Raw genomic sequence first — 60948 nt, forward strand, 5'->3', positions numbered from 1 at the left:
ACCCAAAGAAAGGGGAGGATGTCCTCTATAACATACCAGTCTGTCCCACCTCATCCAGAGATTCTGCTGGGCACAGGGATGAATAATGGCATCTATGCAAAACCAAAATGTACCAAAAGAGGCAGAAAAAAATAAGTAACTGGGGGTGCCCACCCAACAATCTGCTCTGGGCCAGGACAAATCATACACCCTAGGAAAGGGGAGAGTGTCCTCTACGAGATGCCACTGCTTCCCGCCTGGCCCAGTACTTCTGCTTTGTCCTGGCCGAGCAGATTGTGGGGTGGGCATCGCCAGTTACTTTTTTTCCTGCATGCTTTTTTCTGTTTTGGTTTTCTGTACATGCCTTTATCCATGCCCTGCACCCAGCAGAAGCTCTGGGCCAGACAGGAAGCACTGGTATCTCATAGAGGACAGCCTCCCCTTTCCTGGGGTATATGATTTGTCCTGGCCCAGAGCAGATTTTGGGGTGGGCATCCTCAGTTACTTATTTTTTATGATTTTATGACATCATTATGCATTTATGATCATTTCAGAAGCCTGATGGTTTTGATTGTACTAATTTATTATTATTCTTGACGGGGAGAGTCTCCCGATCACAGCAATATATCATATAGAGTATCCTAGCATATATTTTGGGGTTCAGATACATGTTAATTTAGGCTTGAAGTAGCTGTAGCTGTGAACTTTTCTTTTTTAGTGTTTTGAACTTTCCAAGCAAATAAGGAACTAGGAACTAGGAACCAACTTATACTCTGGACTTGTTTCTGTCCATATTCTGTTCTGGCCAATCATCTCTGGATAGCACAGCCAATCACCATCATTGCTATGGTCCCACTCCTGTGTCCAGGGGTAAAATTCTAGTAAGAGTGGCTTAGGGAGGGCAAGGGTCCTCTCACCACCTCCAGGACCTCCATTTTTATTTTATTTCCCATGGAATAAGCTCTAACCCAGCCTTACCCAACCAGTGTGCCTCCAGATGTTGTTGGACCACAACTCCCATCTTCCTGACCATTGGCAATGCTGGCTGAGGCTGATGGGAGTTGTGGTCCAACAACATCTGGAGGCACACTGGTTGGGAAAGGCTGCTCGAACCAATCAGGAGGAGTCCCTCAGAAATACATTGGAAGTTCCATAGCATTAGGGCAGGACTATGAAGAATCTCCCTAATTCATTTCAATCTGAGCCAATCAGATGCATGCATTGCTATCTGCTCCCCTCTGAATTTGCATTGCTATTCCCTCGCTTTTGCAAGCAGCAGGCTAAAACAGGAGATAGCATGATTCTTTCTCTGCAGCCAGCCTTTGACAGCAGCAAAATTTCTTTGTGAGTTCAGTTCAGTATTTGATTGCACAGAGCAGGGCCGGCTCCAGGCATGCTGGGGTCCTTTAGCATCAGTTTGCCCTGGGCTGTGGCGTGCGCAAGCGTGCATGTGCACACAGCCCCACCACCACCACCCCTACCTGTCTCCTGTCTTTTACCATTGCTCTTAATGAAGATAGCGGCTGAGGTTTCCCTAAGGGGATGAAGCCTCCGCCACCATCTTTGTTGATGGCACACGTGTGTGCTATGTGCACGCATCTCTGCCATCAACTAAGATGGCGGCAGCAGCTTCAGTACCTTAGGGAAGCTGCGGCCGCCATCTTCATTAAGGGCAATGCTAAAAGGCAGGAGGCAGGTAGGTGGGGCAAGGGAATGGCAGGCAGGCGGAAGCTCCTGCCCTGCGATCCGCGGATGGTGCCGTGGATCACGGAAGGGAAGTGGAGGGCCCTTCAGGGGCCCCTCAGGGGCTCCTGTAGCTCTGGGGCCCTCGGGCCAGTGCCCCACCTGGCCACCCTTTAGAACTGGTCGTGGTGCAGAGTAGGTGGGTGAGTGTATGCATAGGGAGGAATGGAAAAACCACAGAGTGGTGTGTGTGGGGATATGCTTTGGTCCTGATGGGCCTTTTGCTGACTGTTGGAGAGAGAGGAGGAGGAGGGAAAAGTAGGACCTGTGTTTGTGTGTGTGTGTGTGTGTGAGTGAGTGAGTGAGTGATGTTTTGCATATAACCAGATGTATCTTGAGAGAAAAGAGTGGTCACAGTTGGGTGTGTGCAGGCAGGCAGAAGGATAAAGTTGTCTAAAAGAGTTTATAATGTTGTTCATGGCTGAGTGGGGATATTCCAGATCCTAGTCCGATGCTCTCACCACTGTGTTTATACATTTATAAATGTTCATTTTGCTTTATCGATAATTTTATTGTCTTCTAAATGAAAGGAAGACACTTTTCAGTTTCTTTAGCTTCTATTTGTAAAACTACAATGTTTAAGCATCCACAGAATCTTTCAATGCAGGAGAATGGGGAAAAAAGCCAGACCTTGGCCATGCCCCTGTGATCTCATTGGCCACGCCCCTGTGACCTCATAGCAGCAGCAGCACTTTTAGAAGGCACTAGCTGCCACTGGTATCTACACCCCACCGCGTATTCAGATCACTTGCTTGGCTTTGATCCATGCCTGACTTTGTAGACTTCCTGTGTGCTATCATCAAGATTAAGGTAAAGGACTTGGAAATAGTTGTAAAGTATAGAGATAAACCTGTGTAGTAAAATAAGGATGCCACCATAAAAACAGATGCTTATGGCCAAGAATATAATAACTGTACAAAATATTTATATACCATGTAAATACCTCTTCCCCCAGAGATGTAGCTGGCATCATTGCTGTTGTCTTTTAGGGATATGTTGAATATATCTTTTTGCTGACAGGCATGTGCAGTTTATAAGGTTCTTGATTAGCCAGTAATTTTAATGATTATTTTGTACAGTTTTTTAATGGTGTTTTATGTTTTATTGTATACATATTGTTGTACAGAACCCTGATATTTTATGAGATCTTATCCTAAAGGATGACACTGGGGGCTGGCATGAACCCTGCACAGGAACATTTATGCTAGGAGGTGTAGATACAGTGCAACATTTTATTGCAGGTTCTATAAAGCTTTAAAATACAGAAGAAGCCGCCTTATAGTAAATTATGCCATGGACCCATCTAGCTCAGTATTGTCTACACCAGCCTTTCCCAACTAGTGGGCCACCAGATGTTGTTGGATCACAACTCCCATCAGCCTCAGGCAGCATAGCCAATGGTCAGGAAAAATGGGAATTGTGGTCCAACAACATCTGGTGGCCCACTAGTTGGGAAAGGCTGGTCTACACTGACTGGAAGTGGCTCTAGGATTTCATTCCCTGCCCTTCCTGGAGATGCCAGGGATTGCATTCAACGCAGATGCCCTTTCCTCATCACACAATATACTGTGGAAGTAGTGACAATTCATAGATACGTATCTCAAGGAGAATTCTTGAGATAAACTTTGTGTAAGTGCTTCCTTATCATAGTTTGAATGTATTACAGTAAATGAAGGAAGTAGTTTGCTATCAGGAAAAGTTCAATTCACTTCTCTGTGAATCAGAAAATTGACAGTGGAAATCCTAATGTTCCTTCCCAACACTGGGCAGAATTACAGACAAAGAAGAGCAGTGTGTATTGGAACAAATCCTCAAATTAGATTAATTTAGAAAGGCTGTGTGAATTAAATGGAATTGCCACACTAGAATCAAACATGGTGCCCTGGGAATTATGCAGTTGCTTCATTAGGACCAGAAAGCTTGAGTACAAACGCTTTGCAGTGTCCTCACAGAAAAGACCTATTAATCAATTTCTGACAACTCACCCTTTTTCCCCAAGAAAGTTTTGGCGGTTTCTACTCTTAAAAAGTTAGGCACCATAGCAACAGCAGAAATCAGGCCAAGTGTATGTTGGTGTAAATGTAGGTAGTGAGAAAGAGAACAGCAGGCAGAGAGAGGCAGCACAAAAGCACAGGAGTCTCTTCCACAATATTGTGCGGGGTCATCCACCACCACCAAATCCTGCTTGATACTTTGGATGCGAATAGGCATGCTTGAGCAGTGCACCATGCGGAGGGCCTATTGAAGTTAATTTTATAAAGTTAGTTAGCAATATTTTCTTCCCCACTTTTCCTGGTGAGGATTCTGAATTTCAGACATCCAAAATAGATGCCAACTGTTGCCAAGAGTGGCACGGGCCGCCCTTTCACATCTGAGGCAAAGCACTTCCACCTGGTAACCTCTGAGAGATACTACCAATGGTGGCTGGTCCATTTGGGCAGATGGGGCATTGCCCCACTAACCTCAGCCAGTCTCAGCCAGCCCCCAGATGCCTTCCTTCCTACTTACATCCAGTTCAGGAGCTGGCTGTCAGCTTCCTCCTCCTTAGTGCTGCTGTGGTAGAACTCAGTAGGGAGGAGGTTGGGGGCAAAACTAGCATTAGTTGGCTTGGGCTGTCTTTGGCTCTGCCTCTGCTCTTGGGCTCTTTGCTTTCTGCCCCATCAGCCCCAGTGAGCACAAGCTGCCACTGGATACTACATCAGCTTTCCCCTACCTGGTGCTCTCCAGATGTTGCTGTAATACAGCTCTCATCATCCCTAACCATTAGCCATGCTTGCTGGGGCTCATAAGAGTTGTAGTTCAGCAGCATCTGGAGGGCACCAGGTAGGGGGAAAGCTGCATACTGCAGAGGACTATTGTTTCAAGCCACAACTGGGATGTTCTTTTTTTTTAATTTTTCACGTGGCAAAAGTGATGCCCTAGATACTTCCTAGAGCTATGCATAGGTTTAAATGGTGTTCATTGTACATTTTTAATCTTAACAATGTTTGTATTGCTTTTATTGAGCATTTCTTTGGATTGTAGTTTTCAGGATTTCAAATGGCCCAGTCCAGAGATCTAAGCACATTCATATGTGCATGTGGTTGTCTTGTATGCAAATGTTTCCTCATTTCTTTTAGGGTCAGGACCATAAATTATGGATGTGTTCCCATGCAGATATGGATTGGATCCCTCTGTTGAAAAAAAGGAAGAATTTGCAGATGGACGGACTGTGTACATGCACCTGAACTTGATCACTCCCACTGATGTCCCCCTTCCCACACACACACAGGTGAAGAAATATGCCCTTGCTACCAGTGACGAAGCTGTGTGCCTATTTTCCACAGTCCTTAATCTACCCTTATAACAGATCCACCAAATAGAAAAAAAGCAGTGTGGGGATGCATTAGTAGGAGGGTGAGTTTTGTGCAACTGTCAAACATACATTGTCCCTGGGCAGTTGCCTGACTTTTTTAGGTGCTGGTGCCAGCCATACACACCATGCATGCATATTGCTTCTTTGTTCTGTGTCCATATTGCTTTACAATACAGCACTTTTATTTACTATTTTGGGAAATGTTCTAAATATCTACAGTAGGCTTAGAAGAGGTGTCAGCTGGTGATGGTCATTTTGGCCCTAAACAATAATGTTATTTTAGCACTCATAACAATTGCTGTGAAGAGTGTAAACACACACACACACACACACACACGAAACTAGTGTGAATACTCATTAGCTTTGTCACTAACTGAAATGGAACAAAGTCTTCTAAATGTAAATTTTGCTGCAGTTCTGACCTGGAGCTAATGAAATTTCTAAGCAATTTTGTCTAGCCTATGAGCCAATTGTAGCTCACTGCTGATTAGGAGATATTGTTGAAAATACACATACCATCAGCTTTCACAGTGAGTTGAAACCTGTAATTTTCAAAAGCGTCAGTCCCTAATACTCAGCCATAGTTAATAAAGGAATCTTTGTGGCAGCCTTTATGTTTAAAATTCTTTCTGGATTGTTGGAGAAGAAGAGGGGAAATTAAGACTCTCAAAAAGCAGAAAATTAAATCAAGTCATGACAGTGTTTCTATATGTGACAGACATTGCAACCCTGTGTGGAGGGAGGGGGCAGAAGGGGAGATTGCAAAGTCTAAAGTGTTTTAAGTAGTGAATATAAAATTAAGCTTAATTGTTTCCTTTCTGAGCAGCACTGTGTCTGCATGGAAACCATGGTAACTGCGATGGGGTATGCTGGTACCTATTTCCTGAGTGATAACACTGAATGTAGAGTAGGCATTGCTCTTGACAACAAAGCCTCGCCAGTCGGAGTTCAAAGTCGGCGCCCTACACTCCCTGCCCAAAGACAGCTGTCTTTCTTGTCCCATGCCTGAAAAGTACACTTTTTATTTTTAGAAAAAATCATCTTTCATAAGGAACTTTCCAGACAGACAGCAAATTCAAAATGATAAATAGGTACAGAACAATTGATGTGCTGCAATATAAAGCTTGGGTCCATTTTCTCCTGCAGAGGTTTGGAACTTCATGACTCATACCCACCCAATAGGTTGAATGTTCACTTTAATTAGGATTGAAACAGGGTGTGCATATATACCTCTTGATTCTATGGAGTGCTGACAAGAAACCAAATGTGATACTAGGCACAAGACCCAACTTTTCAAACACCTCTGCTTTCATTTTTTTTAGAAAATGTTTCTACCTCTTATATTTGTGAAGCTATACTTAAAAGCGTGTGGACCTTCTGAAACCTTTGGTCCTCCAGATTTTGTTGCTGAACTACAGCTTCAGACATCTTTTACCATTAGCCATGCTTGCTGGGGCTGATGGGAGATGTAGTTCAGAAACATCTGGAGGGCTAAGGCTCCCAAACCTGTCTTAAAAGCACAGAGGCAATTTCATATTCGCCAGTCTTTGAATTCTTTAAGAACTCTTGGTTGGATGCCGTCTGGACCCAGTGATTTGTTCATTTTTAATTTGTAAATAATGTGTAGACCTTGGTTTCTTGTCACACTGTTTGCTTCAGTTCCTCACATTCCCTTCCTGAGAAAGTCAGTTTAGCCACAAAGATCTATCCTATGTCTTCTACAGTGAAAACAAAGTGTTTATACAGCTTCTCTGCAATCTCTTTTTCCTCCTTTTGCACATCTGATGTCTGGGAAGTGGCCAATGTGACACTTTTTTTTAAAAAGGGAGTCAGGGAAGATCCTAGAAGCTACAGGCCAGTTAACGTAACATCTGTTTCAGGCAAACTGGTGGAAAGCATTGTTAAAGACAGAATTATCAAGTAAATAGAAGAACAAGTCTTGCTGAAGTAGAACTAGCATGGCTTCTGAAAGGGTAAGTCCTGTCTCACTAACCTATTAGAGTTCTTTGAGCGTTTGTATCCAGAGATAACCATGTTGCACTGCTTCTCTCCATTCCACCAGATTTCCGTTATGTCTACTATATCTAAGCAACCAGTGTAACACTACTTTCTAAAAAGGAATTCAAGGGGGATTTAGGAGATTACAGATTGATTCTCGGCAAATTAGTGGAAAATATTATTAAAGAATTACCAAGCTGGTCTTACTGAAGAAAAAACAGCATGGTTTCTGCAAGAGTAAGTTCTGTCTAATGAACCTTTTAGACTTCTTTGAGAGTAAATATATAAACATACAGGCATGACTGAATCCAGTGCACAATGTGTACTTGGATGTTCAAAAAACTTATGATAAAGTCCTTCACTTAGCAGTCATGTGATAAGAAGTGTCTTTATTGATCAGTATCTGGTTAAAAAGCAGAGAGTAGGAATAAATGGATAGTCCTCACAAAGAAGGAATGTGTATAGGGATCAATATAGGAACCTGTGCTTTTCAAATTGTTCATAAATTTATGGTGTGATTGCACTTAGAATACTACATTCTGTCCCTGTTGCCACATCTCAAAAGGATATTGCAGAGCTGGAAAAAGTTCTGAAGATGATAAAAAGATTGGAGCAGCTCTTCTATGAGGAAAGATTACAACATTTGGAACTTTCTAGGTTAGAAAAAAGGCCAGTAAGGGAGGATATAGTATAGAATTTGCTACCACAAATGTAGTAATGGCCACTAACCTGGATGACCTTAAAAGGGATTGAGACAAATTCCAGGAAGGTAAGACTTTCACATAACATTACATACCTGCAATGAATATCAATGGCTCACCTGTACACAGCATTTGGGAAATTAAAAAAAAGTTTTATTTAAAAGAGGCTACTAGCCATGACTGCTGTGTACTACCTCCAGTATTGGTGGTAGTATATCTCTGAATATCATATACTGAGGATCATAAGTGTGGCACTCATGTCCTCCTTTCAGGCTTCCCACAGGCATCTGGTTGGCCACTGTGAGGATGCTGGACTAGATGGGCCTTTAGCCTGATCCAGCAGTGCTCTTTTGTGTGTGTGTGTGTGTGTACGCACTTCTTTTATAAACAACAAAAATGGTTCTGTTGTGTATTTGAAATCAAAGGGTGCAATCCTGCCAAATTTAAGCATTTTGTGGTCTTGATTTCTACAAGAGAGAAGTTCAGTGCACTTCTGTGCATGTTTACTTAGAAGTAAGCCCCACTGATTTCAATAGGACTTACTGCCAGGTAAGTGTATAAAGGATTGACTGTATTCCAGACTTTATGCATTAAATTTACTTCCACTGTTTTTCTGCATCTTTGAATGTGCAGCCAGCAAGATTGAAATGAATGCTATCCTCCTTCAATTTTTTTTAGCTTTGTCAAGATGATGACTAACAGTGAAAGTGAATCATTTATTCAGTTTTGATTAAATGAGAGATTCTGCAAAAAATTGCTTTTCTTTTCTATAAATAGCAGCATTCTTATAATAATGTGCTAAAATAGTTTGCTTTAAAACTATAGCATGGAGAAGATATGACAAAGCTAGATACATCTGAACACATTCTAATGGTCAATGCAGTTAGCTTGATTCAACCGTGGGAATATAGAAAGGGTTGGATTACCCAGCAGCAGTAACTGAATCCATTAAATGATCATATGCAGCCCAGCATCCATAGTTGCATTGTGAATGATCACAATAGTGCCTCAAAAGCAGACATTTCGGTTTAAACTATTAAGATGGAAACGTATGCAAGTCTGTGGCATCCATTTAAATGCAGAAACATTTACGAAAAAGCATAAACTCCAAACGTTTGTAGCCCTACCAGCAGCATTTTGATGGCCATTTATTACTGAGCACTTTAAAGGAATGTGTCAACTAAAGGCACAAAAGAAATGAATGAGGGTAAAATTGTAGTCATAGCTAGGGTGCTTTTACATGTCAGTGGAAACTTGTGTCAAAGCTGATGTAAAGCATCCTGTTGTAGCTGCTCATTTATATAAATAAACAGCCATTCAGGTTCTTTACACTGCCTTTTTTTCACCTTGCTGAACAAAGCATCTCTGAGACATCTATGTGATCTGAAAGCACTCCCTGTCAAAACACCATCTTGGTTTTGAGCCTAGAAAATGATTGAATAACCATCACTAACTCTCTGAGGAAGAGCCTAGAACTGCCTTTTCCAACCAAGTACCCTCCAGATGTTGTTGGACTACGACTCCCATCATTGGCCATGCTGGTTGAGCCGGATGGGAGTTGGGATCCAAAACATCTGGAGAGTTACCAGGCTGGAAGAGGCTAAGGCAGAGTTTTGTATGTCAGGAAACTGACCAAGAAAAGTGTTCCTTCAGGGCCAGCCTGCTATGCTTCAGGGTAAAGCAATCTGCTTCAGGTAGCAGCATGGAGTGGGGAAATAGATGGTGTCTGAATGGAAAAGCAAGAGTTGGCCATAGCACGGAGCAGCAAATTGTCTGGGACTGGCACTGCTTTGCTTGTAATGACAGAGAAGGGTTTATGTGTGAGTTTTCCTCTCAGACAGTAGCTTGATTTATTCATTTTATTCATTTATTTGGGGATTTTAATCTTACCCTTCATAAAAAACAACAGTTCAGACCTTCATGAAATCAAGTTATGTGTGTAAACAGACTCCACTGAAACACGTTATGTCCAAGGTAATGTGAGAGAAAATGAAAACACCATTGGGTATTTGTTCTAAAAGGGCTTACTTATGCATGCAAGTCACTGATTGATACCAAGTGATGAACACACATTTGTGAACCAGCCCTTAAGAACACAGAATTCTCAGGAATCAACACAAACATTTTGTCTGTCTTTCTTCATTTAGTGACTTTTCAAAACAATGGTAAGAAAGCTCTAATGTATCAGTTATAATCATACCTTTCAGAGTATTGTTACGACACGTGTCCTTGGGAACCTGAGTGAACCTGCCACCCACATGTCCCTGAAACACACCTCCTTGAGAGGAGGGGGATCTTTTGCTAGGGATAAAACAAGCGCTTTGCCCTGAAATGTGCCTAAATGGAGTATGTATAACCCAAGAAATTCAGATCCAAACCAGGCTAAAGCAAAGCTTTCTTTTACTGAGGGAAAAGAGAATAATAGCATTACAAAATTACTGGGTGCGTGGCAGCATTAATCATTAATATCCTAACCCATTCATGACTTTAAACTAAAGAGATCAAAGGACCCTATTGCTATAAAGAGTGACAGGTAGGAGAGATTACCTATTCTAGGCCCAGGAGTGGGCAGTGGAATGCAGCTGAAGTGGTGTGGAAGAGCTCTGACCCAAAATCAGGAAGGAATCTGCCTCAAGGCATTTGCCGACACAGAATCCCTTCCTGGCTCTGTCCCTGCCATCCATCATTGGGTTCTTTGAGAGCATAGTTACACGTGTTGGAGCTCAGATTGCCATTATCCCCCTTCTAGAACTCAAGCCTCTCTTTTTAAAAAGACACCTTTTCTCTTCCACCCCCCTGCAAAGGAGGGGTCTGGGTATGAGGTGATTTTGTGTGTGTGTGAGAGAGAGTGTGTGTTTCTAGCTGACACTGAGAAACTGAGGCTACTTTTCTAAAGCTTTCTGTGAACAATGGGATGATTCTGCTAGGCTTGAAGGAAATCTCCCAAGGAGAAGATAGCATTTATTCCTGTTGCTCTTGGTTATTTTTGTTGCTCACAGGATGGCCATGTGTTGTCCCTTTCACAGTACCTCAGGAACGCATAACCAGCAAAACAAGGGGGTATGGGATGGGAATTGTAGTCCAGCAGACTCCAGAGCCTTGCACCTCGTAACAGTCCCCCCTCCCCGTTGAAAAACATCTGAATATACTTATACAGATGTCTTTTCACACCTCAGACTTCACTGTCTTGCCCTTGGGCTCTCATGCTTACTTCTGTTTGGCGTAACTGTGCCATTTGGGACAGGATCCATCTTACCAGGGCCATTAAGACAATGACCAGAATCACTTGAAACATTAGGATCACCACAATGGGGTGTATTAGAAGGTATAAACTCCCTTTGGCTCCTTCACTCCAGCCCAGCAGTCCGCCCCACCATCTGTGTGTCCCTATCTGTTTAATCTTGGCTGCTATGTTGGTGATGGCATGGCATTCATGTGTTATCTGGAGTGTGGCTTGCTCTCCCAATTGTTTCACTGCTTCTAATTGTTTCTATAACATAGGGTGGGGAAGTATCTGTTGGAGTTCAGCGCGGCCATAACCTAATGCAATGGGTTGGAGATTTTGAAACAAATTTGGATTAACTAATGTTCTCTGAATGGTCCATACTGGGACCTTAAATGAAAAATCATATCCTACTATTTCCTCAATACCACAAAAGCATCTATTAATATATCTTAGCATAGGTTGTATATAATACTTATCAATAACAATATAATCAGAAAACGTTCTCCGGCACACACACCCATGTCCAGAATACACAATAGTTGAACTTGATTCATTTCTTAGTATGAAAGAGCAATAAGAAACATTAATCATTCTGACAGAAAAGCGATCTTGATGGGATTCCAAACTATCATCTTCACAAACAAATCCTAAATTCTTATGATGTTGACAACCTTTAACATTAATTGTTACCCATTCTGTATGCTTAACTATAGACCACTGGTGAAATTCCTGGGCATAAAGAACTAAGTCTTGATCTACAGTGATTCCCAAGGAAATTACAGGATAAACAGTAATGATTTCAGCCGCTTCTACCATTACAATAAACAATCTTAGTGCATGATTTTGCCTATCACATGTGGCATTGACTGGGCTCCACTAGTCTACCTATTTTCTTTCTCCCTTGGAAACCTGATTTTGAATTAGGGACCTAATTTCCCGGGGTATGAGCCCACTATCTGTCATGTGGATAAGTTCCAAAGCCACTGTATGTGCCCAATTCTGCATTTGGGTGCATGTAATGGCCAAGGAAATATTCTGTTGTAAGGACTGTGCGTTGTTTACAATGGCATAATTATCTTTTTCAATTCCCTGTTCCCACATTGAAAGTAAACTTGCTATGATTTTGGGACTTTCGGTAGCCTTTTCCAGAGCCTTAATGATAGGTTCTGTCATTTTACTTATTTCTTCAGTGGTATAATGTAATTTGTTGGCTAATATTTCAATATTGGTGGCATCCAAAAAGGCAGCTCCGGTACCCAACAACCCTGATAAATCCCTCTTTTCTTCTCCCATTCTCCTCCTCCCGTAATCTAACCCAATTCTCCCATCCCCTATTACTAAATAGGAGGCACAGACCGGGAATTCCTTTGCAATATTTAATTTCTCAAATGAGACTACAACTTCCTTAAGTACTGTCCCTGGCTTTATCAATAATTGCTGCGGATGGTTCAATTTTATCACATGAGATCCTAGAAGGGTTTTTTCCAGATGGCTCATTTACTTTTTCAATAAGGGGATTAAGTGTTGTTATTTTTTAAAATGATAAACCTATTTCCAACCTATAAAACCATGGGGTGCTATATTTTTCAATAAGAGAAACATACCCTATTGACCTAAAAGGAATATGATATTGTCCATAATGGCAGTACTTTTCCTGAATAGAAATTATCCAGTCTGGTGGACCGACAGTGTGTATCCACGTTAAAGGACACTAACACATTCAAAACACCACACCACTGCCTGTAAAGACAACAACAGAGGTATACATTTGTTCTTCACATCTCATCATAATTATGTTCAAAATTTTGGGGGTTATGTTAGCTTTTGAAGGCAAAACAAGTATTAATGTGAAGGAGTCTACACTTTTGATTATCTTGGAAAACAAAATAAATCCTGTCACCACTGCAACATCTTAAATTGTATTTTGTCCCCATGGACTTTCAATAAGCAAACCTACTTTAAAAATGGAAATGGATTGCCTTCAAGTCGATCCTGACTTATGGCTACCCTATGAAAAGGGTTTTTATGGTAAGTGGTATTCAGAGGGGTTTTTCCATTGCCTCCCTCTGAGGCTAGTCCTCCCCAGCTGGCTAGGGCTTGCTCAGCTTGCAACAGCTGCACAAGCCAGCCCCTTGTCAGCAACTGCCAGCTGGGGGGCAACTGGGCTGCTTGGGACTATGCAGGTTGCCCACGGCTGCACAGGTGGTAGGGCCCATAACCCCTGAGCCACTCACTGTGGGGGTGATCTTTAGCTGGCCCCTTACAACCAGGAGACACAAGCGGGGATTTGAACTCACAGACTCTGGACTCCCAGCCAGGCTCTCCTCCTTTAGCAGATACATAAATTGCATATGAAGTATACGTGGGCTATATTTACCAAAGAGAATGCCCACATTTCATGAACACAGCAAATAACAGGTGATATTCAGGATTGGTCATACCCAGAATAACCCACTGAAAACAAAGGACCTAGGTTGCTCATTCAACACACACATATAAACAATTATATATATTCAATGAAATTAGAGCGAGCTGAAATTTCCCAGAAAACAATAGCCTTTTCCGACAAAGTTTTGACATTTTCTTTGTCAAGCTTCTCCTGAACTATTGGAAAATTTCAGTCCTTCCCTGGAAGAATATTTGCTCACACACACAGCTTTTCCCATTTTGCCCACAAATGCCATGAAGAATTTGGGGAGGTCGTTTTTGATCATTTCTAGGTGAAATTGATAAAAGTTTCAAGACAGCTTTTAAACACCCTTTGAGGCTGGGGGGCTGGAAAGGAAGATATTTCTAATGAACTGCTAACTTATGGGTTTCCTCCTTTGCAGAATAACCACAAAAAGAGGGGTTTGGAGAATTGGGAGGAGCAGTAGCTCAGTGGTACAGCACATGGCTTCATTGTTCAAAATCCAGTATTCCATTCAGTATTTCCAGTTAAATAATGTCAGGCAAGGCTGGGAAGGATCATCTGCTTGAGACCTTGGAGAGCTACTGCCAGTCCAAGTAGGCAATAGTGAGCTCGACAAACCATTGACTCAAGCTCAGTATAAGACAGCTCTTTACAGAGGAATACCAACTTGCCTCATTCTATATACTATAGACTTCCAGAAGCTGGAAGTGATAATTTGGGAACAAAGTATTCTATTCATACTCTTTGGCCCACAATAGGATCTAGACAGTAAACTCCACTGCAGGGATGGTGGACAGATTAAGATGGTCCGCCCTTGGAGGCTAATGCAATCCACTGGATTCCTGAATGCTCTGGGGGAGTTTCCAGCAGACAGGTGACTCTGTTGAAGTCCTTGTCATGCTGTGAAATGAAACGTGTCGGGCTCTTAATATGGTTGCCCCTGAGCACCCTCTCTGGCATTGTGGAGCCCGGTTTGCACCTTGGTACACCAGTGAGCTAAGGGCAATGAAACAGGCTGGATGACAGCTAGAGGGCAAGTGGGGAAAGATGTGCTATGAGGCTGATCAGGCACAAGTAAAACATCATAACCATGCCTACTGTGTGGCGGTGAGGGCAGTGAAGATGGCCCACTTCTCTGCCTCCATCGCATCCTCAAGTAGCTGTCCAGTGAAGCTTTTGTGTATTGTCAGGGGTCTGTTGACATCAACTCCAGGAAATGGAGTTTTAGACCCTTAGGAGGTCCACTGTTGATTGTTTGCAAGGGACTTTGAAATTTAAGTTGCTAGCCTCTGCAGCAATCTAGATGCCCATCTGCATATACTGTAGTCCCCAATAAGGTGTCCAGTGCAATGTCTGCCACAATGTCTTGGGGTCAGCTTGAGTTGATATGGCCTGATGATGTGGATAAAGTGCTTCTGACAATGAAACCAGCAGTGTGTCCTCTCAACTCTGCCCTTCTTGGCTTATCAAAGCTTGCCGAGGGTTTATGACTGAATGGTTCCAGGGTGTGGTCAATGAGTCTTTGTGGGAGGGAGTGGTCCCAGCCACCCTGAAAGAGGCTGTGATCTGATTGCTCCTGAAAAAGCCCCCCTGGACTCCTTGGTTTGGTTTGTGACAACTACCACCTGGTCGCAAATCTCCCCCTTTTAGGGAAGGTGATTGAGAGGGCTATGGTGCAGCAACTGAAAATAATCTTGGATGAAACAAATTATCTTGACCCATTCCAATCTGAATTCAGGCCTGGTTATGGGACTGAATTGGCATTGGTCACCTTGATGGATGACTTTTATTGGAAGGATAGAGGAAGTGTGACCTGTTCTTACTTGATCTCATGGAGGGTTTTGATGGTATCCTTCTGAGCTGACTTGGTGGGATGTATACTGGAGGTACTGTTTTACAGTGGTTCCGATCCTTTCTCCAGGGTCATTTTCAGAGAATAGCATTCGGTGATTGACTTTCGGCCCCCTGGAAGTTGTGCTATGGGGTGCCTCAGGGTACTATCTTGTCCTCAATGCTATTTAACATCTATATAAAGCCTTTGGGAGTGGTCATCAGGAAATTTGGGGTTAGGTGTTAGCAGTACCTGATGATACCCAGCTCTATTTCTCTGTAACATCTGAAATGAGTCTGAATCCTAGCAAGATGGAGGCGTTGTGGGTTGGTGGTTCCCGAGGTCAGGTAATTGGTCAGTTGCCTGCTTTAGATGGAGTTGTACTCCTTCTGAAAGAGCAGGTTCATAGTCTGGGGGATGCTCCTGCATCCATGTTTGTCACTAGAGGCCCAGGTGACTTCGATGGCTAGGAGTGCATTTTACCAGCTTTGGCTGGTAAAACAGCTGCGGCTGTTTCTGGACCTAGATAGGCTGACCACTGTTGTCCATGCACTGGTAACCTCCAAGGTGGATTACTGTAATGAGCTCTATGTGGAGCTGCCCTTGAGGTTGGTTTGGAAGCTGCAGCTGGTGCAAAATGCGGTGGTGCGACTGCTCACTGGGGCAGAGTATCACTAACATGTCACCCTGCTGCTGAAAGAATTGCACTGGCTGCCCATTAGCTACTGGGCCAAGTTCCAAGGTTCTGGTTTTGGTGTAGAAAGTCCTACGCAGGGTTGGGACCAGGATACCTGAAAGATCGTCTTATCCTTTATATACCCAGTCAATTACTGCACTCTGCAGGTGCGGGCCTCCTGCAGATACCATCTTATCAAGAGGTCTGTTCAGCACAACATAGGAAGCTGACCTTTAGTGTAATGGCACCTACCCTTTGGAATTCCCTCCCCTTAACTATTAGATGTGGGTCATCTCTGTTATCTTTTTGGTGTCTACTGAAGACCTTCCTCTTTCAACAAGCCTTTTAAGTAGAGACCTTATCCCAACCTGCATTTGTTTTGCACTTGCTTTTTAAGACATTTTTAAAATGGTTTCTTTTTTTAGAGATGTTTTTAAAGGTTTTTGTTTTAATATATTTAAAGTCTTTTGCTTTAAGATGTTTTAAGATTTTTTAGGGTTTTTGTTTGCTGCCCTGGGCTCCTTCTGGAAGGAAGGGCGGAATATAAATTTATTAAATAAATAAATAATGGCCGGTATTACATTCACATTTTTACCAGTCTCAAACATTGGAGGATGATCGATTAGGGCAAATGGAACACTTCCCCACCAACCTCAGTCTGTCTTTAGGCACCCCGCACCTGTCTTCCTTCCTACTTTACAACCAGTTCTGGAGGTGGCCTTGGCTGTCATTTTCTTCCTCCTTAATTTCAGTGTTGCCCTTCTAGAACTCAGCAGGGGAGGATAGGAAGGATAGAATTAGTTGGTTCTGCCTGTCATTGGGTCTGACTCTACTGATGGCCTCTGTGTCTTCTACCCTACCACCCCTCAATGGACAGCAGCCACTGTTGATCTCAACATAGGATGAGGAGATTCTAAAGTCACTTCCTTGTCTTCCTGTTATTACCTTGGATGAACTGCTAATCCAAACATATATTGCTCTGTCACACATTGAACAGAAGTAGCTGCAAGATGTCTCTGATCTTGGCCGGTGGATGGTTTTGAACTGGCTTTTGAGCCAGTGGCACGTGTCCATCAGCTTTTGAAATTATGTGCACACCAAAAAGAGAAAGTGAAGGAGGAAAGGTTTATCTGATACTTCCTTATTTTCATTGTAAAAATGAGTGGAACAAACATAAAAAAACAACAATCCCTTTGAAGCAAAAGGCATCATCTGCTCTGTTAAGGCATTGTCATGTGCCTCATTCTTATTTACTATCTTTCAATGAACTTGCTACTTATGTACGTTATTTTGCTCCAAGCTTGAGCTGCACAATAAATCAACCTCCCTCCCTTTGTCCACAGCCCATAAAACATCTATAAAATAGTATTAAAAAGCTGGCAGATGGCACACACTTGTACCACTGCAAAGCAAGATAAAGACCATTCTGTTTACTTTAGAGCAGGGTAGACTGTTGTGGACTTAATTGTCTCCATGGAAATAATGGCTTATAATAATGGTATGATAAGTAACATTTTGGGAGGGGAAAAACAGAAGTATTGTCTCTGCTTCTCAAAACAGGGAGTTAATACTTTCTCTTTTTAATACAACAAACAAGTGTTTGGTTATCTGCATATATATATCTCATCAACATATTTATTATGGAGACTGATGTATCCATTTGTTGTAAAACTGCTTTCTTTATCCTCCTGCTTTGATAGCACATGCTGATATAATTCTCCCAGCTGTTAGATCTATACTGTAAACTGCATGTAAACAAAAATAGATTGCAAAACCAGCTTCAGCCAGTACACTAGCATTTATCACTACATAAATAGTGGTGGCAAGCAGACAACTCAGCTGCGCTGGTTTCGGTAAATGTTATTTTCTTCAGATATGGAAAGGCCTATACCAATTAGTCACTTTATTGTCACCTTAATTCACACAAACTGAGCAGTCAATTTCTATTTCTCATCAGAGCTTGGAAAAGTTACTTTTTTGAACTACAACGCCCATCAGCCCAATCCAGTGGCCATGCTGGCTGGGGCTGATGGGAGCTGTAGTTCAAAAAAGTAACTTTTCCAAGCTCTGTTCTCATATATCTTTCACTACCAGATCTGAGTTTTTAATTTCTTAACTCATCATCAGAGTGGTATTCTGTGATTACCCTGCTCAGCTACCGTTGGATACAGACTTTAGAATCTCCAGTGTCTACTTTTTTTTAAAGAGCAAGTTTCTAGTCCTTACAAATATAAGATAGGTTTGAAAGCATGTGGGCAAAGTCTCAGAAGAAGGACTGAGCAGGGTTTCTTATAGTTTTGACTTCAGTATCTTTTCCCATGTCTCTGGATAGCATAAATCAAATAAATTCAACATTTTTTAAAATGCAGATATTAACATTTATTTATCAAAAGTATATATCACATTTCCAAGAATGCTTGTTTGCTTAATTTATGCAAGTCATAGAATTCAGCTCCTCTTGGTGCAGAATTTGAGTGATTCTGAGTGTGATAATTTAATCTATAAAATGCAGAATCTATCCAGATTTGAACTTAATTGCCAATGTTACACTATAACAAAACCCACCTGCTGTGTGTGTATTATTTTCCTCTTTGTGCAGCTCTTCCTTGTCCCTCAAAATGTGACAATGTGAAATTGCTTTTAACCTGAACATATACTTCAAAAAGCGACCTGCTGAGCAGGATTTTTGTTTGGAAGAGGAAAGCTTCTGTGTGTAATCCTGTAAAGCAGTATGCATAAAATAGTTTTTTTATTCTCAGATCCACCTCAATGGATTAGAGCAGCCTTTCCCAACCAGTGTGCCTCCGGATGTTGTTGGACCACAATTCCCATCTTTCCTGACCATTGGCAATGCTGGCTGAGGCTGATGGGAGTTGTGGTCCAACAACATCTGGAGGCACACTGGTTGGGAAAGGCTGGATTAGAGCATAAGAATTTATAATTTGAGTGATCTGTACAATACAGACCTTGTGTTGATCCCAAGTTTCAGGATGGTGAGAACTGGCTGGGTAATCTCAGGAAGAAACCTAAAGGTTGTAAGTTTCTATATCAGTAGAAAACAGGCACTTCTAACAAATAATGGGACCATCTGGACACTGCTAGTCATTGAATTGTAATTCTAAAACATAATATTTTGCCTGTTTCTTCTTCTTCTAAACCAATCTTTATTTTACTTTCTGGGCTCATCTACATGGTGGTTTAGTGTTTGGTGCTACTCACATCTTTTAATTTGCATTGTTCACATGACGTTACTGGCAAACAGAAGCTATCATGCAGTGTTCGCCCTGTAAATCCATATTAACCCAATGCACTGATAATATGAAAAGTTTAGAACAATAAATCTCCACTCCGCTCCACACGTCTTTGAAGATGGTTTGCTTCTATGGTTTTTAGTGGGTGGGTGAATCATCAATATCAGCTTTTCCCCTTTCTTTGCCCACTAACTCTCCCATGAATTCCATTTTGTTTCCGGTGGTTTATTTAGCAGCTTCTGACTGCTCTGTCCTTCCTCCTTCACAGTTTTGCTGCAGCCCTACCTTCTTTCCTCCCTTTCTCCCTGAGTAAACTTCCTTCATTCCTTGTAACTAGTGATGGGAATTGCAATTGGATTTTATCATTCTTTCTCATATTCTCTATCTTTACAGAGAGAATTTTGAAGTAACATCTCTCCATGCCTGGTTTCCAATTTTTTTCCTAAAAAATCTAAAGTGGATTTTTTTAAAAAAAAGTTGCCTCAAAATTATCAGTATTGATATTTTCTCAAAATATCTATATCCATATTTTGAGAAAATATCAGTACTGATATTGATATTTTCTCAAAATATTGATATGGATATTTTATTTAAAATATCGATGTTATATTGATTTTTTTTCCAGTGGGGAAAAATTAACTCACAAAAAAGCAAGGGGCAGCAGAGAAAGGGGGGGCAGATTACCCACTTCTTTCCAACCGCCAAACTACAGGAAGCGGTGTGGGCAGGAGGGAGTGGAAATACTGCGCAGGTCAAAAATATTTGCACATGCCCAGTAAGTGAGCAACTGGAGGGAGTACAATGTAAAATTAGAGGGCGGGGCCACAAGGAAACAGTAACACTAATCCCAGAGGAACGCCTACTTGTGTAAATAGAAAACAACAGATTTGAAGCTACCATTGAGCACCAAGTGTGGACCTTGCAAATCTATTATGATGGTAAAAGCAGTGTATTTGCTACAAAGAAATACACCCATGTGGATAAGCCCTCTGTGTAGTTCACTGGGGTTAAGGGCAAAGTTATACATGCATAAGAGTGACATGCGGGTTTAATTGCAGCAAAAGATTCCACTACTCTTGCAGAAGTGGCGTTTGAATTTCCAGCGAGTATAAACACTCATGTAGGGATTCAAGCATATACATGTAACAATATCATAGGTTATGAAATCTGATGGCTCAGTAACAATCTTTTTTTGGATTAGGATGGGATTTCATCCCAGTCCTTCCCTCAGAAGAATATTTTTTCTCTCTGCTACTTTTCAAGGAATCAGACAAATCTGTTCATGTTATCATTTACTGAATTGTTATGATTTTCACCAAAGACAAGCAATAACACTCTAGTGGTAGATTTTTACTTTGGAGACTGAGATAAAATATTTTTCCAGACTAGAATGGCTGTGATTTGTCCCTGGATGGTGTGATAGAGGCTCCTTCGTACTTCAAGCATTTAGCCTTATTTAGTAATGTGAGATTCCCAGTTCCATTATTTCAGAATTTACCCACAGTTAAGGGTGGTTCTGTAATGAAGTGCCATTGTTACTCCTCCACCTTCAATCCTGCCATGGGGTGAACAATGTATCTCACCAACATGTGCTTCCCCTATGCAGTTGCATCATTTAATAATTCACAGCTGCATTGGCAAACTTACATATTGGAAGAACATTTATTATTTCATTTGTATCCCACCTTTCCTCCAAGGAGTTCAAAGTGGTGTCCATGGTTCTCCACCTTCATTTTATCTTCAGTACAACCATTTGAGGCAAGTTAAGCAGAAAGACAGTGACTGGCCCAAAGTCACCCAGTGAGCTTCATGGCTGAGTGGGGATTTGAACTCTGGTTTCTCAAGTCCTACTCTAACCATTAAACCAGAGGTGGCTAACATGGTACTCTTGTTGGATATATAATAAATCTTGACCAACCTGAAATATTTACTCTTATATGGGGAAAAGGCAAAATGAAACATTTATTGAAAAGCAATTGAATAAAAATCAAATCTCTCTCTCTCACTCACTCACTCACTCACTCTCTCACACACACTGCAATATTTATCAAGGATGGGTGTTGTGACAGCAAGGTGGACAATCTATCAGGCAGAGTAATGGGCTTGTGGTAGGAGCTTCACAGTGCTCCTGAGATGCAGAGATCTTGCCCAAAAATGGCTCTGTCCCTCTGGGGTTCTTGTACCTTTTCTGCCTCAAGAAATCAATTATGCAAGCCTTTGTCTCTGTTCACTTTGGCTTTCCCAAGGTTCTCCAATGCACGACAAACTGATTGGCATCATAATTGTAGGGAACTTTAGCATTATTAGTATGTTGCTTGTTGTTTTGGGGAAAAACTATCCCCTGGAATGCTAGTTCCTTCCACCACACTTCTGAGGTTTCTGTTAATCTTCACTTGGTCTGTGACTTCTGAGGATGATGGTTCTTTTTACTGGTTCTTAACTCTGCAACTTTATGCTATAGAGAGGCAGAGTTCTAATGCTCTGTTTGTTCGTGACAGTCATCTGTAGTTCAACCCTGTTATGTTCCTTTAGTAATTTGGGGGCAGAATCATCCATTCAAACTATTCATTCACAGAGTTACAATACATAATTGAGAAATTAAAGACAGCAGTTGCAATAGAAAATATGGCAGGTATATAGGGATATAAAATTATACAACAATAGAGATATAGCATATTATAAAATATATCTAACATCTGCTTGACTTATTACAATATGTAATACCTTCCAGACGTTGTGGACAATTCCTGTCTTTCCTGACCATTGGTCCTGCTGGCTGGGGCTGATGGGAATTGGAGTCCAAAACAGCTGGAGGATCCTGCATTGACTACACCTGCACTACCCCATTCTAGCGTTTGAATTAACTTTACGTGAGACACATTTTCTTACTGGTCTTTGAACTGTGAGGACTTACACATACAAGCCCCAATTGGATCCCTAGTCAGGCAATTAAAGGCCCTTGTGTGAGGCTGCAGTCAGAGGTGATGTAAAGGGTTAGTGGCCTGATATGTTGGGCAAAAGGTCTGAAGGGGCGGGGAGGGGGAGATTCTTTGGTTGAACACACTGAAAAGCCTCCCAGCAATTGGGACCTCCAATTTAAGCATACATATATATATTTTCTGTAGCAGAACTGACCTCACAGTGCTTTCACACAGGAATCCATTTCTGTTTCGCCTCAAGTACTTCATTTTAGCAGCCAAATATAGAAAACAGGCAAGTTTTTGTGTGGTTGGTTGCTATTGTTAAACCATGAGGAATCATCAGCCCCTGCCCATCTATTGCAAATCATCCAAAAGTTCTACTATTAGAGCGTGACTGATCTCTGCTTGCCTCTGGCCCACAGCAGTCTGCCATCTTTCCTGTTCTCTACTTGCAGCAGATTGTTATAAGTGTGCATGTTATATAAGAGTGACAAATGCCTTATGACTATTCTACAATTAGATGGGCAGATCTGCTTTCAATTTGGGGCCTGGACTCTTATTTGTGCTTGTTTCAGGAATTACCTTGTGAAGCAAAAGGAGGGTATTTTAAGCTATACACAGACATTTCTATTATTATTATTATTATTATTATTATTATCTTTATTTATACCCCGCCATTTTTCCAAAACTGGAACTCATGGCGGCTTCCAGATAAAAAATACATATAATTAAAAACATACAAAGTCTACATTAAAATAAGATTAAACTATTTCCAATATTAAAACCATACACACATATAGCTAAAATTAAGTTCAAACTAGTTTAAAAATGATATAATAGACATTAGCAATGCAGCACCCTTCACGCCCTATCCTTGGCCTTCAATTCCAAAGGCTTGTTGGAATAGGAAGGTCTTTGCTTGTCGGCGGAAGGACTGCAAAGAGGGGGTCATTCTTACCTCCCTAGGAAGGGAATTCCAAAGCCTAGGGGCAGCCACCGGGAAGGCCCTCTCACGCGTCCCCACTAGTCGTACTTGAGAAGATGTGGGTATTGAGAGAAGGGCCTCTCCTGAGGATCTCAGGGCCCGGGCAGGCTCATACAGGGAGATACAGTCTGATAAATAGCCTGGACCTAAGCCGTATAGGGCTTTATAGGTCATCACCATCACTTTGAATTGTGTCCAGAAACAGACTGGAAACCAGTGGAGCTTTTTTAACAGGGGGGTAGTACGGTCCCTGTAACCAGCCCCAGTTAGCATTCTGGCTGCAGCACGTTGTACCAACTGAAGTTTCCGAACAGTCTTCAGAGGCAGCCCCATGTAGAGCACGTTACAGTAATCTAAACGGGATGTAACTAAGGCATGTGTTGTTATTAATCTTGAATAAATAAAAGACTGCAGTTAAATGATGGAGCATATATTTTGAATCCCACCCACTTCCAGTTTTTAAAAGGATTGGGCAGTATGAACAATCTCTCTGCTCAGTGCCCTCAACAAGTGCTGTCAGTCACAGTAATCAACCTGGGCTAATATCTGTGTTCCCTATGATCCCAAAATCAAGCTCCCCACCATGTTCAGAGGGCTGGTCTTCCAGGTCAGCAGCATTGCCTTCAAGACAAAAACTAGAGCCCCAGGACATGCTTCTTATCAATCAGACATGTGGCAGGTTCTTCATCAGCGCAGCATGACTTCAATATCACGCTTTTGTAGACTATGAAGCCCTGACTGCATTGCCTAACATGACTAAGGGTGAAATATCTTGCTGGAATGTAAATGTATCGTTGATTTTACATCTGCACCTTTAAAAGCAGCACTGAGGATGAGCAAGTGAAAGTCATCTTAAAATCTCTGATCCAAGCACCTGTTCAGATTTGCTTATGTATCATCTTGGAAAGGATGCACAAGTATTAAAATGTGAAAAGGGCTTTGGAAATCATAGTGCAACCTCCTTTCCCAAAGCACCTGAATCTTCGTGCATCTCACACTGATTAAACACAAATCAATGCACAAACTCCAGTTAGGCCTGCATTTAGTAGCAAATAATACAGTCATCTCTCCTATAACACACAATTCTTTAAATGTGTAAGTAATTTTATGTCACCTTTTTCAGGAAAATTAATGTAGTTGTATTAATATTCATTGTTTCACAGCCTAGGTTTTATCATTTTAGACACCTCTGGCAAGCCTATGCATGTTTACTCAGAAGCACATACCATTATATCCAGTAGGTTTTACTCCCAGGTAAATGTGCATAGGATTGGGGCCCTGACATCAAAAAAAGCTGCCCCTGCTTTCTTTGGAGTGCTGCTGGTCCCTATTATATGTGTACAGATTCCAGGTGCTGTCACTTTTTGACTTGCAGTGCCAATTATAGAAGTAACACACAGGGAAGGTGCCCAGCTATTGCCAACACAATTTACAGCTCGCTGCAGCTTCTGGAGTCTCACTTCTTTGTACCAGAAAAGTCAACAGAGCTGATTTGTTCTCGCATTGTTTAGCTTTGTGAATTTCAGTTCTCAGTTTCACCTTAAAGCCCCCAGTTTCTTCAGAGACACTAATTTTAGAGCCCAATCTTTAAGGTGCTGAATGCTTTCCTTTTCCAGAGGGGGGACAAAATTATTCTGGGAGGACTGTTGAAAAACAGCCTGCTCCAAATAGAGATGGTTGTAGACATTTTGATATGAGCCATAAAATCCAAGTAGCACCCCCCTGCCGCCACCACTTTTTCCACCAGAAAATAAAAAATGTCTGCCATTTGAATTTATCAGCCAAAATCTGCTGCCTGAAGGCAGCCATTTTAGGGGTTCTTCTAACAATCTTTGCAATGCTTCAGATGCTGTGGCCTGTGCCTCTTGCCCATGTCACAAAGGTAGTATTAGAAGAGGAGTTCACAGGGTGGCCAAACAGCGATAAGGAACTGTGTTTCCCATCATCCCTGACCATTGGGCATGCTGGCTAGGGCTGATAGGAGTTGGAGTCCAATAATATCTGGAGGGAGAAGGTTCCCCATCCCACCTTTAGACAAATGGCCACATTTGCACGCGCACACACACACAAGCCATGCATTAACTAGTACAGCATGTTTCTTAATATGGCATACCAAAAAGTAGCACAGCTTTCACAACTGAGCGGTTTGCTACTTAAAGAATAAATTAGGACTACCATATGTGTGCAACCACTTGGCCCTACCTAAATTTTTGCCTTTAATTATGGCCAATGACTTACTAGCTTGGGAATCCACCATCAGCCATTATCAGTTTTGTTTGTTTTTAAAAATCAATTTCAAAAATCAGGATGTCAGAAAGACAAGCTATGTAGGCTTTCTGCAGGTAGCGTGACTTTCCCTACTCTTTTATCAAGTTATATATATTGTAACATTAACTAACCCAGAGAGGGTATTATTCCCTCTTCTTATTAGTTTAACACCAGAAAGAAATCAGTCTACTATAACATGCCCCACTACCAACAATATGAAAAACAGCAAATTTGTTGCAAGCAACCCTGGGCATCCCATTTAAATAACATAAAACTAGTGTGTGTGGGGGGGGCCCAGAAAAATTAGGGGAAAAACAGGTTTTTCCATTAACCACCCTCCCAAAATTTAAAACCCCACATTTCCCCCCCCATTATCTTAGGGGGGTTTTCTGCACATTTCTACATAAAACTAGCCAGATTAGATGCAAAGGAGTACAGGGATCCTCTCCTTTTAATATTTTTGTAGAAGGACTTTCCAAAGATGTAGTATTAGTTCTGCATGCAGGACAAACTGTATCTATTACATTTTTTTTCTTCCAAGACAATTCTGGGAACACACAGAATCTTTTACATCTAAAACAAAATATACACAAAGAAGGCCAGTGTTGAGGCCATTTTTCTGGTGAATCGTAAGTATACTTGGTAACCTATAGCCAAACAATAGTGCAAGGCAACAGTAGTAGAAAAAGAGCAATTCCATCCAAATCTATATAGATTTTCAGTAAGGCATAAAATATAGGGTCCTCACTGAGAAGTTGAGATAATACATTAGCAGAATTCGCTCTTCATAGGCATGATGTCCATGATTAAAGGCATGAATTCAAAGACAAAATACAGCAACAGCTATCAAGGGCTCTGAGAACCAGAATTACATCCAGTAAGCCACTACAACAGAGCAAAATTGTATTTGGCTCCCATACCATTTGTTTCAAACATCCATAATTATGTCAAAATTAAAAGAATGGCTACCCTAACTCAATTTTCCCCATTTGTTCTTTTACCTCTCCCGCCCCTTTTTAACCAGACACAGGAACTATACACACACACTCATTTCTCAGAAGATAAACACAATGCAACTCTCCTTTGCTTTAATTATAACTATTTACAGAATATGATTAAGGAAAGAGCTGGTGCACAGCTCAGACCAAAAAAGATCAGGTCCAGCGATAATGCATTTTTGCTGTCTGAGTCTGGGTAAAAGACAATTGCTTCTGAACAGATCATTTCCCATGCAGTCAACATGTTTACATTTTTTTGAATACTTAGCATGTCTTAGCAGATTTTGTCTCCCACTTCACAATGGCATTCCCAGGATGGCTTGTGAATGCAATAGTGAGAGAAAAGACAGGTATCGCTTAAATATGACACGTTTGATTGTTTTGGATGTGTCTATTTAGAGAAAGAATTAGACATGTAGTTCACAGAAGACACTAAACTAACAAGGTCAGTCAAGGTTTGGCAAGCATTTTTATCTGTGTTTTAGGCGTTTGTCTGGATGAGGAAAGATCTTCATAGCAAATGGAATGAAGAATGTTAAGAGAGCAGTCACATCCTTCAGTTCTAAAGAGTATTCCTTTGCGATTTTTTCTGCAGTCCAGGTCTGTGGATTGTGAAGATGATTACTGAGTAGAGTCAAGGTTTCAGTGACTGAGATTTTGCCTTTGGGAACAGTCTGAATATCCAGGTGAGCAAGATGGCTTACTTTTGTAAGTCTGAGTTCCTCTCGCTTAGAAGGAAGGCCTCCTCCTTTGTTTTTTACCTAGAACAGGGAAAATTGTATATTAAAAATTAGTTACATTTTAATCTACAAGCTACACACATTTCATCCATTAAGTCCGGGATAGCCAACATGATGCCCTCTAGAGGTTGTTGCCATTGGCCATGCTGCCTGAGGCTGATGGGAGTTGCAGCCAACATCTGGAGGGCACCACACTGGCTGTCCCTTAAATTATAACACTTTCCCCCCCTTTAACAGAACATAACTAAAACTTTCTAAACCTATTTCTCTTCTGAAAATAGGACTTAATTATGGAATTCCCTTCTCTGATCAGCTTGCTTAGTGCCCAATTTGATTACTTTCAAGGGTCAGGTAAAGAGGACTGTTTTCTTTGGATTTGAATAGCTTTTAATGGCTTTTCAGGATTCTGCTGCTATGAAAAAATGCTGTGGCAGAGGATACGGTTTGCACCCAGAGTATCCAAGATACAATCCCAAACATCCCTAGGTAGGGAATTGCTCCTGTCTAAAACCCTGGAAAGCTGCTGCCAGCCAGAGTAAACCAGGGGTGACTAACCCATACTTCAGCAGCATTGGGAAGGTCCACAGTTCCTATCATCCCTGACTATTGGCCATGCTGGCTGGGACTCATGGAGCTGTAGTCCAACAACTCTGGATGGCTACAGGTTCCCCATCTCTGCTATAGACACTGGAAAAAAATCTTCCCAAGAGCGGGTTAAGCACACTATTAAAATAAGCCTAAAAACAAGTGATTCCTTCCCCCACCAATTTCTCCTCTCATTTTACATCAAAGCCCAAGCCTTCAGTCCAATGCACACTTACCCAGTAAGCCCTCTTGAACACAGTATGATTTGCTTCTAAATAAACATGCATAGGATTGTGATGCACATATTTTACTTAAACATGTTCACTTGCACATGTGCTTCTGAGTTCAACGGGACCCACTTTCTAGTGAAGTATGCTTAGAATTGCAGTCTAAGAAATCACAGATCAATTTGTTCAGAAGTCTAGCATATTAAGACTACCATCTTATGCATGTTTACTTAGACTTAAGTCCAGTAAATTCAACAGGGCTTGGTCCTAGATAAGTGAGTATATGTCTGCAAACCACAAAGCCCAGAACCAGTGTATCTTCTTAAAATGGAAGTAGCACAGAATTCTGTTCTGTCTTTCTAGCCTAAGATATGCATATTAGAAAATCTTTCTTAAAATGAACACAAAATTAAAGGCATAAGGAGCTTTAACATATATACAAATGGCCAATTAAGTAAAATAGACCAATTAAGTGAAAAGCCATTTAGAAGGTTGCTTAGATGGGTACAAATGTGTTCCCTTGTATTTATATATTAATAATTATAATTTGCTTGTATTGATAAAGGATTTATAAAACACACTCTCTCTCTCCCCACCCCCGCCCCATCCTGCCCCGCCGGAAAGCAAACATTACTTCACATTACATGACAAAAATCTAACACTATGCTTGTCACTGTTCTATTAAAAGCATGAATTAGCATGTGTGCACTTCAAGATAACCTGACTCACATTCATAGGTGGATCTTTTGAATCAACATAGACCTCCTTTAATAGTGTGAGAAGGTGTTCATCTTTTTTCTTAATCTCATTTTGGAATCTGTCAGAATCTAAGGAAAGAGAGACTACAGAGTAAGTTAATGTTGTATTTTAAAATTGTCGTAACCCGCCCTGGAACCTTTGGGGGAAGGGCATGTAATAAATGATTATGATAATAGTGAGTTCTACAGTTCTTTTCCATTCTCTCACTCCCCCGCCACCCCCACCACTTAAACAAGATATTACAATCCACAGGAAAATCATGTGCATGTAAGGAAAGTCCTGAATAAACACCCCACCCATTTCCCAACTGCACTGAGGTAACAACATATCATCCAGGTTGGTGTTCCATCGTCCATAGTAGGAGTGGGAAATGTGTGGCCCTCCTGATATTGTCAGACTGCAATACAAGTGGGTTACCATGAAGATGATGGAGCAGAAGGGGCTAAGAGGATTTTGCCTCCAGGTCAAGAAGGCTGGAAGTTAAATTTCCTTTAAGTAAACAGGTTTTCTTCTGTCATTCATTACATTGTTACCCACCCTCCACTTCTAGGAAGTGATGGACTATGAATATTGTTTTCTGATTTCTGTCATCGCAACAACCCTGTGAAATAGGTTAGGGTGTTAGGCTGACAAACAGTAATTTGTCCAAGTTGCTCAGTGAGCTTTGTGCTAAGTGGGGATATGAACCTGGATCTCCCCAATCTGACACTGTTTCTGCTATACTATAATGACAAATCATTGCTTCAAGGAAGCACTGTCATCACTCATATCCAACAGTTTTAGGGGTTCTCAGGAAGAGGGCATACATTCTGGCTTTGTAAGCTGGTACCTACTGATATGCTCATATTCAATAAGGGTTTACTGTGTTATGTGGAATAAAAAATAGTCAACAGTCTACAAATTCTTCTATATTTTAAGAGGATTCATCTCAAATATTTGCAACACTGCAATTAATTTTTTTATGATGTTTATTATGAAATGTTTTTTATTTACATTTTTATGCATAAATATTTAAGTATTTAAATATTTAAGTTAGCGATGAACAAAACTCAGGAAACATTCCAATGGGCGGGAGGAGTAAAGCTAAAAACAGCAGAAAGGTCAAGGAACCCTGCAGAATGCCGACATATGCATTCCCTAGCTTGCTTACAGCCTAGAGCAGGGGTGGATATTCCCGGACTACAATCCCCATCACCCCCGACCATCGGCCATGCCAGCTGGGGCTGACGGGAGCTGTAGGCCAACAACAACCATTCGAAAGGCCACAGGTCCTGGAGACTACAGCTCCCAGACTGCAAATCACACTACCAGACTACGCACGCTCCTGGCAATGACAGCCAAGAGGGAGTTTAGAGGCGAACAGCGATGGGGCGGGGCAATGAGCGCGCTGCTTCCAAAAGTTCAGAGCACAAGACACGAAGCTTCAATGTCACAAGGGGCCTTTGCCCCACTCGCGCGTAACCCGTGCGAATCGTCCCTTGCAAGGTGGCCAATGGACACAAAGGGATCCCTCGCTCTTCCCAGTAATTGATATTGACCACAAACCCTGCACTCGGCTTAACTAAACGGTGCTGCGACCACGAATCACAGCCGGCGCTTTCCCCCCTCGACTCATTGCAGGAGCCGGATACGACCACAAAGCAGCTCAAGTGCCCACCCCCTTTATGGACCCGCTTTATAGTTGAAGTCCGCCGCACGCATACACAGGAACAATTCTGTGAGAAAGCGTCGGCCAAGGAAGGTTTTATTAAGCACATACCGGGCTCATCGCGCAATGCGGCTCTGCCTGTCCTGGCAAACTCACGATCTTGCGCGGGTGTAGCGCTGGGGTGGCGCGGGGCAGACGCCGTCTTGGCTTTGCTGATTTCCCTGTGCGCTCGGCTTTCCAGGTTGAAATTCGTTAACACGCGGGTTACCCTGGCCCCCATCATACCGGCACGCAGTCGACTCTCACTTCCAAACGCGGTCGGGGATGGGTGGGAACACGTTCTCTGGAGCATGCGCCTGAAACAGGAAGCCGGCGCTGGAGAAGAAAATAATAATAACCATCTTCAGGGCGCCGCTTGGTGGGCTGGAGGCTCTCTGAGAATCTCATTCACACTGTACATTTATTCCGTTTTAAACTGGCATGGTTTCCCCCAAAGAATCCTGGGAAGGGCAGTTTGTGAAGGGTGCGGAAAATTTTTAGGAGACCGCTATATTCTTCACAGACTTGCAATTTCCAGTTCTCTGAGAAGAGGGACTGACCATTAAATCACTCTGGAAATTGTAGCCCTGTGAGGTGAATAGAGGTCTCTTAACAACTCTCAGCACCCTTCACAAACTACACTCCTAGGATTCTTGGGAGGGGAGAGAGCCATGACTGCTTAAAATGGAATGAATGTATGGCGTAAACGTGGCCCTAAGTCTCGGATAGGAGGCCGGGACACGCATTTGCTACTCGCTTTGCACTACGTGTCTATTAAGTGAGGTCAGCCCCACCTACCCCTAAATCTCGGATAGATGAAGGCTGCTTGCCATCCTATCTCAATTTACCTGAGAGTAAGCCTCCTTCACCGAAATCAGAGGGACTTGTTATTGAAAAGACATATCTGAGATAGTTTTATTTTATTTAAAAGCATGCACAACAGTCGTCAAGGAGGCTTACAAAGCATAACGGTATCATGGTGTAAGCAATCCTCTTCTCTCCTTCACTAGTCTGGTCTTGAAAAGAAGCACCCTCCCCAGCCCCCCTCTCCGCAACTGCAATTAATCCAGCAGACAGGAGTTTTTCTGTGCTGTTTTCTATCACCTCAGGTGAAACCTAAGGCCCTCCAGATGTTGGCCCACAGTTCCCATCACCCCCAGCCAACATAGTCAACGTGGCTTCAGCTAGAGGGGCACATTCTCCCCACTTCTGAGTAAGCAAGTCTTCTAACACAGATTGTGCACAGGACATTTTGCTGCTTGAGGCAAAGGACAATATGGCATCCATATCCATTCCCTTGTATGGAAATTAACTGGACTGACGGCTGCTGTTTTTCTTCAAAACTAGTGGAAAGAGTGCCCTCTAGAGGCTGCAAATCAGGCCATGTGGCACACACTGTTCAGCCCCTCAGTGGAAGTGAATGGTGTGTGTGTGTGAGGGGAACCGAGGGGATGCCACTTCTGCGCCCCTACCCGCAGCACTTGCCAAAGTGCCTCATGAGACAATTATCTCACTCTAACTATTAAAACTGTGGAGTGTGATCCTAGCGTGTTTGCTCAGAAATAAGTCCCACTCTTGCTAAATGGTTAAGTCTGCAAAGCACTGCATCCATAATCAGTGATTTGAATAAGTGATCAAACACATAGCATCTGTGATTCATCCATGCAGAGAACCATGCAGAGTAGTTTTGCTGTGGCCAGGACATTTTCAAGGTTGCTGTGCTTATTGAATTCCCAGAAAACACAATAATTTTGGATATCACTTCATATGATCTAATTTTAATAATGTTTATTGTATTGTTTATTGTATTTTAATATTATTTTGTTATTCATTGTATTTTTATACTATTTTATGTTCACCGCCCAGAGAGCTATTGCTAGTCGGGCGGTATATAAATTTAATAAATAAATAAAATAAATAAATAAATATGTAGTAGGCTGCTGCTGTACTAACATATAGCCTTGAGCATCTAACTGCTGTTGAGGCTGCTCAGTACATAATCATTTTTTATTCTCCAGTCATCATCTCTCTTGCCTGTGGAGGTTTTCCACATGGACCATTCCTCAAAGAGAACAATCATTTTCTTTATAGATGCCCTGGTATATAACTTGGCCTTGGAATCTGCCTGAGGCCATTCATCCCATGTGAGTAGACTGACACAACAACTTATGAAAAATGACCAGCTTTTGCTTATGTTTTACAGGAAAAGCATCCAGCTATATTCTGGCATAAGTCACCAAAGGTCCATAAGAATTCCATCCTAATGCCTGGAGTAGTTTTATTCTTTCCTTTGCAACTAGACTTTAGAGGCTATATTATATCCAGCTATAGGTTTGTTTCGTTTTTGAGTGCCGAATATCACATATCTTTGAAAAGATCCTAATTAACTGCTCATTATTATTTAAGGAGAGGCTGGACAGCCATCCGCCAGGGATACTTGTTGGATCCTGCATTGTAGATCCCATGCCAGTGTTAGGATTGTGGTGAAGGATTAGAGGAGCAGTCTCTTTATCAACATTGTGGATGCCTTTCAAAAATTGTAGTATAGGATAGTAGGCCATTGAGATTCTTATGTTCATGCACTAGTTAAACTGGCAAGCGTTCAAGGACTTGCCTAACGGGATTTCTTTCTAGAATTATCTTTATAAAAATGCTTTCCCTTGCCAAAACGAAAACTTCTTATGTGATGGGTGGATAAATCATGTTCCATTTTTAGGACAGGCTTTTAATCTTTACACATTTCTGACAAAGTTTTTAAAGGTAGGCATAAGCTAACTTGAAATGTGCAAAATAATAATAGTTAATATTTTAATATTTTAAATATTTAATATTGTAGCACTTTTGATATCTTGACATCGCCACATCCTAATAACTTTTAACTAATTTAATTTTAACACTTAGTATCGTGTACTTGGTTTTTAGTTATTTTATGTTTAATTATGTTTTGATTTTTTGGTATAATGAACTCATTTTAAGTGTTTAACATATGGTTTTAATTGTATATTGATTGTTTGTCTGTTGTGAACCGCCCAGAGAGCTTCGGCTATGGGGCGGTATATAAATTTAATTAATAATAATAATAATAATAATTCTAGTATGTGTATATTATGAAAATTTGTTTTATATATACTGAGTTCTCAAGTTCCTCAACACTTATTTTTCTTTCATTTTTTTTCTGTCAATGGGTTTTACATTTCATGTTAGGCAATTATTGGCTTGTAACTGCATTCAGAAAGAATCCATGGAAATCAGTGGAATGTTCTCCAATGATACCAGTAATGATTTAGCCATTGTTACAAATATGCTTACATACCGTGGGCTTTCAGATCATTCCTTGTGTATATGAGCTGGTTCAGTGGTTTTTGGAGCTTTTTGATGAAATATACTGGCCACAGTGAAGGAAACTATGGCTTAATTGTAGAGTTCATGTTTTGCATGCAGAAAATTCTATATTTAATTCCAGCTTTAATCCAGTTGCATTGGCTGCCTGTATGTTTCCAAGCTTGATTCAAGGTACTGGTTTTAACCTATAAAGCCTTACATGGCTTAGGACCACAATACCTGATGAACTGCCACTCCCAACATGAACCCACCTGTACACTACACTCAACATCCAAGGCCCTCCTCCGGGTGTCTACTCTGAGGGAAGCTGGGAGTCTGGCAACAAGGGAGAGGGCCTTCTCAGTAGTGGCCCCCAAATTATGGAATGATCTTCCTGACGAGGTGCACCTGGCACCAACACTGTTATATTTTTGGCGCCAGGCCAAGACTTTCCTCTTCTCCCAGGCATTTTAGCATGTGTTTTAAAATTGTTTTTAAATTGTGTTATTAAATAGTTTTTTGTCTTTTAAAATTTGTATATTTGTTTTTAATTGCTGTAAACCGCCCAGAGAGCTTTGGCTATGGGGCGGTATATAAATGTAATAAATAAATAAATAAATCCAGTTAAAATGATCCCAGTTAGAAGGGGCTGGGAAAGGTTGTAGGCACTGCCTGAGAACTTAAGAGTTTTTGCCAGTCAGGATAGATAGACCAATGTTCTGACATTATATATACAGCTTCATATGTGTATGCTCATAATTAGAGCTACACTTAAACAGATTATATGAAACTAAAGAGTTCTAATCTAATATAGAAATGGAGGAAAATATAATTCCTAAAGGATAGTCTCTTGGGCAGAAATGGTAGCTCAGTGGTAGAACACATGCTTTGTATGCAGGTAGTCCAAATTCAGTATCTGGCATCAAGCCCACTGATAGATAGGTAAAACGGGTTCTTTCCTGTGGGTCCAGGGCCAGCAGTGTTTTAATAGTGCCTTCTTTGCTGAGAGAAGACAGAAACCTGCTTGCTATAACTAAAGCTTTATTAAGAGAATGCTTACAAGATCTACCATGCTTGCTCAGTCTCCTTCCACCTGACCTTTACTTTAGAGCTCAGCCTCCACATCTCCATGGCAGTCTCCCTGCAGTTCCCTCTGCTGGATGGAACTGCTACCTATTATAACATCCCTAATGTCATATTTGTTATAAAAACATGCAAACAACGTAAGTATAACCTCTCAAACTAAACAATTAACTTGAAAGTAGTGCTGGTTCTGAATGACTGATAATTAAACTGCCTAAGTCATCTAATATAAAATCTAAGTATCGTTTAGGTGGTATGATATGATTGTGGGTACGTGTGCTCTTGACACGGTCACTGTTCAGTGTTGGAGATACAGTTACATGTGTCTGTTTTGTGGTTCAAGGCCTGGAGTATGGTGTGCATCTTTATGAGCTCATGGAATGATGGAATTATCCTGTATATCATCATCCACTACATCTGAGGTGTCTTTAAGTCCCTGAAGACTCATTAGGCGAATGAACTTACAATTCTGTTGATATGAGCGACCATTGACTTCAACAATATAAGTCCAGGGATTTATTTGTCCCATGCATGTTCCTTTTGTCCAAGGACATGTCTTGTCTTCAGGAAATAATTGGACACATACACAATCTCCAGTGTGCAGAGGTGGTAGCTCTTTTGAATCCCTGTCATATTTATTTATTGATTGATTTTATTTGTTTAAAATATTTATACCCCACCCTTTCTCCAAAGACTCAGGGTGGCTTACAATTAAAACATAATTAGACTAAACCAAAACAATTAAAATCAAGCAAGAATACAATTAAACAGTTAAAAATACATTAAATCCAAAATAGATTAAAAATAGATAAACATTGTTAATTAAAAGCCCGTCTAAACAAAACGGTCTTCAACTGGGTACGAAAAGACGATAACGAGGGAGCCGTACGAACCTCATTGGGGAGAGAGTTCCATAATCTAGGGGCAGCCACTGAAAAGGCCCTACGCTGTGTCTGCGCAAGAAAAACTTGCAAAGAAGTTGGAATGGAGAGAAGAGTCTCACCAGATGATCTCAAAGGCCGAGCAGGTTCATAAGGGGAGATACGATCTAACAGATAGCCTGGACCTAGGCCGTATAGGGCTTTATAGGTCAAAACCAGCACTTTGAATTGTGCCCGGAAACAAATTGGCAGCCAGTGAAGCTGGTACAATAGAGGAGTTGTACGTTCTCTAAGTCCAGCACCAGTTAACATTCTGGCTGCAGTTCTTTGTACCAATTTAAGTTTCCGAGCAGTCTTCAAGGGCAGCCCCACGTAGAGCGCGTTACAGTAGTCTAATCGGGATGTAACTAGTGCATGTGTCACCATAGTCAAGTCTGACAAATCAAGGAACGGGCGCAGCTGGCGTATCAATCTTAATTGAGCAAAAGCACTCCCTGCTACAGCAGAGGCCTGTGCCTCCAGGCTCAAAGCCGAGTCCAGGAGTACTCCCAAGCTGCGGACCTGTGATTTCAGGGGGAGTGTAACCCCGTCCAGCACAAGTTGGATCCCTATTCCCCGATCCGCCCTCTGACTGACAAGGAGCACCTCTGTCTTGTCAGGATTTAATTTCAGCCTGTTCATCCTCATCCAGTCCACCACCTGATACCAGGCATCGGTTCAGAGTCTGGACGGCTTCCTTGGTTTCATTAGGTGGAAAAGAGAAGTAGAGTTGGGTGTCATCTGCATATTGGTGGCACCGAACCCCAAAACTCCAGATAACCTCTCCCAGCAGTTTCATATAAATATTAAACAACATGGGGGACAAAACTGAACCCTGAGGGACCCCATAGGTCAATGGCCAAGGAGTCGAACAGGCATCCCCCATGACCACCTTCTGGGTTCGCCCCTCTAGAAAGGACCGGGGCCACTGGAACACCATGCCTCCAAGTCCCATCTCAGCAAGGCGGCCCAACAGGATACCATGGTCGATGGTATCGAAAGCAGCTGAGAGATCCAGTAAAACTAACAGGGACACACTCCCCCTGTCCAGTTCCCTGCGTAGGTCATCCATCAAGGCGACCAAAGCCGTCTCAGTCCCATGACCGGGCCTGAAACCAGATTGGAATGGATCTAAATAGTCCGTTTCATCCAAAAACCTCTGGAGTTGGGTAGCCACCACCCACTCTATTATCTTGCCCAAAAAAGGGATATTGGAGACTGGGCGACAGTTAACTAACAGTGCAGGATCCAGGGAGGGTTTTTTCAGTAAAGGTCTTATTACTGCCTCCTTTAAACAGGGCGGAATTCTGCCCTGAAACAAGGAGGCATTAATCACCTCCGTGGTCCATTCAACCAGCCCCCCCTGGCATTATTTATAAGCCAGGAAGGGCAAGGATCCAATATGCAGGTGGTAGGACGCACCCCTCCAAGGATTTTGTACACATCCTCGGGTTGGACAGGCTGAAAGGAATCCATTCTAATCAAACAAGCAGGAGCCATCGTTACATCCCCAGAGACTGTATTAATTTTGGTGTCTAAGTCAGAATGAATCTGGGCAACTTTCTCTGCGAAATGTCGCGCAAATTCATGACAACGGGCTGCTGAGTGGTCATCATCATAGTCACAAGGGTCGGAGCTTAAAAGGCTCCTGACCACTCGGAACAGTTCTGCCGGACGAGACTTAGCAGACGCGATAGAGGCAGAGAAGAAAACTTTCTTCTGAGCCCGGACTGCCATGGAATAGGTCTTTAAATAGCCTCTAGCCCGTGTTCGATCAGATTCGCTCTGAGTTCTCTGCCAACAGCGCTCTAGTCTCCTTCTTTCGCGTTTCATCACACCCAACTCCTCGGTAAACCAAGGAGCAGATTTAGGTCCAATCCGCGAAAGGAGACGCTTAGGAGCGATTGTGTCCACCGCCCTGGTCATTTCCTCATTCCAGAGGTCGACCAGAGCTTCGACAAAATCACCTGCCGAGGTGACAGGAAAGTCCCCGAGAGCCGTCAGGAAACCATCTGGATCCATCAGTCTCCTGGGGCAGACCATTCTAATTGGTCCTCCACCCCTGCGGAGGTTCTGAGTCCCAGTAAGTCTAAACCTGACCAGGTAGTGATCTGTCCATGACAACGGAACTAATGAAAGTTCCTCCACACCAAGATCACAAATATCCCCTCCAACACAGAAAACAAGGTCCAAAGTGTGACTGGCAATATGGGTAGGGCCTGATATTATTTGGGACAGACCCATGGTTGTCATGGAGGCCATGAAATCCTGAGCCACTCCAGAAAGTGCAACATCGGCATTGATATTGAAATCACCCAGTACCATAAGCCTAGGGGATTCCAAAACCAACCCCGGAATTACTTTGGTAAGCTCAGGAAGGGAGACGGTTGGGCAGCGGGGTGGACGGTACACCAACAGAATCCCTATTCTGTCCCGGGTACCCATTTTCAAAAAAACACATTCGAACCCTGAGAAATGTGGAAGAGGACGCCTGGTCATGTGTATGGTATCTCAAAAAACCACTGCGACTCCACCTCCCTGACCCCCAGGTCTGGCCTGTTGGTGTACAGAGAACCCAGGAGGACAGAGCTGAGAGAGATTCACCCTCCCAGCTTCATCCAACCAGGTCTCCGTAATACACGCCAGGTCAGCGCGCTCATCCAGGATCAATTCCTGAATAGCGCTAGCTTTACCGTTCACTGACCTGGCGTTCAGTGAACCGGGTGCTGAATCATAATGAAGTTTTCCATCCTAATAATCACATCACCTGCAATCAGCCTCCTTTAAATCTAGCACAGGAAATAGCACGGGCTGAGAATCTGTCTCCTTATGAAGCAGCCAAAATGCTGCTGAATTATGATGAAGTCGATCAACTTGAACAGCCTTCAAGTCACAACTGCGATCAAGTTGTTCATCCAGATGTGGGACTAAATTCTACCCAGAGTTCCCCCAATCTATCTCAGACATCTAAGGTGTCAATCATCCCAACTAAAATGCTATCCCAGGAAATGGAGCCCTGGTTTTTCTTGATATTACGTGATCTCAAGTGTATCAAAGCGTTTCTTACTAAAACCAATCGTCTCCTAACCACACTGGCTGAAGCCTCTATAAAATTAGACTTAGACCGGAAGAAAGAGAGCGAGAGATGAAGACCATTTAGACACAAAACCTAAAGGCAGAGTACCTAAAATTCGAAATGCAAAAGCAAAGCCGACTAAAAAGACTAAAAATATTAAACACCCTAAGGGCCATCGCTACAGCAAAATGAAATTTGAAAAGCTATTTAAGCTACTTGATTCTCCTCCCAAGCCGAAAATCTCACCGCCGGTCAAACATCCGGCCAAGCCAGGACAGGACAGATCTCCTATTACAAACTTCCTCCAAGATGGTTCCGCTGACTCCCTCCCGGTTTCTCTTTCAAAAAAATCTAATTCAAATCCGGGTACCTACTCAGTGTGCTGCTTGTTCACCTGCTCCGTCGGCATCAAAAGTATTACAAGCCTCCCCCGAGTGTGAGGGAAAATCGTGTTGGAACCTAATACTCAACCCCACCAAATTGGTTTTGTCTAACTACCCTAAGCCGCTGGGTTCCTTAGCACAAAAGGACCGCAAAATCCATTTAATGAAAACTCTTGAAGGATTTATCCAAGCTGGGTTGAACATTGATGATATCAACCAGGTGGAATATTTGTTCTACAGTTACATCAGTGCATGTGCCATGGTGACTTTTAATCATCCAGCCAAAGCCTCTCTATTGTGAAATAGGAACATGTTGGCATTGTGTGGCTTACAGGTAACACAATTCTTTGAGAATCTCGCCCTGCCTCAAACCTTATTGTCCAGTTTGCCATCTATGAAAACAGCAAGAATGATGCCATCCAGCACTAAACTGGAAGTCAACTTGATCGACCTTGAGCCTGAGATGCCCAAGGAACCACTCCTATATCCTCAGAGCCCAGCCTCTTACTCTATTCACTTGCCAAACGTAAGGGTTGAGGGCGGGCCTACTCTAGCGCACAATGTTCTTGCTGCTTCATTTACAGAAGAGGAAAAGACCCTACTCGAATCCTTCTCTGCATTATCTTTTCTGGCCCAAGCTGAAATTCTTTCACAATTTCACTCATTAAGGGCACACCTAGAAATGAGGTTTTTAACCTCTAACCCTGAGGCTTACATCGAGAGAAAACCTGAAGTTGGAAAAGACTTCGAGTTATTACCAAATGCTCATCCTGGAGTTCTAAAGACTGCCTTCCTGGACCTGTATGATTCTAATAATGTTCTCAGCCCTATGCTAATTACTGCTGATAAGAATCTTACATCTTCTGAGGCAGCATGTTCCTGCACATTGAACGATCAGGTATCTGCTTTGCACAAAACTCGAACTGTCCCCACATCTGCGCCCTGGACATCTATGAGATGGCTTGATTCCAGCGAATTAGGACCCCCACAGAAAGCTGGTGCTTATACTACTCATGCACCATATCTTCATAAGCCAATTCTATCGAATGTTAGTAAGCTAGACCCAAGTTTTGATGCAATTCATCCTCTTGAGGCAGATCATATTCCAGCTCCATCCCCACCTATTAGACAACATTTATCCTCCAATCACTCAGCTTTAACCTGACAATCAGCAACTGACGTTTATTCTCAACTTTCAATCCTATCCTGGAATATTTCGGGATGGAGGAATAAAGCACAAGACCAGACTTTTCTGGAATATTTAAAACATCATGATATCATCTTTTTACAAGAGACCTGGCTTGCTGAGGGACCCGACTTAAGTGACTTCGCAACATTCACACTTGAAGCTACCCCCAGCTCTAAAGGAGGACGCTCTAAGGGGGGATGTCTAAGTATACTTGTTTCTACTAAGCTTCGAATCTCCACCTTAAGACCGGATCCTCTGGAGAAGCTTGCATTATCTCTTCTCATCAATTTTGATTGGGCGTCCTTACTACTCTTCAACGTCTATCTTCCTCCTTGCTGTCTAAAGACTTCAGCTAAGGCTATCATGTCAAAACTCGAAGCCTACATTGACAAATTATCGTTCTTATATCCCAAGGCCCTGGTGATTCTTGCTGGGGATTTTAATGCCAGAATTGGTCCAAGTAATGAGGCCCTTTTTTCCCATTTCCAAGAGGCCTTGCCGATATTAGACCAGCACCTGGGCATACCGGATAGACACTCAAAGGACAATGGTTTTAACTTTCCTGGACTATACTTTGCGCTGATGCTGCACAAGCAAAATCTCCTTCTTGTCAATGGCCGTGCAAAGGGTTATACCAACGGCGAACTTACTTTTCTATCAGGTAAGAGAACATCCACGACTGACTACCTTGTGCTCTCTTATGACCTTTATTATGCCGTCATGTCGTGCCAAGTGGGCAATTGGTTCAAAAGTGACCACTTTCCCCTAGTCCTTTCTTTGCACTCCAGAAACCACCAGTTACATCTTAAACAGGAGCCTCTTATGAATGAAGAGTTTGAAGTACAGCCAAACCGCATTAAATGATCGGCCACGCTAGATAAGAACTTGAAGGAGACATTATATTTGGCCAGATCCCTTGCGCTCCATGAAACCATAACTATTGCGACATCTTCAAAAACCGCCCTAGATTCCTTCCACCAATTAACTCTGATACTACAGAGTGCCCTAACGTCAAAACTTTGGTCTAAATATCTCCATTCTGCAGGCAAATCCAAACCCTGGTTCGACAAGGAATGTCTGGCCTTAAAAAGAAAACTACTGATTAGTTTTACCTTATACAGAGCCAATAATTCCCAGTCTTCCTTTGCTGACTGTCTGGAATTAAAGAAAGCCTACAAGCGCCTAATTGCACACAAAAAAGGCTCTTGCACAAAAGGAAAGCTGGCAGGCTCTTCTAAAAGCCTCTAAATTAAAGGATTCGAGAGCTTTCTGGAAGCTGGTAGCTAGAGGCTGGCCTAAACCTTCTACAACTTTGGATTTTCACATCTCTGCAAACATCTGGGAAGCTCATTTTACTGAGATATATGCCTGCGAGCATCCTGTTGTCTGTCATCTGGGACCCACTCACATGAATACCCAGAATGGCCTCCAGTAACTCCAAAGGAAATTTTAAGCCTTATACAAAATTTGAAACCAGGCAAAGCCCCGGGTCCTGATAACATCCCCGCTGAGGTTTACAAATCCTTCTCGGAGTGGTGGGCTCCAATTTTGGCTGCGCTGTTCACCATCATAGACAGATCGGCCTGTATTCTGGAGGACTGGGGCCTTGCTATAATAATACCGATTTACAAGAAAGTCTTCCGTAATGATCCTTCCAACTGCAGACCAATTAGTCTTCTCAATATAGTCAGCAAGTTGTATGCTTGCCATCTGTTCGAGAAATTACAAGACTGGATAATTCAAGATCACATCCTAGTTGAAAAACAAGCCAGCTTCAGAGCGGATCATTCCATTATAGACCATTCCCTAGTCCTTCAACACCTGGCCAAAAAATATACAGCCAAGCCCGGGGGTGCTTTATACTCGGCCTTCATCGACTTCAAATCTGCATTTGATCTGGTTCCTAGAGACAGGCTCTGGGCGAAACTGGAGTATATGAACATCGACAGGCGTCTTATGTTACTTGTACATTCTCTATATGACAACACCTTTGTCCGTGTCCGATGTAATAGTGCTGGCCAGCTCTCTAGGCCCATTTCTACCCTTAGGGGTGTTAAACAAGGATGTATTCTAGCGCCTACCCTGTTCAACCTGTACATCAATTCCTTGATCGATAACCTTACTCCATACTGTTCCCATCAGCCATGACTGGCACATAGGCCCCTCTCTGTCTTAATATATGCTGATGATGTAGTTCTTCTCTCGTTAACGTGTATCGGACTAAGACGCTTACTAAGTGCACTCGCTTCTTATTGCCAAATGGAGCTTTTGACGATTAACTATGCCAAATCGAAGATACTTGTGTTCTCAAGGAAAAGGGCCATCCATCGCTGGGAGATCAATGGTCATCAGATAGAACAGGTGTCTTCATTTAAATACCTCGGGCTAATGTTTCACTCGTCTGGCATGTGGCACCATCAACTAAAGAGAACCGTTTTAAACGCCCCAAAAAGCTCGAGGGCCCTTCTTTCCTTTTTCTACTCTAAAGGTGGCCAACATGTGCCTTCAGCAATTCACATCTTTGCAGCTAAAGTCATCGCTCAGTTGCTTTATGGATCGCAAGTCTGCACCTACTCCACCTATGCCCCCTTAGAGTCAATCCAAACTGGATTCTTACGCTCCCTTCTCGGTGTCCCAAGCTGTGTTCCAAACTCCATTCTTCGCCTAGAAGCTGGAGTCCCGCAGATAGAAACACGTATTTGGATGAGCAAGGTAACATTTTGGCTAAAAATGTTCTTTGCCCCAGTTGGCCAGACCTCTCTTATACTGACTGATTTTTTTTTGTCTACTTGGAAATGGGCCTTGAAAGAGAAATTGCTCAGTTTAGGCTTCTCCATCACGTCGATCTCAACTTTAGAGCACTCCAAAGCTAAAGCCCTATTACTCCAGCGTATCCTGGATACTGACTTTCAAAAGCATATGACGCAAGCCACACCTTATACTTATCTTAGCTATAACTTAAGATCATTCAGCGCTGCCTGTTACTTATCCACCTTGTCAATACCAAAATTTAGGAAAGCTTTCACTCGAGCCAAATTTAACATTCTACCATCGGCCCATCTGGATGGAAAGTTTAAAAAAATTCAGTTGAGGAGCGACTCTGTCCCTGTGGAGAAGGGACAATAGAGACAGTGGGCCATATTCTTCTCCACTGTACCTTCTATCGCGATTTATGCTCTGTCTTAATTTTCCCCATCCTTCAAAGCATACCCGGCTGGGAAGAGGCCTTTTATGTGAAATTTCTTTTATCAGACTCCCCCCACAAGTGACTGCCAAGGTGGGAAGCTTATGTGCGGCCGCCATATGCTGCAGAAAGCACTTAACTACAGAGGACTAATGTAATACTGACTCCATTATGAACTCAATTACAGCAGCATCTTTGGCTTACTTGTTTTAATTGTTAAATTTTATTCTTTTAATGGTTTTTTTATTGTGCAACTTTTGCTGGTCTATGCACCATAATAAATTATTCATCCATTCTTCATAGAGTAAATGAAACTTGTACTTGTACAGACCTTAATGCAAAAACAACAGGCTGTCCTTTTTGCAAAAGTACAGCACCCAGGCTGGTTTCACTGGCACCACATTGGATGGTGACATCTTCATTCATGTTATAATACATCAACACGGGATGTCTAGTAACCAAGTCTTTGATCTGTTGGAGGGCTGCATCATGTTGAGGTAGCCACACCCAAGTTGCACCTGTGTCCAATAGTCGTCTGAGAGGCTCACAAACATCAGAAAGGCAAGGAAGAAATTTAGTCATATAATTAACAAATCCCAGTAACTGCTGAGGAGATTTGGTATTGGATGGTTTAGGCAGCTGCTGGATAGCTCTCACCTTTTCTGGATCTGGCTGCAAGCCTTGCGATGTTAGAGGTGTCCCATACAGGGTACTGCTGTCAGTTGTAGCCTCATCTTATTTTTATTGAGTTTCAGATTGACTTTTCTCGGCCTTTCCAGGAGAGAGATGAGCTCGCCATTATGGTCAGCTATGGCATTCTCCATTGAATCTCCACAGCCATATACCAAAATGTCATCTGCAATTACACTGATTCCTTTGAGACCCGCCAATGCATCTTGTTGGCGGCGCTGATACTCTTCTGCTGCTGGTTTTATTCCAAACGGCATTCTCAGCCACCTATCATGTCCTTCTGGGGTCCAAAATGCAGTAAGGTGGCTGCTTTCTTCATCTAATAAGATTTGCCAATACACATCCTTTGCATCTAAGAGAGAGAATATTTTTGCCTTGGCAAGGTCTGGTAAGATTTCTTGTATGGTGAGCATCTGATAGTGAGCTTGTAATAATGCCTTGTTTAAATTACTTGGATCTATTCAGATGCACATTTTACCAGGTTTCTCTATGGCTACCATGCTGCTTATCCACTTGGTAGGTTCTGTCACTTTGGCAATTATTCCATCTTTTCCCATTTGTCTTATTGCAGTTATGATTTTTTCTTTTAATGTGACAGGGACTCTATGGGGCATATGTTGCACTTATTGCACAGTGTCATCCATTTTGAAATGTAAGGTGCCTGGAAGACAGCCAAGTCCCTCAAAGACATCATGGTGGCTTTTAAGAATTTGTGCCTTTGCTATGCCACCTTGTACTTGTCCCATAGCCAAGGTACTGTTGGCTTCAAGTCTGAGTGTATGGATATCTTGTGTAGTATTTAATGTTACCAGTTTCATATATTCCTTAGTGCTTGATGATAGGAGGGGCTTTTGCCTGGAATTTACAATCTGGATTATCAATACCTTGGCACAGTCAAGAAATCAGAAGAAGGCTAGGACTGGGGAGGGCAGCTATGAAAGAACTAGAAAAGGTCCTCAAATGCAAAGATGTATCACTGAACACTAAAGTCAGGATCATTCAAACCATGGCATTCCCAATCTCTATGTATGGATGTGAAAGTTGAACAGTGAAAAAAGCAGATAAAAGAAAAATCCACTCATTTGAAATGTGGTGTTGCAGAAGAGCTTTGCACATACCATGGACTGCAAAAAAGACAAATAATTGGGTGTTAGAACAAATTAAACCAGAACTGTCATTAGAAGCTAAAACGATGAAACTGAGGTTATCATACTTTGGACACATAATGAGAAGACATGATTCACTAGAAAAAGACAACAATAGTGGGAAAAACAGAAGGGGGTAGAAAAAGAGGAAGGCCAAACAAGAGATGGATTGGTTCCATAAAGGAAGCCACAGACCTGAACTTACAAGAGCTGAACAGGGTGGTTCATGACAGATGCTACTGGAGGTCACTGATTCATAGGGTCACCATAAGTTGCAATCAATGTGAAGGCACATAACAACAACAAAACCACTCTACATTCAGGGAACACCCAAGTGAAATAATACAGCTCATAAAACACTATTAAAATATAAAAACCAGCAAGTCTTAAGGACTGCTAGGGGGAAAATAGACTAATTTGGAAAAGCATGGGAGAAAAGTGTTCAAAAAAGTAAAAAATGTTGACAGCATTGGGGCCTGCTTCACTTCTAAGGGAACAGAATTCCAGAGAATTGGTGCCACAGCACTAGAAGCATGTGCTCGAGTCAACTTAAATACAGGTCCCTCCCAGTCAGATACTTAGAAAGCAAATATGTTTAAGTTCATTGTCAATGAAAACAATATTCCAATGATTAGTAGTTCCAGTTAAAGCAACAGAACTAATTAAAAAGCCAAGCGCAGGATATGCATTTTAATTATCTGCACACACTTTTTGTTGCAATGCATAGAATAGTATCACTTATATATTGAAAGCTTCTCCAAGTAATATTTACCAACAATACTAGGTTGTACAGTACCACACAGAGGCTGCCTCTGTTACCGAATGCCAATGACTCACTCAGCTAAGCTGACTCACTTGACATAATTACTTCCATCTTTTAAACCTTCAGCACTTAAAAGTGGCCTAATCCATTGTGTTATGCTGTTAGTAAAAGAACACCACGTTTTTAAAGTGGATGAAAAGCAAGAAATTCTAAAAGCATAACACTTGTAAATAGGAACTATGAACACATTAATGTATAAAAGCGACAGTAACTGAATACAGTGCAATCCTATACCTGCACGCTCAGAAGTGTCCTATTAAGTTCAATGCGGCTTGCATGCGGATGTAGAGTTGCAGTCTCAGGCAACAAAGTAAAACACAGGTTTAAATAACATCCCCTGAGGATGGAAGCATTTTCCCAAATAGTCAAGGCTCTGTTTAGGAAAGATGGGAGGACAACCAACTGAAGTTGTGCAGAACACAAGCCACACGTTTTCTCCTTGCATTGCAATACAGTCCTGCGTTGAGCTCAGTGGAGCTATTTCTGAGTAAATATGCATAGGATCAGTCTGCTTGATGGCAGTGCACGCCTGCAATCCTGTGCAAGATAGCAGGCGTGCACTGCCATCCCCTGTGATTGTTTACTCGGAGTTTCTTCCTCAGGTGTGCATATAAGTCCCATTAAACTATGAGGCTCACTTCCAAGCGCCCAGCAACGGGATCGGGACGCACAAGAAGAGAACTTAGCAGACAAAACCCTGAAAATTGGATGGGGAAGAAGGTCTGAACTACTAGCGTCCGTCCTTCCCGGGGGTTTCTCCGGCTGTGCGGCTCAGGTTGCAGGCAGGCCTCATCCACACGGCTCTCCGGCAAGCCTGCCAGAAGGACCGCAGCGACGGGAGGAGGAGCAGGAGCCATCTCCTTGGTCTGCGCCCCGCCGGCAAGGGTGGCAAGAAGCTTTTCTCTCTCTCGCTCTTTCTCTCTCTCTGCTTCCACAAGCCCCTCTCCAGCCTTACACATGGCGAGAGGGTGGCGGCTGCCCCGGCCACCCAGTGGCACGCAAGACAGTCATCCCTGGTGTAGTGGTGGTGCAGCAGCCTCTAGCCTAGCCTGTCTGGTAACAGGCTGCAACATGGCTTGAGGCCCCACCCCGTGGGAGATCCAGCTCAGCCACGGTGTTAGCACGGCAGCAGCAGGACAGCTCTCCGCCTGCCCCACTTCCCGGTGGTGCCTAGGGGGGCGGCTCTGGGTGTCACCCCCTCTCATGGTGTCACCCGGTGCAATCCGCACCCCCCGCACCTCCGTAGTGACGCCCCTGGTTCTTCTAAACATATGAAAGGTCGTAAGTAAATATTCTTTTCTTTTACCTAAAGGATTGTGTCTGTTGTTATTTATATAGAGAAAGGTGGGCTGGTTTACGTTCTCATTCCGCTGCTTGTATTTTTACAACTCTGCTAAGAAATAGGACCAACCAAACTAGTTCCTATTTCTGTGTGTGTATTTTTATAATACTGAACAACATCTGCATCCTACCTACTCATGCCAGCTATTTTAGAAAGTGGTCATAGAGGTAGTCAAATCACTGTTCCAGCGTGGAGCCCAAACGTACAAAATGCAGCCAAGAGATGCACATTCCCCAAAGCCTGTTGGAGATTATGCATCGTATCCAGAGAATATACAGAAATCAGACGATATATGCATATTCCCCAAGGCCTGTTGGAGATTATGTACATTGACAGGGAAATGTGCACAATTCTCTTCTCCTGGAAGGGTTAATGCGCACATACTCCATGAGGCCTGGTGAACATGCACAACAGCCAGTTATTACGCACAGTAACAATTCAACTTACATTCCCTTTAACACATACATAAGCAGTTTATCTTATTATTTATTAGATTTATATCCTGCCATTTGTCCCAGTAGGAGCCCAGGGCAGCAAACAGCAAGAAATAGTTCTTGCCAATAGATTGCCGGGAAGTGGGTGGGAATGTAGGGAGCCCAACCTACATAGAGTGTACTGTGCCCAGGAAACCCTGTTGGCATCCTGGTCTGTCATCTGTTAAAAGGATCAAGTAGTAGGCAATGGGAAGGACCTCTTTCTGCCTGAGACTGTGGAAAGCTGCTGGCAATAAAAGTAGACAATACTGGGCTAGTTAAATAGTCTGATATGTTGTACGGCAACTTTAATTCTTAATTCTTTGAATTCTTCCTCAGAAATCTCTAGCCAGACAATTCCACCATATATAAGCAAAGATGCCCTTGGCACTCTTACATCTCCAACACTTGTCAGACAGAGTTGGAAGCATATTTCTACTGAGCTACTGAGGCAGAAGAGGAATGCAAGGTGAACCTTGCCCCGGCTGATTCATTCCTTCTCTCTTTCTGAGTCAGCTGCGAGGAAGAGCAGCTGGCCATGGAAAGGGAGGAAGAGAAGGAGGAGGAGAGGGATCAAAGCCATTGTGCCTCAGCTGAGGAGCAGTGATGCTGGCCCGGGGGATGCAGATCTTTGTAGGGTTCTCTGTCTACTGGAAGCCACTCTTCAGAGGTCGCCTCCTACTAGTGACCAACACCATCAGCTGCAGGGGACTCCTGGCCGCCGGGGACACTCTCTGCCAAGCCTGGGAGATGAGACAGGACCCCAAATGGAAACGGGACCTGGCCCGGACAGCTTGGATGTTCACCATCAGGTGCAGCATGGGCCCCCTAATGCACTACTGGTACCTGTGGCTGGACAACATTTTCCCTGCTGCTGGCTTCAGCGGGATCATAAGTGTGTTCATGAAGGTTTTCATCTACCAGATTGTAGCCTCCCCGGCACTGGGAGCTTGGTATTTCTTGGGGATGGGATCATTGGAGGAGCAAACTCTGGATCAGAGCTGGCAGGAGCTGGAGGATAACTTCTGGGAGTTCAACAAGATGGATTGGTGCATCTGGCCACCAACACAGCTGATCAACTTCTTGTTCCTGCCCCCCAAATACCGTGCAGTCTACATGAATGTTATCACACTCGGCTGGGACATTTACCTGTCGTACCTGAAACATCGGCCTAAAGAACTGCCCTCAGTCCAGAGGGAGATTCCAAATGGCTGGGTGAAAGTGGTAATCTGCTCCCTCCCACGATGATGACAGTGAAGGACTTCTTTTGTTCTGGAGTAGGCCTCGGGCTTCTCTGCCTAAAAGGACCCTTGTGCCCCAAGATGAGACAGTTGGGATTGGACAAGCAGGAACTGTTGCCTGGGTGAACAGCCAACCCACCATCCCAGCTGAAAATCAGCAGCTTGGCTCCCTTTTCCGTCGGCCAACCGCAGCTTCCCACACCAAGAACTGTCTCTGGAAGGAGCAACGCTGGAAGACTTGAAGCAATTCCCTTTGGGGCCAGATTTGGCATGGGTTGAACTGGATGTTGACATCCTTACTGAAAGCTGATCCCTTCTAAGTTATTTGCTTAAGAAAAATAAAGCAAAAAGTGTAATATTGCCGCCCTGGGAGGAAGGGCGGAATATCAATCAATCAAATAAATAAATAATATTTACTGTTTTAGCTGCCATAATTTTAGCTGTATAACCTTAAGGTTTTCTCTCAAATGTACATTAATGTTGTTTATCATAATGTTCCAAAGACACAAAGGCTACTTGTCACTTGCAATATGTGATCAGCTGGGTTTCCAGCTGTTGAACATCTATCTATAATTAGAGACTGTAATAAATCTAACAGTACAATCCTATGCATGTCTACTCCCACGTAAGTGTGCACAGAATTGCACTCTATGCGAGTCAACCAGAATAACATCTTACTGGAGAAAACAAAGAAGTCTACTCAAGCAAATAGTATCATTGCAGTACACACATGGAGTTCTCAATATACATAAGAAATTCACAGAATGATTCCCTGGGGACTGCATTTCACAGGTAGATCAGAACTGCTGAAACTTATGTACAAATCAAAAGCTCACAACTAACTCTCTGTTGACTCCACAGCTGATAGGGCTTTTATGGTGTGCTGTTCATCTCAGAAAACATAGAACTCAACTTGTCAGTGCAGATATAGAATAGCAGAAATTTCAGGAATGAATATTTTTGTATCAGAAGAGTATTCAAATGCATTTCAGGGTTTAAATAAATTGCATACTTTGTAGATGTGCAGAACAATAAACCGTGAGTCCAAACATATGCTCAGAAAAGTAGTGAACAGAATGGTGGGGCAGCAATGCTGACCTAATCTCTGGTCAGTCGCATTACTACTACTTATGAGGAAGTAGAGGGGGATGGGTGATGCAGTGGCAAGGCCAGCATGGTGCAAATGCACCGCAGGAACCCTGGACTGGCTCCACTGGCATGTTGGATCCAGTGATCTCCCTTGCCCCTCCTCTTCTACCTCCCGGTAAGCAGCAGTAATGCAATTGGATGGAGGTCAGATGAATGCCGCTGACATGCTCTCCACTACTGGCACAGAGTCCATAAATGGCAAGATGTTTGCCCTTAAAGGCAAATAATAGCTACATTATGGTGGTGGTTTCCATTTATTGAAATGAGCATGTGCACGTACAGAATATATCAGCAAGCTTGACAATAGCAATTCATGCTGTCCCATTATCATGCTGTGATAACGCAATTATAGCATAAAAACTGCCAGTCCCAATGCTAGTTGGTCTTATTTAATGAATTTCTCTTAATATACACCAATCGTTCCTTCCAGAATTCTCCAACCTTGTTGAGGTTTTGTAATCGAAGAAAGGTGGTGGGATATAAATGTAGGTTAATAAACAAACAAAGAAAGAAATGATACTTCTTGTGTTCTTTTTTTCTTGTACACTGCTTAGAGATATTTTTAATATATTAAGCGGTATAGAAATAGTCTAAATAAACAAATAAATAAATAAAATGATCAACTCATGAAAAAATTATCTACTAAACAGTTGATATCCAATTGTTGCTAGTTAACAGAATGTGTACAAGTGACACAAGATATGATTTAATGTGTATAGCTCTCTGGGTGACCTTGGGGCTAGTCACTGCCTCTCAGCCTCAGAGGAAGGCAATAGTAAACCACCTCTGAATACCTCTTACCCTATGCCTATTCATAGGGTCGCCATAAGTCAGAATCAACTTGAAGGCAGTCCGTTCCCATTTTTTCAGTTGTTTCCTAATACTATAAAGCAGTCATGTATTTATATACAGTAATTTAAGCATTTTTACCTTGCTCTTCACCCCAGAATAGTTTACATAAGATCAGTACCAACAAGACAGGTAACTCCCTGCAGGGACGAACGGGAGAAGCAAACTCAGGCTGAAATCCTAATCCTTACTTGGGAGTAAGACCCACTGAATTCAACAGGGCTTACTTCTAAGTAGACATTGTTAGCATTAAGACACTGGTTCTTAAAGTCAGAAAGTTTTTGAGATGACCACCTTGAATAGAAACAGTTCAGGAAAAGGAGGAACCAAGTGGAACTGGTTTTTCCACTGGGTTGATGGAGAAAGCCCTGCTTCAGTCTCTCCCACTGCTGTAGCCAGATGGAATGGCAGCTGCTAGACAAGAGCTGAGGGGAAAAGGAGTTAAATGGATTGTTTTATCTTAGTATCTCTCTGTTCACAAATTGTCACAAATTCTCATGCACACATAGACCGTATGATTATTAATTGCCTCAAATCTAATGTGGAAATCAGTTGAAATTTATTTTATTTAACAAAAGTTACATATTACTTAATTGACAGCAACAACCTCCAAGTGGTTTACATAAATAAGAGAATTCCCTAAGCCTAATAAAACCCAACTTACATGGATGCACAGTATGGTTGCCAGGTCTCCAGTTTTTTCCTGGAGACTCCAGATTTTGGGGGTCCTCTCTGGGTGAATCACCTTAATCTCTGGGCTCTCAACTTTAATTTCTTTTAAAAATTAGGTTTTTAGGTGGTCTGGTTCATGTGGTATACACCAAAATAACACCTGCCCCACCTGCAACCTGGTAAATGAGCTCCTAGCTGGCTGCTCTAACCCCACCCTTTCTGGTTTGTAGCCAATAAGTGAAGTCAGGGTTGTGACTAACAAAGGATGTGATTGTCAGACAGTAACTAGAGCCCTCTGCAAAGCCAGAAAATTGTTTTTTCCTGTTTACCTGAAAATCTCATAAGTTGAGTAAGTTTATTGCTTTGTCTTTTTCTCTCTTGTGTGCAGTTAAATTTTCCTGGGTTGTTGGAGAGGGCAGGATTTTGAAAACCTTCCCAATATGAAGCTTTAATCCAATACTTACGTTTCTGGGAGTAAAGCCGCAAAGCTAATCCCACATATCTGGAGTAAACCCCATTGAATTCAATAGGACTTACTTTTGAGTAGATATGGTTTGGATTGTGCTGTAAATTAATGGGACTTTTGAGTGAACATAGCAAAGAATTGTGTTTGTGTTGTAAATCTTTCTCTCCCCCTCCATTCCTATCTTTTAAAGCAATTAAGCAGGGCTTACTTAGGTGTCACTGCTTTTATTATGTAGGAAATTAATAATAATAATAATAATAATAAACTTTATTTCTACCCCGCCCTTTTTCCAATAGGACTCAGAGCGGCTTACAACTAAAAACAACACCATTAAAACATACAGAAGTATATTATTAAAAAAGAATTAAACTATGAGAAAAATTAAAACCATAAAATATAGGTTAAAAACAGTGGACAATTTAAAATAATAAAATCATATAATGTAATCACCAAACCTATGACACTTAATCCTGGTCGTTCTCTATCCGAAATGCCCGTTGAAATAAAACAGTCTTTACTTGTCGCTGGGAAAACGGCAAGGAGGGAGCTGATCGCACCTCACTCGGAAGGGAGTTCCACAGCCTAGGGGTGGCCACCGAAAAGGCCCTATCTCATGTCCGCGTCATATGTGCTTGCGAAGGTGTGGGGAACACAAGAAGGGCCTCACCTGAAGATCTCAAATCCCGGACAGGTTCATGTAGGGAGATACGATCTGTCAAATAGTCTGGACCTGAGCCGTATAGGGCTTTGTAGGTCAAAACCAGCACTTTGAATTGTGACCAGAAACAAATTGGCAGCCAGTGGAGCTGTTGTAACAGGGGAGTTGTATGGTCCCTGTAACCAGCCCCGGTTAGCACTCTGGCTGCAGCTCTTTGTACCAATTTAAGTTTCCAAACAGACTTCAAAGGCAGCCCCATGTAGAGCACGTTACAGTAGTCTAAGCGGGATGTAATCAAGGCATGCATCACCCTAGTCAGATCAGGTAGCTCCAGGAACGGTTTTAATTGGGCAAATGCACTCCTGGATACAGCAGCAATCTGGGCCTTCAAATTCAAAGCTGAGTCCAGGAGTACACCCAAACTGCGAACCTGAGACTTCAGAGGGAGTGCGACCCCATTCAGCACCGGTTGAATCCCTATTCCCTGATCTGCCCTCCTACTGACCAGGAGTACCTCTGTTTTGTCAGGATTTAATCTCAACTTGTTTGCCCTCATCCAGTCCATCACTGATGCCAGACACTGGTTTAGGACCTGTACAGCTTCCTTGGCTTCAGGTGGAAAAGAGAAATAGAGTTGAGTGTCATCAGCATACTGATGGCACCGAACCCCAAAACCCCGGACAACCTCTCCCAGCGGTTTCATGTAGATGTTAAATAACATGGGGGACAAAATGGAACCCTGAGGGACCCCATAGGTCAATGGCCAAGGGGTTGAGCAGGAGTCCCCCAGTACCACCTTCTGGGTTTGGTCCTCCAGGAAGGATTGGAGCCACTGTAACACAGTGCCCCCAAGTCCCATCTCAGCAATGCGGCCCAGAAGGATACCATGATCAATGGTATCGAAAGCCGCTGAGAGGTCCAGTAGAACCAGCAGAGACACACTCCCCCTGTCCAGCTCTCTGCGTAGGTCATCCACCAAGGCGACCAAAGCCGTCTGTCCCATAGCCAGGCCTGAAACCAGATTGAAATGGATCCAGATAATCCGTATCATCCAGGAATCTCTGGAGTTGGGCGACCACCACGCGCTCTATTATCTTGCTTAAAAATGGAATATTGGAGACTGGCCGGTAGTTACCTAGTAAAGAGGGATCTAGGGAGGGCTTTTTCAGCAGTGGTCTTATAACTGCCTCCTTTAAGCATGATGGAATTCTGCCTTGTTGTAGAGAGCCATTAACTACTCCCCTGACCCAATCGACCAGTCCCCCTCTGGTACTTCTAATGAGCCAAGAAGGGCAAGGGTCCAGTACACACGTGATGGCACGCACCGCTCCAAGGATCTTGTCCACATCTTCAGGCAGAACAAGTTGAAAAGAATCCATTTTAATAGGACAAACAGGTGCCGAAGTTACTACTGATTTAATACTGATTTTATTTTTTTCTAAAAAAATGTTCTGCAGTGATCAACTGGTTTTGACAATAAACTAGTATGTGTTTTACATTTCCAGTGTGTGTGTGTGTATGGAGTCTTTCCAACAATCTTGTTGAGGTAGGGTAGCTGCATGAAAACCAAGGCAGCTCACAATAAGAAATAAATCCCTTTAAAATCCAATAACCATAAAAACAAGTATAAACAGTTGCAAAACAGCTTAAAGTGGCATGATTCTGAATGTTGGTTTGGTTAAGTGAAGTTCCTTATCACTTGAAGTTGCAGTTCTGTGCACGCTTCCCTGTTTGAGTAAGTCCCACTGAATACATTGGGACTTGCTTCTGAGTAAACAAACATAGAATTGCACTATAAATACTTTCACAGTTTGTATAAATAATAAATACACTTGACAGTCAGGCTTATACATGAATTTCTTCATACTATGTCCCAATAAGTATCTGGTTTCACACTATGATTGTCCATGATTATTTCATGTACATTAATGTGCCTTTCTTCCTTGGGATGGTCATGGTTCCCCTCTGTTGTTTTAATCCTGAGGGGCAGATTAGGCTGAGAGATGGTGAGTAGCCGATTAGTCACCCAGTAAACTTTATAACTCATTTCCATTTTAAAAAATTAATTAAAACGATTTACATGAAGGCAAAGGTTATGAAGTAGATGCACACAATACATTTAAAGCCCATCCAACTTGCATTTTAACTGCATTACCTCCCCAAAAGAATCCTGGGAAGTGTAGTTTCTCCTCACAGTTATACTTCGCATTCCCCTTTAACAAACTACAGTTCCCATGATTCTGTAGTGTGATTCATGCGCTTCAAATGTGTGTTGAATGTGCTTTAAATGAATGGTATGGATCTGCACTAGGTATGATGTGCATTCATTAGTGAATTGAAAAGAACAATTTTAAAGGATACGTTTTTAAACAGAGGAAGGGTTGTAGCTCAGTGGTAGGCCATATGCTTTGCATGCAAAGGTCCAAAATTCAATGTCTGGAAAAGACTATTGCCTGGAATTCTGGAGAGCCAATGCTAGTCCATGTGATCAGTATTGAACTAGATGATACCATATGGTCTGAGTCAGTAGAAGGTAGATTCCTTTGTTCCTAACAGTGGAAAGAGACCCAAAGGCCATAGTGACTCCAAAATATATATTTATATATTTTATTTACAACATTTACATAATGCTTCATTGTAAAAAATCTCAAAGCAGTTTATAGAAGGAATGAAAACAATAATATTGTTGGCAAGACAGGCATTTAAAAACATTCAAAATAATAAAACATAGTTAAGAACAGATAAAAAACGTAACAGCTTCTACATGCCTGGGTAGGCTTGCCTAAACAAAAATATTTTAGCAGGTGCTGAAAAAAGTACAATGAAGGCATCTGCCTAATGTCAATAGGCAGGGAGTTCCATAGGAGCTGCCACGGTAAAGGACTGATACCTTACAAGAGCAGAACACCCGTAACATGGAAAGCACACCTCGAACTTCGCCTGGTAACAAATCAGCAACAAGTGCAGATTTCAGAGTAGCGGTATTATGTGCTGATAGGGTCTCACTCCTGTCAGCCATTGTGCCACAGCATTCTGCACTAACTGCCGTCCCTGGGTCAGGTAGTGCTGCCTGGGGATTTCTGTGACTTTGGCTGCCTGGCTGCCAGGATTTGTTTAGTTTTGGTTTTCCATTAGGAATACTGACTGGTTGTGGGAGGCTGAGTTTTCTGCCTTAGTTGTAGGAATATTGTTGTGGTTGGTATGGTATTGCATTTAGGAAATAATCACTGTCTTTTCTTTTTCTCTTTGCATTTCATTTACTTTTAACCTCACTCCCTTACATCCATACAAGCAAAAACAGTGGTTCCATGCAGTCCGCTCAACCCCCTTACATCCACTGATGATGCACCTTGTTGTTTGCATGACGTTTGTTTCTTGCCCAATAGCGGTAAAAGAGAATTCACATACTGGCAGTATGGCTGCAATTGTTGTTGTTCCCAAGCATGTGTGTTTTCCCTCTGTCAATTATTATTCACTGGAATTGGGTTGGCTGTCAAAGTAAGTTTATAGTAGCCTACAGGGGAGACAGAAAAGAGTAGAGAATCTTCTTACTCTTACTTATTTCTCAGAACTCTTTCTGAAGTGAAGGGTCAAATCCATAAAGAAATTTGGAGCAGCCATGTTAAAATATAGGGGTAGGGCATTCCAGGCAAGGGATTGCCAACCCTACTTGCATATGGATATCTTTGCGGACGATCCGTGGTCAAGCTTTACCAATACAATCCAAACTATATTTACTGAGAAGTAAGTCCTATTGAGTTCTATGGGGCTTAGGCCCTTAGTAAGTGTGTTTAAAATTGCAGCCTTCTGGGGCATCCATCTTTACTCCTGAGTGATCCCATCTAACATCTCCACACTAGGCTCCTTTCTTGCTACAATGGCCTTCTGGTGACTGGTCTGGCTTGAGGGCATTTAAATCTTTTTTGCCAGAAGCAATGTGGCTATATTAAATGTTTCCTACCCAGGCTCCATCTTTTAGCTAAGAGTTCTATCTTAATTTCCAATCAGAGAAATGTTTTTGTTTGAATTGTATGCGCCAAGCAACTGTAGTTAATGCTTAATGACATCACTTGGGCCTACCCCATGACATCACTCAGGCACACCCCTATGACATCACTAGGGCCCGCCCCCAAAATCTCAGGGTTTGGGATGCTTCTAACCTGGCAACCCTAATTGGCAACTAATTTAAAACATAAAACAATAGAGGCATGTAAAGATTAGATTATATTTTAAATATAATCCATATATAAAGATATAACAGATATGCTGAAAACTCTCTGCTTGTGGGATATGGAAAGCCACAATTAGTGAGCCTTGTTTAATTATTATCCATGCTATGATTTGTATATTCTTGTACTAACCTCATGTTACATTTTTGCTCTGTAACAGGATTTATATTTTGCTAGGAAAGAGAAGTAATTCTCAGAAAGTCATTTCTGGTATAACAATATTTCTGTGTGTCTAATTCTTAGCTGGGAAAATTCCTTAGCAGCGACAGGCAACTGTACAGGGGGTGATGTTGTGCTTTGTTACCTGCAAGCTTATGGCTTCTAAAATACAAGGATACATTCTGGGGCATCCTCATATAGGGCTTGAGCTGTCATTAGGTGTTTGTTTGAGCACATGAAGTCTGTATCTGTGGTCAGGGATGTGCATGCGGGACCCCCCCCCCCAATGTGGTCCCTGACCATCTCCATGTTGAGCTGGTGATGTCTACAGAGGGCTTCTACTAATTTGAACACAAGTAGAACCCTCCATGTGACTGGGCACACTGAGAAAGCAGGGCCCTGGATTACACAAAGTGTTTTGCGTGCGTTCAGACAAATGTGAGAACCCCCCTGCAGACCTTCTTTGCTCAACATGGGAAGGTTGGATACTGGCTTTCCTGTGGAGGGGAACACGATGTGTGCTAGAACTTCTGGGTGGGCCTTATTTATGTCTGGTTAGCGATCAATAGGAAGCAAAATAGGAAAAGGCAATTTTTTCAGGAGACTGACTGCTATCCTTTGAAATGAAAATGTGTACTAATTGGCTTAAGAGATATCAAGTTTTGCATTAAATAAAACATATTCAGAACTGAAGGAGCAGCAGAAGCTGTAAATTATTAATAAATAAAGATATCATGTAACTAATATGTCTTACTGAAGGCTCCAGTGTTTGTGTGATATGAATTTCTGTCCATATTAGTTCATCCATGATGGCCGTTCTACACAACCAAACTAATTTGTGGTCTTAATCACAAAAGTAAAAAGATAAAGATTGTATGAACTACTTCCAAATTCCTATATGGACACACATGCCCAAGTAGATGTTATGTTTTTGTTATTTTTATCTGTTTCATGCCTTACAAATATGATTTTTGGTAACTTATTGCTTTTGATTTTTTATAACCAACAGTACAGAAAACAAAACTGCCTCTCCCTCCTTACAAATAACAAAAATAATTATTCTCCACCTCCCCAGTTGCTCCCTTTTATTTTGGTTTGCTTAGCATAAAAACAAACTATCAGGAAGCACTGAATTCCCAGAGCTCTTAAAAGAGGAAGTGGGAGTTTGCAAGTTGGGAATTCTAGTGATGACAGGCTGTGAAACAGTTTACTGCTGGAAATGTTAACTGCAATCCTGAACATACCCTAGGCGCAGCCTTTCCCAACCAGTGTGCCTCCAGATGTTGCTGGACCACAATTCCCATCTTTCCTGACCATTGGCAATGCTGGCTGAGGCTGATGGGAGTTGTGGTCCAACAACATCTGGAGGCACACTGGTTGGGAAAGGCTGCCCTAGGGCATGGATGAGGAACCTTTGGCCCTTGAGATGTTGCTGGACTACAACTTCCATGTGCAGGATTATATTCTTTTGAAGAAGAGTCAGAACATTGCTACTCATCTGGCTGTAGTCTTAATCAATAACCAGTGAAACCTCCACACAAACTGTAGACTAGAGTAGTCAACTTTTAAACTGGCCACTGTTGCTGTTACTGGTTGTTATGTGCCTTCAAGTCAATTACAACTTACGGCGACCCTATGAATCAGTGACCTCCAACAGCATCTGTCATGAACCACCCTGTTCAGATCTTGTAAGTGCTGTTACTTAGGAGCAAGTTTTTTAAATGTATAAATATTAGCATGATAGTAGGTTTAAATGTCTTCTCCCCACTCCCAACATTTAGTAAATAATGAGAATTTCCATTTGCATGGAGGAACGCTACATGGACCTGCTTTCATACTTCCAAATGTGTGGCTGTCAGGTGGCATTGCCAGTGGGGACCCATCAGCTTTGGTAGCTATAGTGGCCACAACCCTGCTTTCCCCTCACACATTCACTGACACCATGGAAGGGGGGAATCATGCATTTTGTGAAATGCAGCATGTACTAATTTTTGCATGTCAAAATGTATATTTAAAGGCCCAGGAACAGAACTGGCCAGTTGACAACTATACTGTAGACACAGCTGGAAATGTGGCAGATCACCAAAATTGCACCAAAATTACAGACAGAGGTACGGCCTACTGAATTCCAAGCCAGAGCTCTGGAAAGCTAAATGGAACAACATTCAACACACTTGACAGCTTGTATAAGTTATTCACCAGATTATGAAAGTGTTATATAAATCTTGTATTTACAGATGTTGTCTTAAGAAGAGCCTTGCTGGATCAGGCCAAAGGCCAATCTAGCCCAGCAATGTTGTTCTCACTGTTGTGGCCAGCCAGATGCCCATGGGAAGCCCATAAGCAGGACCTGAGTGCAACAGCACTCTCCCCACCTGTGCTTCAGCAGCTGGCATTCAGAGGCATGCTGCCTCCAACAGTAGATGCAGAACATAGCCATTGTGGCTAGTAGCCATTGATAGCCAAAACCTCTATGAATATGTCTAATCCTCTTCAAAGTTGGTGGCCATCACTACCTCTTATGGAAGTAAATTCTATAGTTGTAACTATGTGCTGTATGAAGTGCTTTTTGTTGTCTGTCTTGAATCTTCCAAAGTTTAGCTTAATTGGATGTTCCCAAGTTCTAATATCATAAGAGAGGTAGAAAAAACTTGTTTCTATCCACTATCTTCACACCATGCATAACTTTATATATATCTATCCAGAGCTTGGAAGATTACTTTTGAAAAGTAATAAATTACAGTTACAGTTACATGCACCCCAAGTAGTAATTACCGTTACAATTACAATTGCTCTGAAAGTAACTGATTACTTTGCTTTTACTCAAAAGTAATTGCTACAATTACATTTTAGTTACTTTAAAAAAATTGCCTACAAGGTGCTGGCCTTGGCTGCTGCACATCTAAGTAGCCTAAAACAACATTAAAAATAAGCACACACACACAGAGGGTAGTAGAATATTTTTTTATCCATAAAATTAACAGAATGGCATAACAGAATCTCACATCCCCTCACCCCACCCCAGCAATGATATTCCAACACACATTTTTGTATATATATATTGCCTCCAGCTCTTTTCTCCTTCCACTCCTGTCAATTTTTAAACAAATGTTTTCTCCACCCCGTCTCACTCTCTACCTCCTCCCTTGTCGCCTCCTAAGCACCCATAGAGCATGAAGGAAGAACAACGCTGCACAGAAGCCCAATTTGAAGCACATGATTTTTATGCACAAATCAGAGGAGCAGAAGATTTCCCCTGCTCCCCCCCCCAAGTAATGCGCAAAAGTAATGCTGGAAACATTACAATTACTCCTCAAAAGTAATGAAGTTACTACTCATTCTATTACCAGCAAAATGTAATGAAGTTACCCACTCATTACTCAAAAAAGTAATAAATTACAAGTAATGTGTTACTTGTAACTAGTTACTTCCAAGCTCTGCCTCTATCATGTCCTCTTTTACCTTTTCTCTAAACTAAAACACCCAAATGTTCTAACCTGTTTTTAACTGTGTTTTATAATGTTTTAAACTGTTTTATAATGTTTTAATTGTA

General features: G+C 42.2%; 2 protein-coding genes across 2 annotated transcripts; one reads left to right on the forward strand and one right to left on the reverse strand.

Annotated features, from left to right (window-relative positions):
* Positions 1-26397: 26397 nt before the first annotated feature.
* Positions 26398-30741, reverse strand: NDUFAF4 (NADH:ubiquinone oxidoreductase complex assembly factor 4). Its single transcript, XM_061623390.1, has 3 exons — positions 30416-30741; positions 28627-28724; positions 26398-27106 (listed from the first exon to the last, which is right to left on the reverse strand). The coding sequence occupies exons 1-3, from the start codon at positions 30654-30656 to the stop codon at positions 26816-26818; spliced, it is 630 nt and encodes a 209-aa protein (XP_061479374.1). The 5' UTR covers positions 30657-30741; the 3' UTR covers positions 26398-26815.
* Positions 30742-48578: 17837 nt separating this feature from the next.
* LOC133384150 (mpv17-like protein 2) lies at positions 48579-49220 on the forward strand. The gene has a single exon (XM_061626074.1). The coding sequence runs from the start codon at positions 48579-48581 to the stop codon at positions 49218-49220; it is 642 nt and encodes a 213-aa protein (XP_061482058.1).
* Positions 49221-60948: the final 11728 nt, after the last annotated feature.

This window comes from Rhineura floridana, chromosome 4 (genome assembly GCF_030035675.1).
Source record: "Rhineura floridana isolate rRhiFlo1 chromosome 4, rRhiFlo1.hap2, whole genome shotgun sequence".
Classification (NCBI taxonomy): domain Eukaryota; kingdom Metazoa; phylum Chordata; class Lepidosauria; order Squamata; family Rhineuridae; genus Rhineura; species Rhineura floridana.

Bases quoted from the DNA above. Each gene is read 5' to 3' on its own strand.
- NDUFAF4 (XM_061623390.1), bottom strand. From the start codon at position 30,656: ATGCTCCAGAGAACGTGTTCCCACCCATCCCCGACCGCGTTTGGAAGT. The intron at 28,725-30,415 runs GTATGTGCTTAA...CTCTTTCCTTAG, and splicing joins CGCATTGCGCGATGAGCCCG to ATTCTGACAGATTCCAAAAT. The intron at 27,107-28,626 runs GTGAGTCAGGTT...TCCCTGTTCTAG, and splicing joins CAAAAGATCCACCTATGAAT to GTAAAAAACAAAGGAGGAGG.
- LOC133384150 (XM_061626074.1), top strand. From the start codon at position 48,579: ATGCTGGCCCGGGGGATGCAGATCTTTGTAGGGTTCTCTGTCTACTGG.